The following is a 72,089-nucleotide window of genomic DNA, read 5'->3' on the forward strand; positions in this document are numbered from 1 at the left end:
AGCTTCCGGCCATTTGGTGAAATAATTAGTTGCCACCACAATGATGTATTCACACTTGCTGCCTTTTGTGGGTGGTGTAAGATTCCTCCCCCAACCCCTTTTTGATGTCTAGTATCTTCCCCTGTAATCAACCCTCTTCAGAAATATAAAGACCTTGTTGCTAACTATTTTAGCCTAGAGAGAGAAAAATTATTCTAGAGAGAGAATATTCAGATTTTGAATATTTTTGGATAGAAAAATATCTCTTATAATTCAGATGAGTTCCCCTGAAACAGAAATTCAAAAAGAATTTTCCAATGTGTAATTGGAATTAATTGGAAATAGGTATAAAGAACCTTAGTCTAAGGGTCTAGATTTTCAGAAATCTTTAGACTATGGTCCAATTAAGGTTCCTATGGGCCAATAGCATCAATCCATGTGTAGGGAGGAGATAAATCCAATTTGTAAAAAAGAAGATACCCAAAAATGAGTAAATGCTCACATAAGGTGAAGAGTTGAAAATGTACAAGGTTTATTAGTAAAAAACTATGAGCAATATTAAAAATATGAGATATTTTGGGTATCCAAAAATGAGTAAATGCTCACATAAGATGAAGAGTTGAAAATGTACAAGGTTTATTAGTAAAAAACTATGAGCAATATTAAAATAATTCCATTATGACACATATGTAAGGAAGGGGAATTCTTTAAAGGAGGTGCATATTTCACATAAGATGAAGAGTTGAAAATGTACAAGGTTTATTAGTAAAAAACTATGAGCAATATTAAAATGATTCCATTATGACACATATGTAAGGAAGGGGAATTCTTTAAAGGAGGTGCATATTTCACATAAGATGAAGAGTTGAAAATGTACAAGGTTTATTAGTAAAAAAACTATGAGCAATATTAAAATGATTCCATTATGACACATATGTAAGGAAGGGGAGTTCTTTAAAGGAGGTGCATATTTCACATGCTTGAATGAGTTTTAAACTCATAAAAATTGAGATATTTCATCTCTCCTCTCTCCTCATTCAAGTCTAGTTCCAAAAAGTTAGCTTAACTGACCTATAAATGGTCAAAAATTGACCAAACTGATTTGAAAAATTCTAGAATCAGTTTGTTTGGTTAGGAGCTCAATTTTTCCTATAAATAGAAGCCTCCCCCTTGTTGAAAAATAGATAGTGTTTATGCATCGTTACTCTACTCCACCTAAGCCAAGAACTGTGAATTCATTTAATAATTCACTAGTTTTTGGAGCTTCCCTCTTTCTTCAATCCCCATTAGTGGGTCCATCAACATACTTAACCAATTGATTGGTTGGGGGCCTCTACCGTGAACAAAGAATCAAGCAATTTGTAAGGTAATTAGTGAATATTGATCTTTCTATAATTTCTCAATGTTTCTCTCTTCTCAACCCCTCTCAATCTTGAGAAGTTTAATTGGTATGGTTTTTTTTAAATGCTATTGAAGTTTGAATAGTAGTGAAGAGTTACATAATGCTATTGAAGTTAATTTTCATTTATGTTTAAATTCTAATGATTTTTATGTAAATTCTCTCTCTCACTCAAGAAATGGTCATACTCATGACCCATTCTCAATCCAAATCAAGCTTTTCATAAAGGTTTTCCTTAACCCAAGATTAAGCTATGCTTGAGGCCAAATTAATGGCTTTTTTTCTATGCTTTTAGTTTATGTATATTAATGATTCAATCCATTATGGATTAATAATCCAATTAGAGATTATTTTAATTATTTCCTTAATGATAAGCATTATCCCTTAAAAAAATTGAGATTTATCAGTCATAGCAGCGGAGCTATGGCAAAATTTTTATAAAAATTATGCATAAAATAATCTCATTCAAAGCATAAAAAGAGGACTTCCTACCATATTCTAGGAATTATCATCCTAGATTAATTGAAATAATTTCATTACAATCATGGAGAAATTGAATTTTAATATCATGCATAAAGGATAAGTTTTTATATCAAAAGTGTTATTTTTACCATTTTTATTTCATGCACAGAAGTATGCATAATGGATAAATTTTTATATCAAAAGTGTTATTTTTACCATTTTTATTTCATGCATAGAAGTATGCATAATGGATAAATTTTTATATCAAAAGTGTTATTTTTACCATTTTTATTTCATGCATAGAAGTATGCATAATGGATAAATTTTTATATCAAAAGTGTTATTTTTATCATTTTTAATTTTCATGCATAGAAGTATGCATAAAAGAAATTTTTTTATATCAAAAGTGTTACTTTTATCATTTTTAATTTTCATGCATAGAAGTATGCATAAAAGAAATTTTTTTATATCAAAAGTGTTACTTTTATCATTTTTAATTTTCATGCATAGAAGTATGCATAAGAGTTGATTATTTTATTATAAAAGTGTGACTTTTATCATAATTGAATTTCATGCATAGAGGTATGCATAAGAGTTGATTATTTTATTGTAAGAGTGTTACTTTTATCATATTGGATTTCATGCATATAGGTATGCATAAAAGATATTCTTTTTATACTAAAAGTGTGATTTTCCTCATAAATGGATTTTATGCTTAACTTAGATGCATAAGAGAAATTCTTTTATTCTAAAAGTGTAATTTCCTACCAAACTGAATTTATGCATAAGAAGATGCATAAAAGATTGATTTTAATTTCGAAAGTGTTAGTCTCCTTAAATGAAATTTATGTATAAATAAATTTGTAGAGAAATCTTATATCAAATATAAGAATTCTCTTTAAAAAAAAAAAGATATGAAATGTGATAAGATGTGATAAGAGGTGTATGAGATGTGATAAGAATTGATGAGATGCGTATGGAAAGTGATAGGATGTGATAAGATGTGTATGGGATGAGGTAAGAAGTGTATGTGATAGAATAGGATGTATATGGGTTGTGATAGGGCGAGAATGGATGTGATGTAAAAGATTAGATGTGAAGACATATGGGGTTACATGAATGGGAATGTGGAAATGGATGTATGTATGTGGGTGTGTGGATGTGGAGATGGGAGTATGGATGTATGAATGTGAAAGTGGATGTATGAATTGAAAATGGATGTATGCATGAAGATGTATATGCATAGATGTGAATGTGGATGTAGATGTGGATGTATAGATGTGAATGGGAATGTGGATGTGGATGTATGTATGTATGTGGATGTAGATGTGAATGTATAGATGTGAATGGGAATGTGGATGTGGATGTATATGAATGTGGATGTAGATGTGGATGTATAGATGTGAATGGGAATGTGGATGTGGATGTATGTATGTATGTGGATGTATAGATATGAATGGGAATGTGGATGTGGATGTATGTATGTATGTGGATGTGGATGTATGTATGTATGTGGATGTGGATGTATGAATGAGGACGTGATAATGGATGTATGCATGTAGATGTGGATATATGGATGTGAATATGAATGTGGATGTGGATGTGGATGTATGGATGTGGATATGGATGTGTATGTATGAATGTAGATAAGGGATGTGGATGTATAAATGAGGATGTGAAAATGGAGGTATGCATGTAGATGTGGATGTATGGATGTGAATATGGATGTGGATGTGGATGTATAAATGAGGATGTGAATGTGGATGTGAATGTGAATGTGGATGTGAATGTGGATGTATGGATGTGGATATGGATGTGTATGTATGAATGTGGATATGGGATGTGGATGTATAAATGAGGATGTGAAAATGGATGTATCCATGTAAATGTGGATGTATGAATGTGAATGTGAATTAATGTGTCGTCGATATGAGGAAATGGATGAGAATGAGTACACATTGAATGGAATGTGGAATAAGTAATGTGGACTAAGGAGGGATAATGTGGAAAGACGAGAGTTTGATTTAGAAACTGTATTTTGTGACTGTTTGTAAATGACTGTTTTATGTCAAGAATGCTGGGGAAGCATTTTGACCATCTTGTGGATTAAGGTCATGAAGACCTAACTGTTAAAGTTGCAACTGCTGACGGAGAGTCAATGGAGGACATCTCGCGTAGCAAGGTCGACCGAGGTCTTGACCAGCCTCGGTTCGATTTAAATGGTGAGCTTCCGGTACGGTGGATGAGGGACCAAGGAAGCGGCCTATGAGTGAAGCGCTAGGTCACCTGCGAAGGATCCTAGAGGGTGCTGACCATACGGTGCTCGGCCGGGCTCTGGGTCGCCTAGGATACCCACGCGTGCGTCGAGGAAGATATTGGAACAAGGAGTAAGAGTTGTTTTGTGAAACCGGGCATGGATCTGGTTGATTGACCTTGCTGGTCTTCAATGGATGAGTCCATGGCTCTTTATATGGATCCGTTGGTTGATCTTGCTGATCTTCAACGAGATTGGAACAAGGAGTAAGAGTTGTTTTGTGAAACCGGGCATGGATCTGGTTGATTGACCTTGCTGGTCTTCAATGGATGAGTCCATGGCTCTTTATATGGATCCGTTGGTTGATCTTGCTGATCTTCAACGAGAGTCCATCTTGATTTTTATAAGTGATTATATTACCGAGTATTATGGGCTAGGAACTATTGAAAAGGCCCCTGTGTGGACAGGTGGTGAGCGTTCTAGTTGCCAATGATGCCATAGATACTCTGATGAAGGAATGATGGGAAATTATGAATCAGTCGGATAAATTGGAAGATTGTGATGAGTGGTACTATGGTTTCATTAAAGGATTGTTTTAAAGTTAGCTGATGCTAAGAAAAAGGCAATTTCATATTGGGTGTGTAAGTGGTGTGGCTAGTTTTATGTTTGCATGAACTTCCGGCTAGGGGGCCTTGGAACTCTTTTCCTTGGTACCCGGGACAAACCTAACCAAATTCCGAATTGGATCCCATCACTACAGTGGTTGGGCGGTTGGCTAACCCATGGGATCGGATGGGGTTAGGTGGACTGATGGATCCGTAAATCGAGATTTAATTTCTATTAATATGATAGATGAAGTAAATCCCGGATAGAAATTGTTCTATGGATAGGAATCAACGGCTGTGCCTCTTGATGGGGAAAAAAGCGTTGATCCCAATGATCCAAGTGCAAGTTTCTTCCTTGATTTGACCAAGTACCGTTAAAGGTGCAGTCAGATCAGTTGATCCGTAATGATCTTGACTAGGTTAGAGTAAAGAGTTATCCTGGTGGAATCGCTCATGCTTTCCGGGTAAAGGAAGTTTTTCCGGTTTCGGTTTTGGACAAACCGACGGATTAGTCTCTTGTCCGGATATCCGTGGGCGAGGCCCCGAGTGTGAGACCCCTACCCGCGCATGATGTGTTACTTCCGCTACCAGTATCCTGAATCCGTTGCTCGGTGGGAACAGGGATCTCACAGGTGGCTTGCTTGGTTCAACAAAATCCAATCCCCACTTCATGAAGGGAAATAATGGTAGTATGGGTGAGATGGGAAATCTATTAGAATCATCGGGTTGACCCATCCGTTGGACAGACATCACATTGCTTTGCTTTGCTATTGGCATCCTTCATGACCGTTGGCCACCATAGGTTTGCTTGCAAAATTTTCTAGGCTGTGATTGCTCTGTCCATGTGTCCTTTGGTAATGCCACAATGTGCTTCTCTTAATATTGCTTGCTGCTCATGGTCCGAGACACACCTATGCAGGATCTGGTCTATGCCTCTTTTGTAGAGTTGCCCTCTTGCAATCATAGTGAAGTTCTTGCTCCTTAAGGCAATCCTTTTCTTTCTGTCTCAGCAGTGTAACCTTCCGGGAAAGTTCCATCCTCTAGAAATTGCATCATATTATAATACCAAATTTTTCCCACTTCTGCAGCTGCTATTGTGAATAGGTTGGTATCTGGAAGTTGGTCATCCACTCCATTTAGAGTAGGTTCTCCAGAATCCAATCTAGAGAGAAAGTCTGCCATCGCATTTTCTTTGTTGGACGTGTTGGATGGTGAACTTAAACTCTTGCAGTAGAAGCATCCATCTTGCCATCTTCCCCACAAAAAAGGCTTTGTTCCCCAAATAAATCAGGGCTTGAAGGTCCACATGGAAAGCGAACTTGTTTCCCAAGAGGTAGTGTCGTAACTTGTTCATGGCATAAATCATTGAGAGAGCTTTCCACTATGTTGTGTTGTAGTTACTTTCTGCCCTTATGAGGGCTTTGCTAGCATAATGAACAGGTTGCATATACCCCCCTCTTGTTTCTCTTTCATCAGTGCACTACCCATTGCTTTGTCTGAAGCATCAACATACACATGGAATATTTTATTCCAGTCTGGGGTGGTAGTTGACACCATTCTATTTAGCCATTGGAATGTTTTTTAACACTCCAGATTCCATTCATACTTTGCATCTTTCTTGGTAAGTGCATACAATGGGTTGGCCATGTGCTAAATATTTTAAAAATCTAGCATGCAACTTAACCTTACCAAGGAACCTCTCTAGTTGCTTAATATTCTAAGGAGCAGACATCCTGGATATGACCTCCACCTTAGTAGGATCTATGGCCAACAATCCTTGGGCTGACACTATTTGTCCTAACAGTGTTCTTGATCTTACTACAAATGCACACTTGGCTAGATTTAGCTTAAACCTTATATGTGTGCATCTCTGCAAACACAGCCTCAAATGATAGATGTGCTTTGCCTTATCTCCAGTAGACACACTAAAGTCATCTATGTTTGTGCATCTCTGCAAACACAGCCTCAAATGATAGATGTGCTTTGTCTTATCTCCAGTAGACACACTAAAGTCATCTACAAAAGCTTTCATGAAGTCTGTCAAGTAATCATATAAGATATCTTGCACCATTCTTTGAAAAGTAGTAGGTGCATTTTTCAAGCTGAACATCATGACAGTCGCCACCCACAAAGACACCCCATTCAGTGTGATGAAGGTTGTTTTCTCCTTGTCTTCTGGCACCATTTTTACCTGGTTGTATCCATTGAATCCATCCAAAAATGAGTACATTTCCTTTCCAGCTACCTCATCTAGCAAGGAGTCCATAAACAGAGTGGAAAGGGATCCAAGGCAGTTGCAGCATTCAGCTTGCGATAGTCCACACAGATTTTGATCTTCATGTTCTTTTTGGGAACCACCATGTGTAAGGTTCCTCCCTCTAAAAATGGGAGAAACACTTAAGATAGTCCGCTAAGTCTTATCTTGGGAAAAATTTCCTATTCATCGACACCTTGACCCTGTAGAGATTCAAGGATACGATTCATAGGTATGACCTAGCTCTATCCCGCAGGGGGAGCGTGATTTTCTAAACATCAAATCACCCATAGGGCAATTGATCAAAAATTGGGCAACTACTAGACTTGATTTCTAGAGACAACGCTTTTTTCCTCATCTTATGCAAGGCACAGCCGCGCTGACCTAGTCTTCTAGAATAGAGTTGCCCAAGAACCTAACTATCTAACGTAGGGCTTTCACTTAATTTGTTGGAAAGCTACCCGACTAATCGGGTCCACCCGCCGTCCGTAGGATGGTGCCGTCAGGGCATTCCATCCTCCCACTTTCCACCCTACTCACGCATCAATTTGTTTTCCAATTAATACTACCACACTGTTTGACAAAAATAAACATATTCCTTAATTAGGGCCCTTCTTCACAAGGTTCGTTATAACAGCCTTCTTACACAATACAATCATACCAAAGACAAGATGCAATTATATAAAAAGTTTATACATGAATCCATTTCCATACAAGCCAATCTGGCTCTCTTATTCTTATTCTGCCGATGATCTAGAATTCGGCCTTCCAGCCTCTACATGCTGGGGATAACCCTACGGGACCATACACCTCATCGTCGGGGCTGCTGGCGAGGACTCAAGCCGGCCTGTCGCCCTCTCAAGCTCCATTGCTCGATCCTCCCGCCCCTCAGAGGGATGTCTGCACACTAGGGTGGGCTTATTTACCACACTAGCCTGGGCCCTCAGAACTAGGCAGCCTCATAATCTCTCGCCTCAATCGGCGATCCTTAATCTCCCAAAGGTATGAGGGATACCTTGGGCCATTCCCGGGCTTTGCTAATGACGCCGCCCGGCTACACAAGCACGGAACGGAGTTAGCGTTGAAGCCAAAAAATCTTGAATTCCAAAGATAACAACTTCAATGCAATTTTCTACGTATAGCATTCACAATTCATGAAGATAGCAATTTCAACGCAATTTATCGAAAACAACATCACATAATTCGTAATTTCATATAATTTTTATGTCCTCATTTTAAAAGAAAAAGACACCATTCATTAATACTAATTTAAGGAAAAATCTCTTCTTTTGAAAATTAACCAAGCTAACCTGGCCACCGTTTCCTTGAGGGGCTTGAAAAGGGAGGACTGGAGCCGCATTGGGCGCATCTCCCTCCATCTCGTTGTTACGTGCCCCTCTTGAGGCAATATTTTGCCGTCTCCGAGATGAGGCCATCTTAGGCGTCGCCTTGTAGAGCTCGCTGCTGCGATCAAAACGCTTCAGTCGGATCTGAATTCCGAGCTCGTTTGCTCACCGTATGAGCAAAAGAATATGGCGCACGAACCCTCGCTTGAGTCAAAAAACCCTTACTAAAGTCTACGCAAATGGGGGGGGGATTGTGAGATGTCCTTAAGGCCAAAGGCAAAAACGTGGAGAGGGCTGGGAGGGGTGGCTGCAAGCCTCTCTGTAAGTCTATTCACACGGGGCGGGGGGGGAGGGAGAAGAGTTAAGGGCACTGGCCTCTAGCAAGAAGGGGATGGAGGAAAATTGGCTTATCTGAAAAGAGCCAAATGAGGGGGTGTGAGAGGGGTGGTTGCAAGGGCGGGTGTACCTGCAGCAAGTACGCTACACAGGGACGGACGGCGGTACGGCGACGGCACAACAGGGCATACGCTACACAGAAATGCGTGTCGACTGAGGAGCACCCTGGGGGTTTATATAGCTGAGGGGTGAGGGTACGGGCGCTGCGCAAAGCAAGGACGAAAGGACGGTGTACCTTCAAAGGCTATGGATCAGTGGCCTGCATGGGTCTACGGGAAAGGTACGGTATCGGTTGTCTGGGAAAGGAGTGGTACGCATGTACCTTATCTGGTCTGGGTGTCCACCTAAGGGTACGCGTGGACCATACAGTGGGCGGCCGTCCTTTGGTTCTTGGGCGGCCATTGTACGGGCACCCTAGTAAGTGTGTACGGACCAAATTTTGGGACGGGGTACCCAAATTTGGGTGCCCGCCTCGATTTGCGTGCCAGACCGCCCCGGGGGGCGAAATTTTTTTTTTGTTCGGGAGGTTCTCCTGGTCGCAGGGGTTCAGACCGTTCGTCAATCGGACGCGCGGTCGTGCATTTATGAAGGTTTAAAGGTCGCCGTTTTTTAACTAAAATGATTAAAATTAGCGTATAGGCTTGATCCGGTGTTCGTTTTGGATGCTGTAAAATCCTATATTAGGGTAAAATCGCACGCAGATTCCAAATTTGGGCTCAAAATTTGAAGATTCTAAGTAGAAATGACTCAAATAATAAAATCATTGATATTTATACCATAAAAACTCCTAATTACATGGACATTTCTTTATTAGTGAAGATGGGTACGTTACATCCTTCCCCCCTTAAAGAAATCGAGATGTCCTCATCTCGTCATGAATTGGGGATAATCCTTTAAGAGTGTAGCTTCATCTTCCCAAGTTGCATCCTCTTCAGGGTAATCTTTCCACTGAACTAGATGTTCTACAAGAGTTCTATTTCGGAGTTGCCTTTCCCTAGAATCTATGATGCTACTGGGCTGTAATTCAAGGACTCCTTGAGTAGGGATTACAACTTGTTCATCATCAAGAATATGATCGAGACTGGGGACATATGGTTTTAATAAACTTACATGAAATACATTATGGACTTTGGCTGGGAGTTGGAGTTTATAGGCACTTTTACCTAGACACTTGATAACTGTATAAGGACCACAATACCTAGGGCTGAGCTTCTTATATTTCCCAAGTGATAGAGAACTTCGTTTGGGTCGCACTCGTAAAAGAACTTTGTCTCCTTCCTTGAAGATCCTTTCAGACCTCTTGTTGTCAGCATAATGCTTTTGTCGATCTTGGGCAGCTTTAATATCCTTTTGGATAGCCTTGGTTTGTTCCTCCATTTCTTCGAGCATTTTCCTGGATGCCTCAACTCTTATGGTCGGATCAGAGAAATTTAGAGGAGACAAGCATTCTTGCCCATAGAGTGCTTTGAATGGTGACATTCCTATGCTCTGATGATAAGACGCATTGTAGGCAAATTCTACCAGAGGAAGGTATTGAATCCACCTTCTGGGTTCCCGTCCACAGTATGCTCTGAGAATGTCTTCAATTACTTGATTGACTCTCTCAGTCTGGCCATCGGTCTCTGGATGATAAGCTGTGCTAAAGCAAAGTTGAGTCCCCAGAGCTTGAAATAAAGACTGCCAGAATTTTGAGGTGAAGTGAGAATCCCGATCACTTACTATCCTTTTTGGGAGACCATGAAGTTTGAGGACTTCCTTGATGAATATTCGAGCAACATCGGAAGCTTTGAAGGTCTTCTTTGCTGGTATAAGGTGAGCTACTTTGGTAAGTAAGTCCACTACTACTAGAATGGAGTCATATCCTCCTTGGGGATGCTTGTGACAAAATCCATACTAATGCACTCCCACTTCATTTGGGGAATATCTAAGGGTTGAAGCTTTCCAGGCATCTTGACCCTTTCAGCCTTGATCCTTTGGCATGAGAGACATTGTTTCAAGTACCGAAGCACATCATTTTTCAAGCCGGCCCAATGAAAGCTCCTTCTTACCGCATTTAATGTTTTTGCATAACCTGGGTGTCTTGCAGCAGGGCTATCATGGGCTTCATGGAGGATTAGTTTCTTTAAAGCATGATCCTTAGGGATACATAGCCTGTGATTGAAGTAGAGGCTTCCTTCATGAGTGGAGTATCCCTTGATTAGATTCTTCTCTTTCTCTGAATGTCCCCCTTCTTCTACTAACTTTATCATCCTTTGATAATCTGGGTCATGAGATGAGACTTCTTCCACCTTGACTAGTATGGGATTATTTGGCATTGAAATTGCATTCAAGAAAGATTTGCGGCTAAGTGCATCAGCTACCACATTATCTTTCCCAGGGCGGAATTTGATGTCGAAATCATATTCTTGTAGAATTTCAATCCATCTCCTTTGCCGCATGTTGAGGTTAGGCTGGGTGAAGATCCACTTTAGACTTTTGTGGTCAGTTACAAGCTGGAATTTGCCTCCCAAGAGATAATGTCTCCATAATTTGAGGCAATGAACAACTGCTAGGAGTTCCAAATCATGGGTGGCATAGTTTGCTTCATATTGCTTCAGCTTGCGGGAAGTATAAGCGACTGGTCTGCCTTCTTGGCCTAAGACACCACCAAGTGCTAGACTACTAGCATCGATAACCACTTCAAATTCCTTGGAGAAATCAGGAAGCTTTAAGACTGGGGCAGAAGTAATAATGACTTTCAGCTGATCAAAGCTGTTTTGATGGATTGGCAGCCACACTATTTTGCAATCCTTCTTAAGAAGATCTGTCAAGGGTGCAGCTACCAAGGCATAATCTTTGATAAAAATCCTATACCAACCCGTGATTCCCAAGAATCCATGAACTTCACGAACTGATTTAGGGGGTGGCCATTCTAGAATATCCTTGACCTTGGCGGGGTCTACTGAGATGCCATCTTTGGAGACGATGAATCCAAGATACTCAATTTGATGAGTAAAGAAGGTACACTTGCTCTTCTTGGCATAGAGTTTGTGTCTGCGCAGCAATTGCAGAACTCTACGCACATGCTCCTCATGCTCTTCCATTGATTTGGAGTAGATTAGGATGTCATCAAAGAAAACAAGCACAAACTCATCCAAGTACGGGCGGAATATATCTTGCATTAGGCGGTTGAAGGTTGCAGGAGCATTGGTTAACCCGAATGACATTACAGTAAACTCATAGTGGCCATAACGGATATTAAAGTCTGTTTTGGGTATATCTGCTTCCTTGACTTTGATCTGATAGTAACCAGACCTCAAATCTATTTTTGAGAAGACTTTGGCCCCATGAAGCCTGTCAAGAAGTTCATCGATGCGAGGGATAGGATACTTATTCTTGATAGTGACTTGATTTAACCCTCGATAATCTATGCAGAGGCGGAGAGTCCCGTCCTTCTTTTTTTTGGAAAAGAACAGGTGCTCCCCACGGAGAGCTACTGGGGCGTACAAATCCTTGTTCAATGAGTTGGGAAAGTTGCTCCTTAAGTTCAATGGCTTCAGGAAGGGACATTTTATAGGGAGTTTTTGAGACGGGTTGAGCTCCAAGGATCACCTCGATTTCATGGTCGACTTCTTGAGGAGGCGATAACCCTGTAAGCTCGTCAGGGAAGATGTCAGAGAATTCTTGGAGCCAAGAGGGTTCTGTCTCCATACTAGGTTCAATGACTTTGTTGAGTTTGACTAAGAAAACTTGCTGACCCTTACGTGTCCCCTTGAGAAGATGTTTTGCCTTGACTACCCTAGACTTAGGTTTTCCTGTGATTCCCTGAACAGATATTACTTGGCCATGCTCATTTTCCAAAGTGATACTCCCCTGGTTACAATGAATGCTAGCTTTGTTTGCAATTAACCAATCCATCCCAAGGATTCCATCATAAATTCCTAGTGGCAAGACTCTAAAGTGACCATGAGTTTGCTCATTACCCAGCTCAAAATCAAGGTTTCCTATAGAGTGGCGAGATACTACTTCTTTCCCACTGGCTAACTCTACAATCATTTTTCTAACTGTTTTTTGACTCAAGTTTAATTTTTGCAAGCACCTAGGAGAAAGGAATGAATGGGTACTGCCACAATCAATCAAAAGCTGAAATGGCTTACCGTGATGAGTGACGGGGGCTTGGATTACACCAAATTGTTTATTCGGACCTTGGTGTTCTACCGCCGCATGGACGGTGGCGCGCTCTTCTTCAGCCGTTTCCAAGGTCGGTTCTTCACTTATAACACAGGCAGTTCTAGCAACTGTTCCTCCGTGGCCTCTACCACGACCACTGCCTCTTGCACCTTGGTTGGTAGGGGTTCCACGGCCTTGATTTCCTCTGTTACCTTGGGGGAATGATGTTGCCATCTTGGGACAGTTGGCTCTAAAGTGTCCCGGCTCATTGCACTCAAAACACAGAGGGCCTTCTCTGGAAGAAGCAGCATACGAGCGGGGGGCAAAAGAGTTGCCTTGTCGCCCTCTGTTGTAGTAGGGAAAATTCTGTTGAGGTTTCTTGTAGGGTTGATCTCTAAGGTTTGCTTCAGGGTAAGATCTCTTTTGATTCTTTGGTTTGTTAGCCTTCATTTCTTTCACAAGGGGCTTAGCTCGTATGAGAGCATCCTGTAATGTGCTTGGCCTCATTGCTTCAAGGCGAGAATCTAGGGGTTCATTTAGCCCTTGGCAGATTCGAGCCACTTGCTGGGAAGTAGTCATAGTTGGGGCATACTTCCGAAGGGTAATGAATTTGGAATAGTAGTCCTCAAGAGTTAAGCTGCACTGTCTAAGACTAAAGAACTCATTCATCTTTATGGATTCATGGGATGGAGGAAGATATCTTTCCTTCACTGCCTGCTTGATGTCTTCCCACGTTTGAGAATGCTCGGCGACTTCTTTGTCACGGCACCACTGTTTCCACCAGAGTTTAGCATCTCCAGTGAGGTGAAACCGTGCGAGCATAGACTGATTTGCTACTCCAGTACCGGCAGCAGAGAAATAATCGTCCATCGCCTCAATCCAGACTTCAGCATCCTTCTCAACCTTTGAACCTTCTCCTTTAAAGGAGGGAGGTTGCATTTGCTTGAGCAGGAGCTTCTTCTCCTGGGTATCGGTATAAAGCGCATTGGGAAGTGGAGGGTGGTCGTCCTGGCCATCATTGTAAAAAACAATTTTTAAGATTACAAAATTCATATTTGCACAACGCTTAATTTTTGGAGAGTAAAACATTGAAATTATTTTATTTCCAAATATTTACAAGGACAAGTTTTATTACAAAGATCTGAGACTAATATAATTAGTCTTATTTGACATCAAGGGAAATTCCTAGGCTTCACTGTGACATAAGGGTAGAGCGGTCCACATATGTGAAATATGGGGGTTCCGCTGTAGTTTCTAAGACTCTAAAAACTGATGGTAAGGGTGGTAAACTCTGGATTGGGGTAGATCCCAACACCGCTACTCTATCAGCAGGTAAGACCTGCATCACTTTGTCATACACCCAATGATCCTGAGGTATGCGAACCCCATCTATAGTCACCGAGGTGTCGGCCCTGGGGGTACCGACAAACCAAAATAAGCGGATCATCTTCAGCTTCTCAATCCAACGAATCCGCTTAAGGTCGGTGGTGAGGTTCCCAGTCTGATTTTCTTGGATGAAGAAGTATCTCGGCCCACGACTCCAGAAATCTCTGCCCCATCCTCTCTGAATACGAGAGAAATGAGGGAGGGATATCTTCTCTAATATCTGCACCATGGTGTCGCGAAACTCGAAATTCGAGGAGTGACTAGCAGTCTCGAAGATGCATTGGAAAACTAGAAATTTGGAGTAGGCATCTTCCTCTTCCTACAATCATTCAAACATCATTTAACTTATTTGTTTAAGTAGGATATCTTTACTAATTAGCATTACGTTAGGTAAAACATTTATTACAAAACAGTCCTTAAACTGCAATTCCTAGGAGCCAAACTTGCTCTGATACCAATTGTAAGGTTCCTCCCTCTAAAAATGGGAGAAACACTTAAGATAGTCCGCTAAGTCTTATCTTGGGAAAAATTTCCTATTCATCGACACCTTGACCCTGTAGAGATTCAAGGATACGATTCATAGGTATGACCTAGCTCTATCCCGCAGGGGGAGCGTGATTTTCTAAACATCAAATCACCCATAGGGCAATTGATCAAAAATTGGGCAACTACTAGACTTGATTTCTAGAGACAACGCTTTTTTCCTCATCTTATGCAAGGCATAGCCGCTGACCTAGTCTTCTAGAATAGAGTTGCCCAAGAACCTAACTATCTAACGTAGGGCTTTCACTTAATCTTTTGGAAAGCTACCCGACTAATCGGGTCCACCCGTCTGTAGGATGGTGCCGTCAGGGCATTCCATCCTCCCACTTTCCACCCTACTCACGCATCAATTTGTTTTCTAATTAATACTACCACACTGTTTGACAAAAATAAACATATTCCTTAATTAGGGCCCTTCTTCACAAGGTTCGTTATAACAGCCTTCTTACACAATACAATCATACCAAAGACAAGATGCAATTATATAAAAAGTTTATACATGAATCCATTTCCATACAAGCCAATCCGGCTCTCTTATTCTTATTCTGCCGATGATCTAGAATTCGACCTTCCAGCCTCTACATGCTGGGCATAACCCTACGGGACCATACACCTCATCGTCGGCGGCTGCTGGCGAGGACTCAAGCCGGCGTGTCTCCCTCTCAGGCTCCATCGCTCGATCCTCCCGCCCCTCAGAGGGATGTCTGCACACTAGGGTGGGCTTATTTACCGCACTAGCCTGGGCCCTCAGAACTAGGCAGCCTCATAATCTCTCGCCTCAATCGGCGATCCTTAATCTCCCAAAGGTATGAGGGATACCTTGGGCCATTCCCGGGCTTTGCTAATGACGCCGCCCGGCTACACAAGCACGGAACGGAGTTAGCGTTGAAGCCAAAAAATCTTGAATTCCAAAGATAACAACTTCAATGCAATTTTCTACGTATAGCATTCACAATTCATGAAGATAGCAATTTCAATGCAATTTATCGAAAACAACATCACATAATTCGTAATTTCATATAATTTTTATGTCCTCATTTTAAAAGAAAAAGACACCATTCATTAATACTAATTTAAGGAAAAATCTCTTCTTTTGAAAATTAACCAAGCTAACCTGGCCACCGTTTCCTTGAGGGGCTTGAAAAGGGAGGACTGGAGCCGCATTGGGCGCATCTCCCTCCATCTCGTTGTTACGTGCCCCTCTTGAGGCAATATTTTGCCGTCTCCGAGATGAGGCCATCTTAGGCGTCACCTTGTAGAGCTCGCTGCTGCGATCGAAACGCTTCAGTCGGATCTGAATTCCGAGCTCGTTTGCTCACCGTATGAGCAAAAGAATATGGCGCACGAACCCTCGCTTGAGTCAAAAAACCCTTACTAAAGTCTACGCAAATGGGGGGGGGGGGATTGTGAGATGTCCTTAAGGCCAAAGGCAAAAACGTGGAGAGGGCTGGGAGGGGTGGCTGCAAGCCTCTCTGTAAGTCTATTCACACGGGGGGGGAGGGAGAAGAGTTAAGGACACTGGCCTCTAGCAAGAAGGGGATGGAGGAAAATTGGCTTATCTGAAAAGAGCCAAATGAGGGGGTGTGAGAGGGGTGGCTGCAAGGGCGGGTGTACCAGCAAGTACGCTACACAGGGACGGACGGCGGTACGGCGGCGGCACAACAGGGCATACGCTACACAGAAATGCGTGCCGACTGAGGAGCACCCCGGGGGTTTATATAGCTGAGGGGTGAGGGTACGGGCGCTGCGCAAAGCAAGGACGAAAGGACGGTGTACCTTCAAAGGCTATGGATCAGTGGCCTGCATGGGTCTACGGGAAAGGTACGGTATCGGTTGTCTGGGAAAGGAGTGGTACGTATGTACCTTATCTGGTCTGGGTGTCTACCTAAGGGTACTCGTGGACCATATAGTGGGCGACCGTCCTTTGGTTCTTGGGCGGCCATTGTACGGGCGCCCTAGTAAGTGTGTACGGACCAAATTTTGGGGCGGGGTACCCAAATTTGGGGTGCCCGTCTCGATTTGCGTGCCGGACCGCCCCGAGGGGCGAAATTTTTTTTTGTTCGGGAGGTTCTCCTGGTCGCAGGGGTTCAAACCGTTCGTCAATCGGACGCGCGGTCGTGCATTTATTAAGGTTTAAAGGTCGCCGTTTTTTAACTAAAATGATTAAAATTAGCGTATAGGCTTGATCCGGTGTCCGTTTTGGATGCTGTAAAATCCTATATTAGGGTAAAATCGCGCGCAGACTCCAAATTTGGGCTCAAAATTTGAAGATTCTAAGTAGAAATGACTCAAATAATAAAATCATTGATATTTATACCATAAAAACTCCTAATTACATGGACATTTCTTTATTAGTGAAGATGGGTACGTTACACCATGATTGGGGATACCCAAACAGCTTTATCTAGTGGCATAATGAAACCTACTCTTAGTAGTCTGTCAATTTCTTCTTTGACTTGTTTGGCATAGTTAGGGTTTATTTTGTACCTCTGCTATTTTACTGGTATGGCTCCTTTTTGGGAACCACCACGATTGGGGATATCTGAGTAGCTTTCTCTAGTGGCATAATGAAACCTACTCTTAGTAGTCTGTCAATTTCTTCTTTGACTTGTTTGGCATAGTTAGGGTTTATTTTGTAGCTTTGCTATCTGACTGGAATGGCTCCTTTTCTTAAATTGATGCTGTGCTGGAAGAATTTGGGGTTAATGCCTTCCATGTCCTCATGTAACCAAGCAAAGACATCCTGGTATTCTTTTAGTAAGGACAACAACTCTTGCTTGAATTCTTCTTCCAGTTCCAGACTAATCTTCACAGGATTTTCTTCTTTTTTTTATCTCCCATATTCACCTCTTGTAGTCTATCCGGGCTTACTTTTGCGGTATTTTTCTTTTGGTTCTCTTTTTGCTTCTGCAACTAATCACATATCTCTTGAATTTGTTCCTCTTGCTCCAAATTTTGGGCCCATTCAATCTCTTTCGAGACTTTCTCCTACATGGTTTTACTTAGTTTTGTTCTCCTTGAGCCCTCTGTTTTTGTGGAATTTGATTCTTTTTCCTTCATTTCTTTGGCTGCTTCTTCCGCTTTTTCATCTTTTGCTTCCGCATAGTGCCCCATCACTTCATCCATATGTAACATGTACAAGGGCACTAGGTCGGGATATTCGTGGACTATTCTATCTTCTTCATCATCATTGAAGCCTTATGACATATTGAATGTCTTTGCATGAACTGGCCTTTGAGCAGGTGTGATCCCCTTACATTAGAAAGATCAACATGAACTTTCCACTTTCCCTTTCTGAACGGAGATTCTGCTTCTTCCCCAGTCCCAGTTTACTTTGTCATGTCTCAACGTGGGCCTTCCCCATAACACCTAGGAAGACTCAGTGTGGTTGTCAGTGGTTATATTAACCACCAAGTTTACCTTGAAGTCTGTTTGATTTTCATTTGGACATTCTTGATAATTCCTTTAGGAACCACCATTCTATTATCTACCATTCTTATGTTGAATGGAATGGGCTCTCATTTGAGACGCAATCCCATTGTAGTTTCCTCAGTAATGACATTTACTTTGGATCCATCATCCAGTACTGCATCATTGATGATCATGTTGTTCAACTGGATTGTGACTTTGGCTACTTCATCATCTTTGGCTACTTCATCATCTTTGGATGTTGCGGGTTCCTCAGCTTCTTACACTCTACTGCATTCTGGGGTTTCTTCTTCTTCTGAGTGCTTCAGTTCCTTACTTAGTCCTTTAATGCCTACCATCAAGATTTTAGCCTTGAATATTGGACATAAGTCCAGCACTTATCTCTCAGCAAAACCTGTCTATCCAATCGCATTTATACTACATTGGTTTGCAACCAATGAGCATCCTTATTGCTTTCTTCCAAGCAGATTTCATTTTTGTGCTCTACACGCATCTTGTGTAGATTTATGCTTGCTTCCAGGTGATTTGTGATGACTTTGCATGAGCCACTCTCCTTCTTGCCTTGCCTTCTTTCTATTTCCTTAGTGATTTGGATCCTCACGTTCTCCTGTTCCTAGTCCACAGTCACGTTCGGGTGAGTCTTGATTATCTAGCGGAGTTATTATCTAGCAGAGTTATTACTATACCATATTCATTTTCTTTTGCCCTTGTGACTACCAAGATGTCTTGAACCTCCATCTGTATGTCATATGCCTGCATCATGTTGGCACTCGTCGTCGGTGAATTTTCTACTACGAGTTCCATTAATTTTGCACGTCTTTCTCCATCATGTTTTTTCTTCATGGCACATTCCGCCTTGGTGTGCCCAGGCTGTTGACCCAATAGTATCACGTGATGGTTTTAGAACCACCGGTATGTCCTTGGCTTCTTCTTCCTGATTAATTTTCACTGCCTCTGATCCCATACCTTCCCATCCCTGGGGGGTCTTCTTTCCACTCCTTCCATACTATTCACCATGGGAGCTCTATTTTTCAAGTTGTTGTACCTACAGTTCCATGTATTATGATTGTATATGTTACAAATGGTACACATTGGTGGCACTGTGCATTCATAGCCTTCCTGTTTGCATTGAGAGAAGAACACATTTTTTCTGAATTCTGAGCTTTTTCTCTTTTTCATCTCTTGCACTAGCTGTTCCTGCAGCACAAGTTCTCCGGGGCTCATTTTGCCTTTGCGGTTTTCTTCTTTTTGTCCTTCCTTTTCTTTACTGCCACTAGAGTATCCTATGAGGTGTTGCTTGAATCATCCTCCTCAGTTGTGACACTTTTCTTGGGCTAATGCCTCAATTTATAGTGTTTACATCTACAAGATGCCAAGCATCTAATCCCACTGATTCACTCCACCTCTTTTGCTTGATTCTCTCCACCTCTTCACTTTTCCCAGAATATCTCCACACATCCTAGAACTTCTCATGGTACCCTTTATTCTCTCCCAGTAGATTCCACTCACCTTTTCACTGCTACCCACTCATTTACAGACTTGTATATTTCAACACAACTGAGCGTGAAGAGTTGGCAATGGTTTATGTTGTTAAGAAATATAGACATTACTTGTTGGCCAACAAATTTGTATTCTTTGTTGATCATTAGGCCTTATTATATCTAGTGAATAAGCCATACACCACGGGGAGAATCACACGATGGTTGCTTTTACTCATGGAATTTGACTTTACGGTCATGATGAGAAAAGGAACACGATGTTTTATCTGACCATATGTCTAGAATTTCAAATGGAGAACCTACAATTGGCATTGATGACGATGACCTCCTAGATGTATGTCTGTTAAAAATTGATATGGTGCCTGAGTGGAGTGAGGAAATATCAGAGTACCTAGCTCATGGTTTTCCACAAGATTGATACACTCCCTTTCGTCTAGCTTATGGCATCAATGCGGTAATGCCTATGGAATTTTTAGTTCCAAGCCTGTGTATTGCATTATAGGAAAGGCTTACAGAAAATGCATTAGTCGAGAGGCTGTTTGACTTAGAAAAACTTGATGAAATCTAGCTAATTGCTTTGCATGGGCTTATGGTCGAAAAACTATGGAGAAAACATTGGTTTGACCATAACCTAAGACACAAAGAACTAGAAGCGGGGGACCTTGTCCACATGTATGGTATGGGAAGCACCAAGAAAAAGAAATTGAAATACCGAGGGCTTGGACCTTTTAGAGTGTCTAAGATCACCCCTCAAGGGTCAGTCCGAATCGAAACCATTGATGGGGTGGAAATGGAGGGGAGTAAGCTCAAAAAATATTATGGACCCCTGACCTGGGAAAGGCTCGCACAAGAGCATCTTTTAAAACAAAAGAAAGAGCTAGTCAGGGAAAAAATAAGACAAGCTCAAGTAGAAGCCAAGGTAAGGGAAGCCAAAGTAAAATAGAGACACTCCAAGGGAGAACGCCACATGTAAACATAGCTTCACTCACGTTGCCTTGAAGAAGATGACCTAGATATTGAGCCTGCATGCCTCAGTGTAAATGTCTCTACAAAGGGTAATGCCAAAGAGCATTGCATGCCTCAGTGTAAATGTCTCTACAAAGGGTAATGCCAAAGAGCATTGATTGATACGGGATCGAGTGAGAACTTGATTTCCTATGAAACATGGGTAGCTCTAAACAAACCCCCCCTAGATTCAACTAATGCGCAGGTTCATAGTGCGCATCTATTTGTTTCGCAAAACAATGAGATTTTTGAATGTTAACATCTCCATCAGAAATAATCCCGTGGTCAGGAAGGTATTTGTTATGCCTGAAGGAACCATGGAAGAGGAGATAATTCTTGGACGATCTTGGATTTGCGCCAGCAACTGTAACATCCAATCAGAAAAACGAGCAGTGTACAACTCAATGATGGCAATGACACCATCACCATCCCATTATGGAGTCCATTGAATAAGGGAAAACATGCAATTGCATGCAACATGGAGCCACCAATGCCACCAATTGCATGCAACATGGAGCCACCAATGCCAATTGCATGCAACATGGAGCCACCATCACCATCCCATTATGGAGTCCATTGAATAAGGGAAAACATGCAATTGCATGCAACATGGAGCCACCAATGCCAAGTAAATAAGAAGAATCAATAGAACTGGTGTCCATCTCAAACTAGCATTACCATTCAAGAGGAACATAGAAAAGGCAGTATATGTATCTAGTTAGACAACAATGGGTTCCCAAATACTAGGATAATATGATGAGGATAATACCTCGTGGGTGTCAAGGTAGAAAAGCAAAGCTATAGGTAAGAGACAAGGGAATCAAACCAAGGAGAGGAAGCAGCAACCCAAGCATGCTCGAGCACCACTTAGTGTCAAGGCAAGAAAGCAAAGCTACAGGCAAGAGACAAGGGAATCAAACCAAGGAGAGGAAGCATCAACTTAAGCACACCCAAGCACCACTTGGCATTCAACAATGATGGGTAAGGAAAAATTTACCAACGCAGGGCTACTATTAAGGAAATTCAAAAGTATGGGTACCAAAAACCAACATAAGACCCAAAGCGGCATGTACCTCCAAAAGCACAGACGAGAGCCATAAACATAGGCAGCCTCAGGTCCTAGCTAAATTAGCCCCCCATCAAGGCATTATCAAAATTGGTCTAGAAGAAGAAAACTGTTCAACCAACAAAACAAAGGAGTGCGACACCTCCAATGTCACCCACCAACCAAAGAGATCAAGCCGATCCAAGCTGTGGACCAAGGTAATGCAGGTGTGCACTCACATGCACATGAAACAAAACAAGTTCACTAGGATTCGGTAGATGTACTCCTTCATTGGTGGATGGAAGGAAAGCTTAGAAGTACTTACTTAGAACTAAAGCAGCTACAACAACACATACCCACAAGCTCCAAAGTACAAACTTGGTTCCCATGGCAATCAAAAGAAGGAGGGTGATAAGGAGAGTACCTAGATCCAAGCAATAACTCCAAGGGGTATGCATTTCACACGTCGTGAAAAGTGATCATACATTTCACGTGTTCAATTCTACTCACCTAAATGCATATCATGTGGCCTTGGAATGTTTGAGCATATAGGACTCCATAGGGTATCAATAATTGCATGCATACGGGAACACGACTATTTCACATCGTGAACTGCTTTCACATCATGAAACACTTCAAGCTAGTTAACATTGTGAACCACCTCATGCCAGTTCACATCGTGAAATGATAAAAAAGCCTTTGCATATCGTATTCGGACATGTGGCATACCTAATAAAGATGGCCGTCGGTGCATATGGTGGCTAGATCATAAATACCTCGTTTTTCCTATTTTGTGCATTTTTCGTCGTCTTTCTTCGAGAGATTTTCCTATGTCATCGTATATTTGATTACAATCATCGTCGGTGCTCCATTTGTCCAACACTTCATCGTCATCGTCTTCTTGCTTGTTGTGAGATCCTCGTTTCTCATGTAGGAGCTCTAAGCTTGACTATGGGATTTCTTCAATGGTGGTTATCATGTGACTATTTGATTACAATCATCGTCGGTGCTCCATTTGTCCAACACTTCATCATCATCGTCTTCTTGCTTGTTGTGAGATCCTCGTTTCTCATGTAGGAGCTCTAGGCTTGACTATGGGATTTCTTCAATGGTGGTTATCATGTGACTATGCTTAAAACTATTTGCACATGCTCACTAGCCATCATGCTTGCATTTGCTTCTTTTTTTATTCTTTTATCTTCCCATCGCATCGTTTCCATAAACACTTCTCACATTCAAAAAACAAACTTGCAGGATTTAAAATGTGAAACAACAGTCTATTGTTTCACGATATCAAATCCTCTTCTTCTACTTCATAGAAAATAAATTGATGTCCCACATCCACCTAATAATGATAAATCACTCACAGAATAGTGCAGTTCACTAACACACATCACAAACTTTAGCCGTGAATAATACCCTACACTAGATCACAAACTGCTAGTTCACGGCTTAGCCACTTCACGACTTAACACTTTACGAATTGCTAGTTCAAGAATTAACAGCTCACAAATTAACACTTCACGACTTAATAGTTCATGACTTAACACTTCACAACTTAATAGTTCACGACTTAACACTTCACAAACTGCTAGTTCACAACTTAATAGTTCATGGCTTAATAGCTCACGAAATAATAGTTCATGACTTAACACTTCATGAACTGCTAGTTCATGGCTTAACAGCTCATGAATTAACAGTTCACGTCATGAACTACACTCTGCTAGTTCACGATTTAGAAAGTTCATGCACTGACAATTCACGGACTTCACCCTGTTACTTCACAACAGATACTAATTCACGGATTCTTGATAATTCACCACATCACTCCTTTATTGTGGACTGCTCACCACACTAACACTCTTTCCATCATACTCTAACACTTAGAAAATCATTGACACTAAAAAAAAAACACAAGCCAACACGTGCTGCACGCTCCTAGCAGTTAACAATGTCTGATGCTCTATTGATAATGTTACAGATGGCATCCTCAAAAACCTCTGACCTGGAGTTTGAAGGGAACCCAAAGGTCACTCAAGCTAGTGCTACAGGATCACCGGCTGCCAAAAGGAAGCCAGCACAAAGAGGCACAAAGTTGACATATCTGGGACCATATGCATAGGATTTACAAGGGACAATGCTCCAAATAGACATACAAACAAATCAACGAAACGTTATCTTCCAATACCACAGCCCTAAATGCCTAAAGATTCTGGAAGACACTGATGTCTAGTATAAGTTGGAAAAAGTGGGGCTAGGCAAGATGGTAGAGGTTCTACCCCGCACGATCAATCCTTCACTTTGTGCAAAATTCATCAAATCCTACGACAAGAATACAAAAAGGGGGACCATCACAAAGCTAGATGGATCAATGGAGCAAGTACTCATCACTGAAGCCATTATAAGAGATGCACTACAATTGCCCACTCTCATTCCATCACATGTTCACCCATTAGATTATATGCCAATGGAAGACATGCTCAAGAAGGTGCCATATAGCTGAATATGAGAACATAAGGGAAGAAGAAGATGAGAGAGCCTGCTGACGAGCGATGTCGATGCTCATGCAAGTAAAACTGGTGGTAGGTACAATAGAATCCCTCTCCATGGAATTGTCAGGTTACATGAGGAGAAATCAGAGGATTTGGCTTGGGACATCCACATGGAAATGGAGAACTATCTAAGGTCTCACCAATCCAAGGTGTGTAATCCCTACCTCCTTATGAAGGTTCTTAGCCATGCAGGTAACATCCACATACCCCAAGGAACTCATGACGTAGAATTATCACATGCCTAAAGAGTCATGGAGCCACTTGCACACCTACCAGAAGAGCTGCAGCAAGGACAATGTAAGATCCCCGTCCCCACCGCGCAACGGATTCTGGGTGCTAGCAGCAGAAGTAGCACATCTTGCGCGGGGTAGGGTCCTACACTCGGGGCCTCGCCCATGGATATCCGGACAGGTCACTAATTCCTCGGTTCTTCCAAACCAAACTTAGAAAAAACTTCCCTTTCCCGGAAAGCACAGGCGATTCCTCCAGGATAAAATTTTACTCTAACGTAGTCAGGGTCATTACTGACCAAACTGATCCAACCAAACCTAAATTCACTTGGTCAAATCAAGGAAGAAACTTACACTTGGATCATAGAGATCAACGCTTTTTTTCCCATCGAGAGGCACAGCCGTTGATTCCTTTTTCCATAGAACAATTACTATCCGGGATTTACTTCATCTAGCGTACTACAATAGAAATTGAGTCTCATTTTACGGATCCATCAGTCTAGCCATCTAGTCCCATGGTTTAGCCAGCTGCCCAACCACTGTGGTGATGGGATCCAATTTATAATTTGGTTAGGTTTTGTCCCGGGTACCAGGGAAAAGAGTTCCCAGGCCCCCTAGCCGGATTTTCAAGCAAATTTAACTCCAGTCACACCACTTACACACCCAATATGAAATTGCCTTTTTCCCAGATTCAACTGTATTTAAATCAGTCATTTAATGAAATCATAGTGTTACTGATCATAGTGTTACGGATTCAACTGTATTTAAATCATAGTGTTACTAATTCAATTGTATTTAAATCATTTAATGAAATCATAGTGTTACGGATTCAACTGTATTTAAATCAGTCATTTAATGAAATCATAGTGTTACGGATCCATCAGTCCAGCCTAACCCCATCCAGTCCCATGGGTTAGCCAACTGCCCAACCACTGTGGTAATGGGATCCAATTTATAATTTGGTTAGGTTTTGTCCTGAGTACTAGGGAAAAGAGTTCCCAAGTCCCCTAGCCGGATTTTCAAGAAAATTTAACTCCAGTCACACCACTTACACACCCAATATGAAATTGCCTTTTTCCCAGATTCAACTGTATTTAAATCAGTCATTTAATGAAATCATAGTGTTACTGATCATAAACTTCCAAGTATCCGATTGAATCTTAATGTCCAATCATTCCTTCATCGGAGTATCTATGGCATCATTGGCAACTAGAACGCTCACCACCTATTCACTTAGGGGCCTTTTCGATAGTTCCTAGCTCATAATACCTGGTAAATATTCACTTATAAAAATCAAGATGGAATCCTCGTTGAAGATCAGCAAGGTCAACCAACAGATCCATATAAGAGAGCTATGGACTCATTAGTTGAGGACCAGCAAGGTCAATCAACCAGATCCATACTCGATTTCAGAAAACAACTCTTACTCCTTGTTCCAATATCTTCCATATACACGTGTGGGTATCTTCGACGACCCAGAGCCTGAGCACCGTATGGTCAGTACCCTCTAGGATCCTTCGTAGGTCACCTAGCGCTTCACTCATAGGCCGCTTCCTTGGTCCCTCATCCACCGTACCGGAAGCTCACCATTTAAATCGAACCGAGGCTGGTCAAGACCTCGGTCGACCTTGCTACGCGAGACGTCCTTCGTTGACTCTCTGTCAGCTGTCAACTTTATTAGGTAGGTCTCCACGACCACCTTCTCAAGACAGTCAAAATGCTTCCCCAGCATTCTTGACATAAAACAGTCATTTACAAACAGTTCACAAATACAGTTTCTATAATGAACTTTCGTGTTTCCAGATTGTTGCACATCAATCCATATTATTCAACCCAAATCCAAATCATATGCGTATCCATTCTTAACCACATACATCATTTTCCATCCCATCACATCAGATTCATTCACTTCACATAACATCCATTTCTATCATTTCTTAAATTACATTACGTCTCATCACATCCATTTCTCATTACATCTCATTCATTCACATCTTATATCATTCATTCACATGCTGATTCTCCTGACATCTCATCTCATCCATTCGTTCATATCGATGCCATATCATTTCACATACATATTCGCATTCATTATTCCACATACACATCTACATTCGTACATCCACATCCACATCTACATCCATAGATCCATTTTCACATCAACATTCATACATCCATATCTACATCCACATCCACATCCATACATCCACATCCACATCTACATCCATACATCCATTTTCACATCCACATTCATACATCCACATCCCCATTCATACATCCACATCCACATCCACATCCATACATCCACATCCACATCCATACATCCACATCCATACATCCACATTCATACATCCACATCCACATCCACATCCACATCCATACATCCACATCCATACATCCTCATCCACATCCATACATCCACATCCACATCCACATCCATACATCCATTTCTACATCCACATCCATACTTATCACATACACATACATCTTTCTTTTCCATACATCCTTCACATACATACATCTACTAGCATCCATTCTTTCACATACATATATCTACATACATTCTTTCACATACATACATCTCCATTCTTTCACATACATACATCTCCATCCCTTCTTCGTTCATTTTCATCTATCTGATTCATTTCACATCCTCTTATCTATTTATAGAATACAAGAGAATTCTTATTTGTGATATAAGATTTCTTTACGCATCTATTTATGCATAAATTCCATTTTAAGGAGAATAACACTTTCGAAATAAAAAACAATCTTTTATGTATCTTCCTATGCATAAATTCATTTTAAATGAGAATGACACTTTTGAATTAAAATTCAATCTCTTTTTGCACAAAATCAAAATTGATGAAAATAACTCTTCTCATGCATAAAATCAAAATTGATGAAAATAACTCTTTTGTACTAAAAAAATCTCATTTTTTAAGTAATACTCATAGTTTTTTACTAAAAACCCTTGTACATAGTCAACTCTTCATCTTATGTGAGCATTTACTCATTTTTGGGTATTTTTCTTTTACAAATTAGATTTATCTCCTCCCCACACATGGATTGATCTTATTGGCCCATAGGAACCTTAATTTAAACTTTCGAAAAAATCTTGACCCTTAAGATAAGGCCTCTTGAACAGATTATACTTGATTTCTACTGCACCTTCTGAAAATCTTTTTAAACTTCTGTTTCGGGGGAACTTATTTTTAATAAGAAGAGATATTTTTCCATCCAAAAATATTTAAAAACTGAATTACCACTCTCTAGAAGATTTTCTCTCTCTAGGCCAAAACTGGTAGAAACAAGATCTTTTATATTTCTGAAGAGGGATTTGACTACAGGGGAAGATACTGGACATCCTGAGAGGCTGGGGAAGAATCTTACAGATAAGTTGTCCTTAAAGAGACAAAGGAGCTTGCCAAGGATGGTAAGAAGTCAAAGAAACCTAAAAAGATGAGGGGCAACCACCAATAGGTGGAAGTAGAAATAAAGCGCCTAGAGAAAGAGGTCACTAGGACATTGCATCATATCACCAGGCTCTGGAGGAACAACAAGCAATGGGAGTGGCTGCAGTTCTAGAGTCGATATACTGAAAACAGCACCTTCCAGACCTACCACCCTTGCATTTGAAAACCTCTCACCACTACATTGTCCAATCATCTCGGATCTGCCCACCTCAGCTGAGATAGGTCCCACACAAGAACAGGAGGAACAGTAATTGCCACAAGTAGATGTGGATTGATCTTATTGGCCCATAGGAACCTTAATTTAAAATTTCAAAAAATTCTTGACCCTCAGGATAAGGCCTCTTGAACAGATTATACTTGATTTCTATGCCATATCATTTCACATACATATTCGCATTCATTATTCCATATACACATCCACATCCACATCTACATCCATACATCCACATTCATACATCCACATCCACATCCACATCCACATCCATACATCCACATCCACATCTACATCCATACATCCATTTTCACATCCACATTCATACATCCACATCCCCATTCATACATCCACATCCACATTCACATCCATACATCCACATCGACATCCACATCCATACATCCATTTTCACATCCACATTCATACATCCACATCCACATCCACATCCATACATCCACATTCATACATCCACATCCACATCCACATCCACATTCATACATCCACATCCATACATCCTCATCCACATCGATACATCCACATCCACATCTACATCCATACATCCATTTCTACATCCACATTCATACATCCACATCCATACTTATCACATACACATACATCTTTCTTTTCCATATATCCTTTACATACATATATCTACTAGCATCCATTCTTTCACATACATATATCTACATCCATTCTTTCACATACATACATCTCTATTCTTTCACATACATACATCTCCATCCCTTCTTCGTTCATTTTCATCTATCTGATTCATTTCACATCCTCTTATCTATTTATAGAATACAAGAGAATTCTTATTTATGATATAAGATTTCTTTACGCATCTATTTATGCATAAATTCCATTTTAAGGAGAATAACACTTTCGAAATAAAAAACAATCTTTTATGTATCTTCCTATGCATAAATTCATTTAAAATGAGAATGACACTTTTGAATCAAAATTCAATCTTTTTTTGCATAAAATCAAAATTGATGAAAATAACTATTTTGTACTAAAAAAATCTCATTTTTTCAGTAATACTCATAGTTTTTTACTAATAACCCTTGTACATAGTCAACTCTTCATCTTATGTGAGCATTTACTCATTTTTGGGTATTTTTCTTTTACAAATTGGATTTATCTCCTCCCAACATATGGATTGATCTTATTGGTCCATAGGAACCTTAATTTAAAAATTCAAAAAAATCATGACCCTCATGATAAGGCCTCTTGAACAGATTATACTTGATTTCTAATGCACCTTCTGAAAATCTTTTTGAACTTCTGTTTCGGGGGAACTTATTTTTAATAAGAAGAGATATTTTTCCATCCAAAAATATTTAAAAATTGAATTATCACTCTCTAGAAGATTTTCTCTCTCTAGGCCAAAACTGGTAGAAACAAGATCTTTTATATTTCTGAAGAGGGATTTGACTACAGGGGAAGATACTGGACATCCTGAGAGGCTGGGGAGGAATCTTACAGACAAGTTGTCCTTAAAGAGACAAAGGAGCTTGCCAAGGATGGTAAGAAGTCAAAGAAACCTAAAAAGATGAGGGGCAACCACCAATAGGTGGAAGTAGAAATAAAGCGCCTAGAGAAAGAGGTCACTAGGACATTGCATCATATCACCAGGCTCTTGAGGAACAACAAGCAATGGGAGTGGAGAAGATCAGCTTAATAGAAACTGCAATTCTAGAGTCGATATACTGAAAACACCACCTTCCAGACCTACCACCCTTGCATTTGAAAACCTCTCACCACTACATTGTCCAATTATCTCGGATCTGCTCACCTCTGCTGAGATAGGTGCCACACAAGAACAGGAGGAATAGTAATTGCCACAAGTAGATGTGGATTGATCTTACTGGCCCATAGGAAGCTTAATTTAAAATTTCAAAAAATTCTTGAACCTTAGGATAAGGCCTCTTGAACAGATTATACTTGATTTCTATGCCATATCATTTCACATACATATTCGCATTCATTATTCCACATACACATCGACATTCGTACATCCACATCCACATCAACATCCACACATCCATTTTCACATCCACATTCATACATCCACATCCACATCCATATCTACATCCATACATCTATTTTCACATCCACATCGACATCCACATCCATACATCCACATTCATACATCCACATCCACATCCATACATCCATTTTCACATCCACGTTCATACATCCACATCCACATCCATACATCCACATTCATACATCCACATCCACATCCACATTCATACATCCACATCCATACATCCTCATCCACATCCATACATCCATTTCCACATCCACATTCATACATCCACATCCATACATCCACATCCACATCCTCATCCACATCCATACATCCACATCCACATCTACATCCATACATCCATTTCTACATCCACATTCATACATCCACATCCATACTTATCACATACACATACATCTTTCTTTTCCATACATCCTTCACATACATACATCTACTAGCATCCATTCTTTCACATACATATATCTACATCCATTCTCTCACATACATACATCTCCATTCTTTCACATACAGACATCTCCATCCCTTCTTCGTTCATTTTCATCTATCTGATTCATTTCACATCCTCTTATCTATTTATAGAATACAAGAGAATTCTTATTTGTGATATAAGATTTCTTTACGCATCTATTTATGCATAAATTCCATTTTAAGGAGAATAACACTTTCGAAATAAAAATCAATCTTTTATGTATCTTCCTATGCATAAATTCATTTTAAATGAGAATGACACTTTTGAATTAAAATTCAATCTTTTTTTTGCATAAAATCAAAATTGATAAAAATAACTCTTCTCATCCATAAAATCAAAATTGATGAAAATAACTCTTTTGTACTAAAAATAGATTTCTTTATGCATCTTTCTATGCATAAAATCAAAATTGATGAGAATAACACCTTTGGGTTAAAATAATGCATCTTTCCATGCATAATTCCAATTTAGTAGGAATTACACTTTTAGAATAAAAGAATTTCTCTTATGCATCTAATTTATGCATAAAATCCATTTATGATGAAAATCTCACTTTTAATATAATTTTTTTAAATCTTTTATGCATATGTTTATGCATATGTTTATGCAAACAAATCATTTGTGATGAAAATCACTCTTTTAAAATAACAAAATTTCTTTTATGTATCTAATTTATGCATAAAATCATTTATGATGAAACTCACACTTTTAATATAAAAATTTATCTTTTATGCATATGTTTATGCATACAAATCATCTCATATTTTTAATATTGCTCATAGTTTTTTACTAATAAATTTTGTACATTTTCAACTCTTCATCTTATGTGAGCATTTACTCATTTTTGGGTATCATCTTTTACAAAATTGGATTTATCTCCTCCCCACACATGGATTGATCTTATTGGTCCATAGGAACCTTAATTGGACCATAATCCAAAAATTTCTAAAAATCTAGACCCTTAGGCTAAGGTCCTTTATACCTATTTCCAATTAATTCCAATTGCATATTGGAAAATTCTTTTTGAATTTCTGTTTCAGGGAAATTCATTTTAATAAGATGAGATATTTTTCTATCGAAAAATATTCAAATTCTGAATATTCTCTCTCTAGAATATTTTCTCTCTCTAGGTTAAAACAGTTAGAAATAAGATCTTTTATATTTTTGAAGAGGGGATTGATTACAAGAAAAGATGCTGGATATCTTGAGAGGTTGGGGAGGAATCTTACATTCTCTCCTACTTAAAAAACGCGAGATGCCCTCATCTCGCAAACTGGGGGTAATTTCGCAAGATGCACTAAGAGAAAATTTAATTACAATTAACCACTAAGAGAAGTCTCAAAGAGAGCAAGACTCAATACAAGAACAAAGATTTCAACTTTATTCATTCTTGGAACGTATACAGTAAAGATAGAAGAACTCTTTACAATTCCATAAGCCCGTCCATCATATGGTCACAAAAGTAGCACTCACAAGCAGCACACGTATAAGGTAACTCATCTCTGGGAATAATTTGGTCGGTTATTGCAGTACCTATCTCATTGGTATGAGGTGACCTAATAAAAGGACCTCTAAGAGGCAAGCCGAAATTGGGATAAAGGCATATCTTTTGGTGAGGAAGAAAACACGCAAGTAAGAAGACCCGCTCAAAAAATCCACCATGCCTTGAACTCATCACGCAATAGTATCGGGGACCCAAACCCAAAGCTTCAATAACCATAGCCAAGCGGACATTGTTACGGAAGTGCTGCCGCCCCCACGGTGTTACCCTAGTTATATCTCGACAGGTCCGCCATTTGGTCTGAGCTACAGAAGTTCCCAAGTGAGGGAAAAGTGAGCGCTCATACAGTTCTATAAAATCCTTCTTCACAGACTTGCTTGCATCTTGAAGGTGAGAAATCATCATGGATAAAACCAATTCTTACTGCCAAGCCATGAAGGAGATTAAGAAAGAAAGGAGATCGATGGAAGTAAGATTATTGTGAGCGACAAGTAAAAGTTATGACTTATATAAAGGAAGGAGCTAGCGTAACCTAGAAGCCATCGGTATCTTGCCACTGAAGTTTTATCGTCTTTCCATGATTTGGGTTTGACACATATTTCTATAGAAGGCTTACATGAAATACATTATGAACTTTGAGATGAGGAGGTAAAAGAAGCTCGTAAGCTAAGTCACTTACTTTCTTTGAATTCAGATAAGGCTCACAATATCTGGGGGATAACTTCTTATACTCCCCAAGAGATAAAGAACTTCTTTTGGGCCGTACTCGAATGAAGACCAAAACCTTGGTATCCAAAACACCGATTTTCACTTCTAAACTCATTGTTCTGAATCCTTAAAACAGGTGGGACTCCTGAGAAGTATTCTAGGAAAAGGGTCTTCCTTTTTTAAACAGAATCTTTCTTTTATTTTAGAGAGGGAATAATTATAAGATCAAAAAGGGATATTCTTACTCCTGTATACCTCGAAGGCTGGAGGAGAATCTTACATTCTACCCCACTTAAAAATGCAAGATGTCCTCATCTTGCAAAGTAGAGGACAACTCTTTTTCTTAAGATCCAATTTATTCTGGGGTTCCTTATATTCTGGTCAACCCAACAAAATACTGGGATAAAAATCCCTTATATAGAACTCATCATTAAATATAATTCATTCAGATCATAACATTCATATTTTTAACGCGATAATGGTCCAATAGACCGAAAATTTCTTTTTGAACATTCCTCCACGGAAATTTCAGTCAAGTAAGTTCTCAATTTGTCATCCCTTAACTTGATCTACCGGTCAAGTGTTAACAGTAGCAATCTGACAGCACAATCCACTAATCTCATAGTGATTTGCTGAATTCATTATCATCATTCGAGTTATGAATATCATCACAGGGACTCGTCCCATTCATCCTCATTGTGGTTTCGTTCAGGTTATTATATTTCAACTAAATTTCAAAAATCATCATTTTTCAATTAGAATCCAAATCAATTCATTAATTCTCAAACAGAATTAAAAATCATATCAACCACATTCAAAATCATCATCTGGATAGCATTAACGCTTATAATTTCAAGTCTTAGATTTACTCGTATATACTGTCAGTAAAGAGCTGCAGTTATACTCTCGGTATATACGGGTAGTCACGGCCCTTGGAATTATAAGGTAAATACCATCATGTCTAGGCCTCAAGAAAGTCAGGGATTCTATATAATTGCGGTACTTCCATCTGAAGACCCAATTACCAAATTACGCATTTCAGTTTGAATATCAAATTGTATGAATTATATCACACAATTATAACCTTTTTGTGTTTCTTGATAAATTTTTGACATATTTGTCTTCTCAGTTGATCTTTATTAGCCAAAGCATTTACAAACAGTTTACAAATACAGTTTCTATATTAACTCTCATTTTTCCACATTATCCCTCATCAATCCACATTACTTATTCCACATTCCATTTATATGTGTACTCATCCCATCACATCATTTTCCATCTCATCACTTCAGATTCCTTCACATCACATATCATATATTCACATCCACATCCATATTCACATCCATACATCCACATCTACATCCATGCATCTATTTTCACATCCACATCTACATGCACATTCATGCATCCTCATCCATACATCCACATCTACATGCACATTCACATCCATACATCCACATCTATATGCGTACATTCACATCTACATGCATACATTCACATCCACATTCATACATCTACATCTACATGCATACATCCACATCTCCATGCATACATCCACATCCACATTCACATCCACATCTACATGCATACATCCACATCCACATTCACATTCACATCCATACATCTACATCTACATCTACATGCATACATCCACCTCCACATTCACATCCACATCTATATATCTATATCTACATGCATACATCCACCTCCATATCTATACATCTACATCTACATGCATACATCCACACCTCCATGCATACATCCACATCCACATCCACATTCACATTCACATCCATACATCTACATCTACATGCATACATCCACATCTCCATGCATACCTCTAGATCCACATTCACATTCACATCCATACATCTACATCTACATGCATACATCCACATCTCCATGCATACATCCACATCCACATTCACATTCACATCCATACATCTACATCTATATGCATACATCCACCTCCACATTCACATCCACATCCACATCTATACATCTACATCTACATGCATACATCCATATATACATGCATACATCCATACATACCCATCCACATTCACATCCATATTCTCACCCTATCACAACCCATATACATCTTATCCCATCACATACACTTCTTACCTCATCCCATACACATCCTATCACTTCTTAACTCATCATATCACATCCTAACTCATCTCATATGCATCGTATCACATCTTATCACTTCCCATATCTTTTATGCATACCTCTATGCATGAAATTCAATTATGCTAAAAGTAACACTTTTATAATAAAATAATCATCTTTTATGCATACCTCTATGCATAAAATTCAATTATGCTAAAAGTAACACTTTTATAATAAAATATTCATCTCTTATGCATACCTCTATGCATGAAATTCAATTATGCTAAAAGTAACACTTTTACAATAAAATATTCATCTCTTATGCATACCTCTATGCATGAAATTCAATTATGCTAAAAGTAACTCTTTTACAATAAAATATTCATCTCTTATGCATACCTCTATGCATGAAATTCAATTATGCTAAAAGTAACTCTTTTATAATAAAATATTCATCTTTTATGCATACCTCTATGCATGAAATTCAATTATGCTAAAAGTAACACTTTTATAATAAAATATTCATCTTTTATGCATACCTCTATGCATGAAATTCAATTATGCTAAAAGTAACACTTTTATAATAAAATAAAAGATGAATTTTCTTTTACTAAATTCTAAAAATTTTACCATAACCTCCTTTGTATGGCTGACCATTTTTTAATTTTCTACATCTTTAAAAGTACACCAATATTGAAATTATCCTAAAGTAAACATTTTTTTTCACTTAATTGAGATAAACATTATAAAAATTTGACATTAATCACTTAACCATTCACCTAGGATGGAGAATGGTTGGTTTTGTTAGAGAAGAGAGGGGAATGCCTTTTGTAATGAGGCCTAACATTATAGAAAGAAAGTATAAAAATCATTTAAAACCATTTAAAACCATTATAAAGCATAAAAACCATTTAAAACCATAAAAAATCCATAAGATAATTGAAAGAAAGTAGAATCACCAACTTACTAATGACTTTGATAGCTTTCCTTTGGCTTGATGGTTTGAGGGTTCAACTCTTGTTTGGACAAGAGTGGCCCCACCAATCTTTGGAAGAGGGAAATGTCAAAAACTAATGAATTATTAATCAAATTCATAGTTCTTGGCTTGGGTGGAATAGAGTAACAATGCATTAGACATTGTTGAGTTTCAACAAAGGGGAAGGCCTCTATTTATAGGAAAAAGTGAGCTCCTAACCAAACAAACTGATTCTAGAATTTTCCAACTCAGTTTGGTCAATTTTTGACCATTTTTAGGTCAGTTGAGCTAACTTTTTGTATAACTAGACTTGAATTAGGAGAGAGGAGAGATAAAATATCACATTATTTATGAGTTTAAAACTCATTTAAGCATGTGAAATATGCACCTCCTTTAATGGACTCCCCTTCCTTACATATGTGTCAAAATGGAATCATTATACCAAAAATATTTTATATTTTTAATATTGCTCATAGTTTTTTACTAATAAACCTTGTACATTTTAAACTCTTCATCTTATGTGAGCATTTACTCATTTTTGGATACCCAAAATATCTCATATTTTTAATATTGCTCATAGTTTTTTACTAATAAACCTTGTACATTTTCAACTCTTTATCTTATGTGAGCATTTACTCATTTTTGGGTATCATCTTTTACAAAATCGGATTTATCTCCTCCCCACACATGGATTGATCTTATTGGTCCATATGAACCTTAATTGGACCATAATCCAAAAATTTCTGAAAATCTAGACCCTTAGGCTAAGGTCCTTTATACCTATTTCCAATTAATTCCAATTGCACATTGGAAAATTCTTTTTGAATTTTTGTTTCAGGGAAATTCATTTTAATAAGATGAGATATTTTTCTATCTAAAAATATTCAAATTTTAAATATTCTCTCTCTAGAATATTTTCTCTCTCTAGGTTAAAACAGTTAGAAACAAGATCTTTTATATTTCTAAAGAGGGGATTGATTATAGGGAGAGATGCTGGATATCTTGAGAGGCTGGGGAGGAATCTTACAATTTATTTAAAATATTCACATAGAATTAAACTAAAATATTATTTTCTCCATTTGGACCTAGGCATCAACATGCCATAATTATCTACATAGAATTATGATGAAACTTTCTCTTTTGATACCAAAATTAATTATACATTTTCCTAATTAAAGATATGATGAAAATTTCTCTTTTGGTAAATAAATAAATAAATAAATAAATAATACTCATGTATATACATACCATGTATATACCTATTTTAAAATATGACAAAAATTCCTCTTTTTACCATTTAGACATTCATGCATACATACTATAAATGTATATTCAAAAATGTGACAATAATTTATCTTTTAATATTTAAAAATATTTTATACATAGAATATTATGAAAATTTCTCTTTTTGTATCTAGATTTTTATGCATGCACATACTATGAAAAAATGTAACAAAAATCCTTCTTTTAGCATTAAAATGTTTATGCATAGAATATGATGAAAATTTCTCTTTTTGCATTCTTAAAAATATGCATAAATCTTCTTTTTCTAATGATAAAATTCTGCCATAACTTCCCCACATTTTTTATGAAATGAGAATTCTTAAAGTTCCACTTTTAATATAAAAATTAGTCTATGCATAAACCTAAGCATAAATATGAGCATAATTACATTTAAGCATCTTGTTTATTTTTAAAAATATCCAATTATCACTTCCCATATGAAAATAATTACAAGAATGTTACCATAAACTCTCTTTCAACTTAAAATGAATAAAGATGAATTTTCTTAACACAAAACAAGCATAAATGAATTAATCCTCATTTTAATTAGATTAAAAATCATAAAAATGCTTAATCTCCATCTCTAGCTTGTTAGACCTAGAGTTTTAGGTAGGAAAATGAGATTAGGACTAAGATCTATCCTTCCAAGAAGGATTAATCCATAAAGGTGAGTATTCTTACAAAAAGAGAGATTTACAAATCAAAAATATTACATTTAAGCATAAAAGATTAGCATTAATCCATTTAAATAATATAAATCAATAAAAGCACAGTTCTAAGAAGAAACCATGGATTAAAATGCTTCCCAAGCATTAGAGAGGTTGGGAAGAAGAATACCATTGAAAAAGAGAGAAAAACACCATTATTTTAGGCTTACCCTTGGGTTTTGGCTTGATTCTTTAGAGAGAAGTGAAGCCCCAAGAGGAAGCTTGGCCACCAAGAAGTAGAGGGTAATCTCCAAGAGAAGATGAGGATTAGTGAAGCTCCAAATCTTTACAATGGAGAGGCAAGGTAGAGAGATAATAGAAATATACTAAACTAAAAATTATACTAGCATAGAGTTACTCCAATATGAAAATACAAAGGAATAGGGCTCTATTTATAGGAGAGGGAGGCCACTAACCAAGTCCAACTAGGATCTAGAGGCATCCAGCTTCAATTTGATCCAATTTAGACAAGTTTTGGACCAGTTTGGCTCACTTTTCTGATCTAGTTTGAAAGAGGAGAGAGGAGAGATGAAATATCTCATTTTTTTGAATTAAACATAGGGGGTAATGATGAGATTCTAGGTGCCTCCTTCATGAGCTTTTGAGGATCAAAATTTTAATTTTTTACTAATAAACCCTCATTTGTTTACTATTAAGTGCTTGTACTAGCTACACGTGAGTTGAGGGTAAGCAGGGATGTCTTTGATGAAATGAGCAGCTGGTATGTTGTTGAAAAAGAAGCTGTTGGGGCTGATGTGAGTGGAAGTGTGGTTGCACAGAATGCAGGTCAGCAATCACAGTCTTTGAGTGGACCAAGAGAGTCCTCATCTAGTGGGTCTGTTGATAGACCATGGAGTGGCAGGCTGCGTCATAATACCAGTCCTGTAAATGTGATTAGTACATCACGTAAAGGAAAAGAGAAAGTGGTTGAGCCCCTTGGTATGCCTGACATTTCTGCAGGGCATTCTCATGTTGATGGAGAGTCTAGTGGCTCAGATATGAGCCTTGATGAGGAGCTTGGGATCCCAGCTATGAGAACACCTGGTGTAAAGAAGGCTATGGAAGCCATGAATGAAAAGCTATGAAGATCAGGGAGAGTGAAGAACCCTGTGCAGAGATTTACATATGATGGTTATGTGGCATATCACTATGCATATATGGCAAAGGTTGTGCAGGTTGTAGAGCCCACATGCATTGATGAGGCTGTTGGAAATGTGTGTTGGGAGAAAGCTATGGATAAGGGGATGGATGCACTATATGGAAATGAAACTTGGGATTTAGTGCAATTGCTTGAAGGCAAGAAAGCCATTGGATGCAAGTGGGTGTACAAAGTTAAACATAACAGTGATGGAAGCATAAACAGGTACAAGGCTAGATTGGTACCCAAAGGATATGCGCAGACATATGGGATTGATTATGAGGAAACTTTCAGCCCAGTTGCCAAGATGGCAACGGTGAGAGTTGTGATAGCAGTGGCTGCGTCAAAGCAATGGTCTTTACATCAGATGGATGTAAAGAATGCATTCTTGCATGGGGATTTGCAAGAAGAGGTGTATATGTTGCAGCCACTTGGTTAAGAGGATGTGGGTCACACCGAGCATGTTTGCAGGTTGAAGAAAGCCTTGTATGGCTTAAAGCAAGCACCAAGAGCATGGTCTGACAAGATTTCTGAATATCTTGTCACTATTGGCTTTCATGTAGCCAATGCAGATTTCTCGCCGTATGTGAGACATGGTGATAGAGGAGTTGTGCTTGTTGTCATCTATGTAGATGACTTGATCATATTACGGGGGACCATGATGCAGAGATCTTTGATGTAAAGATCTTGCTTAGACAGAAGTTCGAGATGAAGGATCTAGGGGAGCTCAGATATTTCTTGGGCATTGAGGTGATTAGGTCACCACATGGTATTGGATTACTGCAGAGACAGTATGGCTTGGACATGTTGTCCAAGTATGGTATGATAGGCTGTAAGCCTATTTTCGTGCCATTGGATCAGAATGGCAAGTTGAGTGCAGATTCAGGAGAGATCTTGGAGGATCCTACTATGTACAGACGCATAGTAGGAAGTTTGATATATATGACGATCACTAGACCAGATTTGAGCTATGCTGTTGGGTTGGTGAGTCAGTTTATGCAGGTTCCACGGAAACCGCATTTGGATGCAGTGAGACGCATACTGAGGTATGTGAAGTCTACTTTGCCTTATGGACTATTCTATGAGACTGGGACAGAGATATGTGTACATGGGTACATAGATGCTGATTGGGCTGGTAGTATCTCAGATAGAAGATCTACCAGTGGATTCATGTTTTCTTTGGGGAGTGCTGCTGTGACTTGGAGCAGCAAGAAGCAGCCTACGGTTGCTCTATCGAGTACAAAGGCCGAGTACAGAGGAGCTGCTATGGCAGCATGTGAGGTACAGAGGAGCTGCTATGGCAGCATGTGAGGTAGCTTGGTTGAGAAAGCTACTTGCAGATTTGGGTCTATCAGTGGATAGACAAGTTGTCATTTTCTGTGTGACAACATTAGCAGTATACAGTTGGCTAGGAACCCAGTCTTTCATGCTCGTATGAAGCACATAGAGGTCCACTACCACTTCGTCAGAGAGAAGGTCTTAGCAAGAGACCTTGACGTTGTTTATGTCAGCACAAAGGATCAGGTAGCTGACATCTTCACCAAAGCATTGGGTACAGAGAAGCTTCGCAGATTTAGGGCTTCGCTTGATGGAGTTGAGCTCGAGGGGGAGTGTTGAGAAATCGAGCTCGTCTAGTGAGGCGATGGCCACTGAGATGACCCGCCTGGGGGATAGGCCCACACTTACACCACTGGCATGATTGGTGAGATCATGGGAGATATGCGGCCAGTGGGATGACAGGCTATGTGACAGCCTTTCTAGAGACTGGCATAGTTATAGCGCCAGCTCATTTAGCTCAGATATGTGGCCAGTGGGATGACAGGCTATGTGACAGCCATTCTAGAGACTGGCATAGTTATAGCGCCAGCTCATTTAGTCGGGTTCACACTATAGAGAACCCATGTATGTATTGGTTGAGTACCTTTCATATTGTGTGTACTCTTATCTTGTATATGGTGTGTTGAGTGTTGAGTAGAGAAGAAGAAGATTTTCAGCCTCTCACCTTGTGTGTTCTCTATTAGGGTTTTGTGAGTGTGTGTGTGTGCTTGCAAGAGCTCAAGCTCTCTTCCCCCTTGCATCTTTTCACTTGACTCATTTCCTGAGGAGTCTTACTTTCCTGCATCAGTAGGGTAGCAAAAGGAGCAAAGAATTTGTCCTGCATGATCTTCTATCTTGCTTCACTGATCAACAGATTTGACACCAATGTTATTGCAAGCAAGGAGGCTTTCCTACTGAGCGTATCGGCTACCACATTTTCTTTATCAATCCATGATTGCTTGGATTTTAGCGGGGTCAGGAGAAATCCCATCCTTGGATACTATAAATCCCAAGTATTTGACACGGTTAGCAGAGAAAGTGAACTTGCTCTTCTTTGCAAATAGTTGGTGCTTTCTTAGGATCTCCAGGACTTTATGCACATGATCTTCATGATCAGCTGCATTTTTAGAGTATAACAAGATGTCATTAAAGAAGACAAGAACAAATTCATCCAAGTATTCTCTAAGAGTGTCTTGCATGAGGCGATTAAACATTGTTGGGGCATTTGTCAGTCGGACGGCATGACTGTAAATTCATAGTGCCCATATCAAGTAATGATGCTTTCTTGGGGATATCTTGATCCTTAATTCTGATATGGTAATATCCAGATTTGAGATCTATCTTTGTGAACATTTGGGTTCCACTTAACCGATCCAAAAGTTCATCAATCCTAGGAATAGGATATTTATTCTTGACTGTTAACTGATTTATGACTCTCTGTGGCATAGCATTCCTCTGCTTAGGATGCTTCCAGAGATACCCATCCTTTAGGAAATAACCATATGCTTTTCTGCGGATCCTCTTAAATTCTGAGTCAGACCAATTTTCTTGCCTTGTCAGAGTACTCAAATATTGACCAATAAGCAACCAATCTCCTTCATATATTTCCTCAATAAAAGACTCAAGTGCATTTGATAGGCAAATATGGTCCCCTTTTGCATATGCTGTAGTATAGAACTTTGTACCCACATCATCAATGTCACTAATCATCTCTTTCTCATCTTCATACCTGGCTCTTGATAGCATATCTGCAACTGGATTATCTTTTCCTGCAATATGCTCAAACTCAGGATTTAGTGACTTGATATAAGCAATCCACCTAAGCATAGCAATATCTGGAGTGGTACAACTTGCTATCATCCCAAGAAGTGGCAAGCAATCAGTTTCCACAAGTACAGATGTCCCAATAAGATATTCTTTTTCACATTTTAGAGCAGTGACTATTCCCCATAACTCTCTCTTGATCTGTGGATACTTTCGTTGCCGAAAGCTTAATACCTTTGCTCCAAATCTAATTACATACCTATGATCATCCTCATCATCTTGCCCTACTGCCCATCCTATCCCAGTAGGACTAGTATCAACTGTAACAATCACAGGCCTGCCACACTCATAATCTGCCTTTCTCAGAGTGGGTGATGATTGGAGCAAACATTTCAGCTTCCGCATAGCTTTAATATGTACTGCACTCCACAGAAATTTTTGATTTTTCCTCAAAAGTTGATAAAGAGGATCTGCTACATGTGCATAATGTGGGATCCAAATAACATAAAAGACACATGCTCCAAGAAATCTCCTCAGCTCTGTAACATTAATGCATGTCTCTTTCATTCTTTGTATTGCATCTATCTTGGCTGGACAAGGTCGGCGTCCACTAGTACTACAAAGATGTCCCACTATTAGCACTTCACCAACTCCAAATACTGATTTCAGCCCAGATAAAGTAAGATTCACTTCTTCAAGCCTGGATAGAATCATGTCACAATCCTTTATATGATTTGCCACAAACTTGCGGCACCCCTTTGAATCCAAATCCCCATCTTTGTCTTTCTCATCACAGCCCTTTATTGGCACATCATCCAAAAATGGCATAGTTTTTTGTGGTATGAAGTCTCGTAAGACTTTATTCATTCCATTCATCATATGTGCCACTGAGTTGGTGGCTCCCTGTGGTAAGGTACACATCCTTACTAATCCCAAAGGAGTTCTGATTGTGGTCAAGTCCCTGCTTTGTATATCCAGCTGGAACTGATCATATCCCGAATACAGATCACCCATAGAGTATATAGCTTTCCCTGCAAATGCTTCTGCAAACTCATCTACAATCGGACCTGCTCCCACATTCCTGATTGTGACTTTGTTTACAGGTTGCATGTCTTGAATAAAGCGCAATGTCCCATTTTTCTTTGGTACAGTAAACCATCTGTTGGAATATGGGGCACATGATGGCTCCAAAATTCCCATCCTGATCTTTTCTTTTAGTAATTCCATCAACTTTGGCAAGAGAGCCTTTGGTACTGGAATTGGCCGCAGGTTCTAGGGCACATGTGGAACAGTAAAGATCACCATTGGTGCTGTTACACTTGGATCAACACAGCCTATCTCATGCGGCTGAAAAGCAAAGGCTTTCCCATGTTTTACAAGCATCTCCTCAAAGCATTCCCTTTCAACTGGCAACAGAAAATCCTTCTCACCAATCTTCAGCTCTTTTAGAGTTTCTTGAGTAAATTTATGCCCAATTTTCTTCGGATATCTAAGATTTGGTTGCATAGAAGCTTCATCTATCTTCTCCTTGCTTCCTGGTGGCAAGGGCAAGGCAACTGGTTTCACCTTCTTTGCAACCGTTTTGTACTTTGTATCAACATGAGCATCCATCTCACAATTCATGTTTTTACATTTCACCCCCTCGAATTCCTGGATTATATCATACATCTCCACAGATGACACCTCTATCATTTCATTTCCACCCTGTAAGCATGCTCTTCCCACATCAAAAAGCATATCCATAGTATCTACAAATGACACCTCATCAAGCACCCCTGAAATAAACTCATTCTTCCCCAAAAGACCACACTGCTCAAAACTTTTTTATTCATTTTGTATATGTTTTCGCATGCCACGCTTCAAATCCTTGCTTTTTACAAAAACCAATGACCCATAGCTGGAGAATCCTTGAAAATTTGCTGAAAAGCTATTTACATTGATTGAGTCCTGCGAGAACTCATTTCCCCTTGTACCATTGGAATCCCGCTTTACAATGGCACCTGGCCAAAATCCCTCATCTCCCTGTAATTCATGAATTCTCTGTTTATCTTTGGGAGTGACTGTGCTCGAAGAGACTCACGATTCCTTTCATGGTTAATGCAAACTGTCAAGAACTGAACAGCTTTCTTGCCATCCTTACTCCTTATTCTTGCATATGCCGAGCCATCGTCCAAAACTTTTGTTTCCATCCTCACAGCTGTAATGTAGGGTTGCCCAAGGATAAGGGGATACGATGACATCTCCTGAACAAAGAAGTTCTGATCATCTTTCACATCCCCTATAGTTACCCTTACATTTGGACATGCTGCATAAAGCTCTCCAGATGAGTTATTAGCTGCTTTAATCATCCACCCATGATCCACATCCATTGGCCACTTACATTTGTTGTAGAGATTTTTAGCCATAAGATTTATTTCAGACCCATGATCAATTAGAGCGACATATGGCTCTTCCAAATCACCTATCTTGACAAGGGTTTCAGTGGTTGCTCTTGCCCAATGGCTCCTGGAGTAATGACTCTTTGTAAGAACTTCTTTTTCATCATCCTCTTCCACAAAGCGCACTTGTCGTGCCCCATCAGCAGAGTGATTACATTCCACCACATTTTCTCTCTCTTCCTTTTTCTGTACCTGTACTCGATGAGTCTTGGAAGTGCTTGCCTCCCCTTGTGATGGAATAGATTCAATTATGGACTGCCTTTTTCTTCGTATAATATCAATTATCTCATCATGAAATTCTTTCTTTGCAATCCCCAAGACTTCCCCTAGTGTGAATTCCACCCTGCTGTTTAGAATCCTCTCTTCAAGCACCTTTTTGAGATAAATATCAGATTGAAGCTTGTAGAGTGGACTTTTCCCTTTACCCTTCCCCTTCATTTTTGCTGGCACTTCTTCCATTGAATCATCCTGTGGAGGTCTGCTATGCTGTGGAGGCATATGTGATGGCCCAGGATCCTTCTTTTCACTTCCACGTGTAACTCTTTTTGATGGCCCTCCTTCCTCATTTTCCCTTTTACGCTTCTCCTCTACCTGTGCCTCATTATTTTGGCATTTGGCAATATAGGCATGAATAGATAAAGAATCCACAGGCTCCTCCCAGCCAGTCTCAAGACGTATACAATCACCTGCCTCATGTAAAGCTTGCTTTGACACTTTCTTTGACGCAATTAATTCCATTGTTGATGGCCAAAAATCCTCATTCTCATAATCCTCATCATTCTCAAATCCCTGCTTTAATTGACCAACCTTTAATCCATAGGTTGCTGCCTCAACCATAGAAATGGCATGACTAGCAGCCATATCCTCTACCAGCTTTTTCATCCCTCCTTTCCCAAAGTTTGTACTCAATGGAAGACCAGTCTCTGTAAGATGGATTTTCCCATCTTTGAAAAACACAAGTTGATTTTTAAGAGCTTCTTTATAGCTAGCACAATCCTTCTTTGCATGTTCTGGGTCATCACACCATATGCATCTATGTGTAGGAGATAAATAGAAGAATAAAAGAAAAATTTCCCAAAAATGAGTAAATACTCACATAAGATGAAGAGTTGACAAGGACAAGGTTAATAGTTAAAAAAGAGAGATATTTAGAAGTAATGATGCATTTTTGACACCTCAGTATGGAGGAATTTCCCTCATGAAGGAGGCGCCTATTTCACATGTGTGGGAGAGTTTTAAACTCCCAAATAATGAGATATTTTTATCTCTCCTCTCTCTTGTTTCAACTAGATCCAAAAAGTCGAGTAAACTGACCCAAAAATGGTCAAAAATTAACCAAATTGATCTGGAAAATTCTAGAATCAGTTGGCTTGGTTAGAAGCTCACTTTTTCCTATAAATAGAAGTCTTCCCCTTTGTTGAAACTCAATAGTGTTTTGCACTATTACCCTGCTTCTCCCAAGTGCCAAAAACTGTGAATTTTACTCATAATTCATTAGTTTTTGACCTTCCGTCTTCTAAAATATTGGTGGCCACTCTTGTTTCAAACAAGAGTAGAACCCTCAAACCATCAAGCCAAAGGAAAGCTCTCAAATTATCCATGTAAGTTGGAGATTCTTCTCTTTTCTATTTCTTTTATGGTTTTTTATGATTTTTGTCTTCTCTAAAATGAAATAATGTTATGCCTCATTAAAAAAAAGGCATTCCCCTCTCTTCTTTAGTAAATCCAACCATTATTTATCCTAGATGATTGATTATTGGATAAAATCAAGTTTTTCATAATGTTTCTCTTAAATAAGTAGAAAATGTTTACATTAGAATGATTTAAATACTCTTGGTGAACTTTTAATTAATTTTAGAGAGTTAAAATTGAAAAATGGTCAGCCATACAAAGGAGGTTTCATTCATACATAGAAAGATACACATTGATAATTTTTATTATTATGAAAGTGTTACTTTCTTCATTATGGATTTTTATACATAAAAGTATGCATAAAAGAATATTTTTTTTAATTATAAAAGTGTTACTTTTATCATAAATGATTTTTATGCATAAATGGGTGCATGAAAGATATTTTTTTATATTAAAAGTGTGATTTTCATCATAAATAATTTTTATGCATAAACATATGCATAAAAGATATTTTTTATATTAAAAGTGTGATTTTCATCATAAATGATTTTTATGCATAAACATATGCATAAAAGATATTTTTTTATATTAAAAGTGCGATTTTCATCATAAATGATTTTTATGCATAAACATATGCATAAAAGATATATTTTTTATATTAAAAGTGTGATTTTCATCATAAATGATTTTTATACATAAACATATGCATAAAAGATAATTTTTATATTAAAAGTGTGATTTTCATCATAAATGATTTTTATGCATAAATATATGCATAAAAGATATTTTTTAAATATTAAAAGTGTGATTTTCATCAAAAATGACTTTTATGCATAAATGGGTGCATAAAAGATTTTTTTAATTAAAAGTGTGCATAAATGATTTTTATGCATAAACATATGCACAAAAGATATTTTTTTATATTAAAAGTGTGATTTTCATCATAAATAATTTTTATGCATAAACATATGCATAAAAGATATTTTTTATATTAAAAGTGTGATTTTCATCATAAATGATTTTTATGCATAAACATATGCATAAAAGTTATTTTTTTTATATTAAAAGTGTGATTTTCATCACAAATGATTTTTATGCATAAAAGAAATTCTTTTATATTAAAAGAGTGATTTTCATCATAAATGATTTGTATGCATAAACATATGCTTTAAAGATATTTTTTTATTAAAAGTGTGATTTTCATCATAAATGATTTTTATGCATAAATGGATGCATGAAAGAAATTCTTTTATATTAAAAGAGTGATTTTCATTATAAATGATTTGTATGCATAAAAGATATTTTTTTATATTAAAAGTGTGATTTTTATCATAAATGATTTTTATGATGATAAAAGTGTACCTTTCATCAGAATTAGATTTTATGCATGAATAGATGCATATAGAATTTTTATATTTAAATAAGGGTTCTCTTAATCCTTTGTTTAATTTTTGCTCGCAAAAACTAGAAAAATGAATAAGTAGATAATCTGTGAGAAGAAATGCTACCGTTTTATATTCACTAAGATGGTAATGAGAAAATTCAATTAAACTATCGAAGTCGAAGATCGAGATAAATGATTATTTTATTCCTCATAGGAAATTCATGTTTTAGAAATCTGTAAGCAAATATTCGACGAAAGAAATTGAGAAAAAGAGAAATTAAAATATTATCTTTCGAGAAAGATAGTTTAGAAAGAACCTTTCCAGACCCAAACTTTGATTCAAACTATTGACCAAGACCTAATTCCTTCGTCAATTTTAATCAATGACGATGTGCCCAATGTAGGAAAAATTTACTCAAATTTTCCACCGAATCTGAAACTAAGTTTTAAGACTTTTGATTTTGATATGAGGATCAAGTTAACAGAATTCGAGGAATTTTGTTTGGAACTCACACCTGGATCTAGAAGTATTGAGATACGGATTTAGTATTATTCATGGTTTTCAAACAAAATCAAAACTGAAAACTTGCATAGAAACCCTGATTTCTTAAAGGACTGTCTTTATTTGGCATATATGTTTATCTAAGGAAAGTTCGTTTACAACAGCTGGCGGGGAGTGTTCGAGGGACAGCTCACGCGGCAAAAACCTACCCAGGTCTTGACTAGCCTGGGTATGGTGAAAAATGGTGTGCTTCAGGTATGATAGGTGAGGGCCAACGAAGCGGTCCCTGAGTGAAGTGCTAGGACACCTAAGGAGGATCCTGGAGGGTTCTGACCAGGCGATGCACGGGCTCGCAGTGCTTAGGACACCCATACGTATGTCGAGGAAGATATATATATGTATGTTGTGACGAGAAGTGATTATTGTAATCTGTTTACTGGATCTCGTTGGCTGACCAGCTAGTCCCAATGGAGAGTCCAGATTGGTAATGTTTTTGTGAAACAAGGGATTGAATGAAATTTCAAATTATGAAATTTGTGATCATATCTGTTTTGTCAATGGATTATTTTTATATTAAAGTTTTAAAGGAGAGTGTGTGCGTATCTATTTTCTAAAGCTAAAGTTAAGAAAGGCATTTCAATTGAGTACTTGTTTGGATCTACCGATTCCAGTGGTGGCAGGGTGGTGGCTAACCCATGGGCCAGATGGGGTTAGGCTGGAATCAGTGGAGTTTTAATAATCAAACTGAATAATCTTAGGATTACGCTAGGATTCGAGTAGGTAGTTAATTACGTGATAATTCGAGTAGGTAGTTAATTACGTGATAATTTTCTGAATTGAGTGGATCAACGGCTGTGCCTGATCTTAGTTTAGATTTGATCTCGTTAGAAAAATTCATTAAGAAAATTCAAAAAGGTGGAATCGTCTCCGCTTTCCGGGCATGGGAAATTTTTTCGATTTCGGTTTTCGAACGTCTCGTGCCCGGACATTCGTGGGCGAGGCCTCGAGTGAGAAACCCTGTCCCGCGCATGAGGGGACTGCTTCCGCTATCAGCTACCGGGAGTTCGATGCACGGAGGGGGTAGAGGGATCTCACAGTTGGTATCAGAGCGCTTGTAAATTTTAGTAACATCAGCAGAAATTGCCTAATTTTTAATAGAAATCTGGGAAAGAAATGTTTTTCACTTGTTAATACTATGTGAATGAACTTCAAAAATTGAAAACTTATAAATTGAATTGGAAATTTATAGATGGACACCCTGAACCTATTTGGAATTCCTAGACTCTCTCAGAGTTAGGATGATATGATAGCTTTTGCATTTGATCACCTCATCAACTCTGCTACGACCCGAATAAGCAGAGTGACTCGCTCGCCATTTTGAGAGTCTTTACTTTCCTGATCCTCTTGAGCGACGTCGGTATATGTGGTTCGGTGTATTAACATCAGTACCAGTGAGCGTCAGAGGTTCAGGCAAAATATTTCCTTGGCCATGATTCTGATAAGACTAAGTCTTGTTCAGCACGTTCTACTCTGTGATCATTCACCCTGGAACTTCAGAACTTCATGCCAATTTTTTAGACTTCTTAGCCGCTTTATCCCAAGAAATAGAATTAGAGCACCTCTTTGTGTAATGAATCGTGTGTACCATGGTATGTCTTCTTCACAGTTTCGCTTCTTTATGCGATTACGACTGAGGCGGTGATTCTGGAGTCGAGCTGCTCTATGTACATATTGCAACTTTTATATAAATATAGAAATGTTTTCTGGAGAAAAAAAAATTCCTATTGTATAAGTGATTGTTTACGGACGATCTGATAAAGAAAAATCTGTTATCGGACATATGTCATAGATCTCCAATAAGATCATTGTCTTGTTTAAGAAATTGTTTTTCGAACCTCTTAAGTCTTAGGATCTCGTGGATGATATCAAAATAAAAATTTAATAATATATAAATTTTTGACAGAATCATGAGACGAGGAAACCGTGGCCGTCAGCCAGACCCTCTCTCTGAAGATGACGAGCTTGACCCTGATGTTCGCAAGGCTCTTCATAGGACTCAGCCAGGACCCTTCAAGGGAGAAGGGGAGAACCTGGGTGAGGCTGTGGAGAAATGGGTGGAAGCCATGGAAGAATATTTTGTCCTCCTGGATTTTTGGAAATCAAAATGAACGAATTCTTAGAGCTAAAGCAAGAGAGCAAAACCATCGAGGAATATCACCAGGCCTTTGCTCTTCTACTCAAATATTCACCACCTCTAGATGAAGAACAACTCATGGTCACGTTCATTCGGGGAATGAACGAACCCTTGGACACACTAGTCAAAAATGCCAAGCCAGTGTCCATGGTTGAAGCAGTAAGAATAGCAAAAGATTTTTCCAAAGCCTTTGTAGTAAAGGTCCCGCCAAAGCCTGCACCCGCTAACTTTAAAAGATTCCAAGCCCAGGGAAGTACTTCAAACACTCCACCCCCGAAGAGGCAACAAGGCCCGAATTAGAATCAGGATGCAGGAAGATTCTGAAGTGAAGGAAGACCCTTCCCCCTGAATACTTTCTCAGGAGCCCCACCTCTTTCAAGAAATCAGAGGGATGAGCTCAGAAGTGAAAACCGATGTTTTGGATGCCAAGGTTTTGGTCACCCACTGAAAGACTGCCCGACTCCTGCCATGTCAAGGGGATAGGGAAGTTAAGGACCCCAAGTTCAGAGACCAACCCCTTCATACCAGTCTAATCAGGGTCCGTGTCTCGCCCAAGCCAAGGAAACCCCAGAAGAACTCCAGCTCAGTCATCTGCCTCTGTCCAGAGTAACCTCAGAACTCCTTCCCAGAATTGGGGCAACCAAAGAGAAAGAGTTTCGCCTCAAACTGTAGCAGCCAGAGCAGTCACAATTTCAGATGTAGTAGAAGAGGAAAGAGGGCAGATCTTTACTGCAATTGAAAACCAAGGGCCTAACCGTCAGTTCTCCGTTATCCATACTCCAGCAGAATATCAGGGTAAGCCTTTTAAGCTTTTGATTGATTCAGGTAGTTCCCATTCATTCATTTTCCCTAGATGCTTACGTAAGCTAGTCTTAGAACATAAATCAGGGAAACCTATGCAAGTTGAATTGGCCAGTGGTGGGAAGACTCTTTTCACTCACCACCCATGAGACAGATCTTATCCAGTTCAAACTAGATGGTAATGTAACCGACTGTCAGTTCAAAGTCTTACCTCTGGGAGTTTTTGACGGGATCCTTGGAATGGATTGGCTCCACAAAAATCAAGCTGACATACACTGTCACAATGGAACCATTTCCTTCCATGACCTTCACGGGAACAAAGCTCAAGGAACTGGAGTTTCCAAAGCTTCTAGGTTGTTGAAAGGACTTAGGAAGAAGCAACAAAATTATGTTGTTAAAATAAACCCAGTAGACTCAAAGCTTAAGGCTAAAGAACTAGAATGGTTAAGTGAATTTGATGATCTATTCCCAGCAAAACTAACTAAAATGCCTCCAATTCGGGAAGTAGATCATGTGATTGAATTGACCCCTGGAGCTCAGCCAGTAGCCCTGTGCACGTACAAAACGCTAGTTCTTGAAGCTATTGAACTCAAGGAACAGCTTAGACAGCTGTTATAATAACAAAGGTTTGTAAGACCCAGTGTTTCACCTTGGGGTGCACCAGTTCTCTTTCAGAAAAAGAAAGATGGAACACTTAGACTCTGTGTGGACTACAGAGGTCTAAATCAACTGAAAATTAAGAATAAGTATCCTATCCCAAGAATTGATGAGCTTCTGGACAGGCTAAATGGAGCCCAGATCTTCACAAAGATAGATCTCAAGTCCGGGTATTACCAGATCAGGATCAATGATCAAGATATACCGAAAACAGCCATCAATACTCACTATGGGCATTATGAATTTACTGTCATGTTGTTCGGATTAACTAATGCCCCAGCTACATTCAATCGCCTAATGCAAGACATCCTCAGAGAATACTTGGATGATTTTGTTCTAGTTTTCTTTGATGACATTCTGATTTACTCAAAGAATGCAGCTGACCATGAGACTCATGTCCAAAAAGTTCTTGAGATTCTAAGGAAGCACCAACTCTTTGCCAAAAAGAGCAAATGCACTTTCTCTGCTGACCATGTTGAATACTTGGGCTTTCTGGTATCAAAAGATGAAATTTCTCCAGATTTTGCGAAAGTCCAAGCAGTCATAGATTGGCCTGAACCAAAGACTGAAAGAAGTCAGAGGATTGGTTGGTATAGAATTTTTATACCAAAGAATGCTCTCATAGCTTCCTCCTTGACTAGCCTTCTCAAAAAGAATACCCCATTTCAGGCAGTGGTCTGCCAGGTGCCAGAGTGCTTTTGATAAGCTGAAGACCGCCTTGGTAAAGCAGTCTCGTTCTGAAGCTGCTAGATTTCTCTCTACCCTTTGAGGTGGTAACTGATGCAAGTGGTTTTGCCTTGGGAGGTACACTCATGCAGGAAGGTCATGCAGTGGCCTATGAATCCCGAAAGCTCAGAACGCATGAGAGGAATTATTTTGTGCATGACCTGAAACTACTTTCAGTAGTATATGCGTTAAAGTTGTGGAGACATTACCTACTGGGAAAAAGATTCACTTTGATGACAGATCATCAGAGCTTAAAGTGGATCTTTACTCAGAAGGACCTCAACATGCGCCAATGAAAATGGATGCAGACCTTACAGGAGTTTGATTTTGAAATCAAATACCGCCAAGGCAAAGAAAATGTGGTAGCTGATGCCCCCAGCAGAAAAGCCTCCTTGCTTGCAATTACTGTAGTATCAAATCCTTTGATTATTAAAGCAAGAGAGAAGATCATGCAGGATAGATTCTTTGGCCCTATTCCTACCCTACTTATGCAGGAAAGCAAAGCTCCTCAGGAGTTGAACAGAGTTTAAGGGTACAACCTGAATGATGGCATTATGTATTATAATCGCAGGTTATGCATTCCCAATGATGAGGGAACCAAGGGTCAAATTTTGAATGAAGCCCATGACAGCATTATAGCAGGACATCCAGGTTTCATCAAAACCTACATGTCTGTAAAGAAAAGCTTCTTTTGGCATGGTCTGAAAAAGGATATACTGAATCATGTACGTCAATGTCTAACATGCCAGAAAGTCAAAGCTCAAAGAGTAAAAATGCCTGGGAAGTTACATCCATTGGACATCCCCCACATGAAGTGGGGGAATGTATCAGTATGGACTTTATTACTGGATTGCCTTCAGTGCAATCAGGTTACAACTCCATTTTCGTGGTAGTTGACAGACTAACCAAAGTCGCCCATCTGATCCCACTAAAAGAAACCTACACTGCAGTGGATGTGGCCAGAGTGTTCGGCAAAGAAAATGTGGTAGCCGATGCCCTCAGCAGAAAAGCCTCCTTGCTTGCAATTACTGTAGTATCAAATCCTTTGATTATTGAAGCAAGAGAGAAGATCATGCAGGATAGATTCTTTGGCCCTATTGCTACCCTACTTATGCAGGAAAGCAAAACTCCTTAAGAGTTGAACAGAGTTCAAGGGTACAGCCTGGATGATGGCATTATGTATTATAATCATAGGTTATGCATTCCCAATGATGAGGGAACCAAGGGTCAACTTTTGAATGAAGCCCATGACAGCATTATAGCAGGACATCCAGGTTTCATCAAAACCTACATGTCTGTAAAGAAAAGCTTCTTTTGGCATGGTCTGAAAAAGGATGTACTGAATCATGTACGTCAATGTCTGACATGCCAAAAAGTCAAAGCTGAAAGAGTAAAAATGCCTGGGAAGTTACATCCATTGGACATCCCCCCACATGAAGTGGGAATGTATCAGTATGGACTTTATTACTGGATTGCCTTCAGTGCAATCAGGTTACAACTCCATTTTCGTGGTAGTTGATAGACTAACCAAAGTTGCCTATCTGATCCCACTAAAAGAAACCTACACTGCAGTGGATATGGCCAGAGTGTTCCTCAAAGAAATCTTCAGACTGCATGGCCTACCCAGGAGAATAGTAAGTGATCGAGATCCCAAGTTTACTTCAAGGTTCTGGACTGCATTTTTCGAAGCAGTGGGAACTTTCTTGGATCTCAGCACAGCTTATCACCCTGAGACCGATGGTCAAACTGAAAGGGTAAACCAAGTAATCAAAGATATACTTCAGTCATGCTGTGTGGTAGGGAACCCAAGAAATGGCTAAGCTATCTACACCTAGTCGAGTTTGCCTACAATGCTTCTTATCACCGAAGTATCAGGATGAGCCCTTTTAAAGCTCTGTATGGACAAGATTGCTCAACTCCATTAACTTGGTCCGACCCATTGATTAGGGTCGAGATGTCCACACAGATGCTTGACGACATGGAGCAGCAGATGCAGTCAATTCGTAAAGATATTAAAGCTTCCCAGGATCGACAGAAGCAGTATGCAAATAAGAAGAGGACAGACAGAAAGTTTGAAGAAGCAGATATGGTCTTCATTAGAGTACGACCCAAAAGAAGTTCTCTATCTCTTGGGAGGTACAAGAAGTTATCCCCCAGATATTGTGGGCCATATCTGATTACAAAGAAAGTAGGTGACTTAGCCTATGAACTTCTTCTGCCTCCTCATCTTAAAGTTCATAATGTATTTCATGTAAGCCTTCTAAAGAAATATGTGCCAAGCCTAAATCATGTGCTTGATGATGAAATCCGAACCTCTTCAACCCAAGGGCAGATGGAACTCCAACCTGAAGAAATTTTTGATGTTCGAGAAAAGATTCTCAAGAGGAACAGAATTCTCAGAGAATTATTGGTAAAATGGAAGTTCTATCCTTTGGAAGATGCCACCTGAGAGAATGAAGCCGATCTGTTGTTGCGGGATTACCCCCAGTTTGCGAGATGAGGGCATCTCGCGTTTTTCAAGTGGGAGAGAATGTAAGATTCCTCCCCAGCCTCTGAAGATGTCCAGCATCTTCCCCTGTAATCAAATCCCTCTTCAGAATTATAAAAGATCTTGTTTCTACCAGTTTTGGCCTAGAGAGAGAAAATATTTTAGAGAGAGAATATTTAATTTTTAAATATTTTTGGATAGAAAAATACCTCATCTTATTAAAATAAGTTCCCCTGAAACAGAAATTCAAAAAGATTTTCAGAAGGTGCATTAGAAATTATGTATAATCTGTTCAAGAGGCATTATCCTAAGTTTTAAAAATTTTTAAATTAAGGTTTCTATGGACCAATAAGATTCATCCAAATGTAGGGAGGAGATAAATAGAAGAATAAAAGGAAAATCCCCCAAAAATGAGTAAATACTCACATAAGATGAAGAGTTGACTAAGGACAAGGTTAATAGTTAAAAGAGAGAGATATTTAGAAGTAATGATGCATTTTTGACACCTCAGTATGGGAGAATTCCCCTCATGAAGGAGGCGCCTATTTCACATGTGTGGGAGAGTTTTAAACTCCCAAATAATGAGATATTTTTATCTCTCCTCTCTCCTGTTTTTTAAACTAGATCCAAAAAGTGGACTACACTGACCCAAAAATGGTCAAAAATTGACCAAACTGATTTGAAAAATTCTAGAATCAATTGGCTTGGTTAGAAGCTCACTTTTTTCTATAAATAGAAGCCTCCCGCTTTGTTGAAACTCAATAGTGTTTTGCTTCAAACAAGAGTAGAACCCTCAAACCATCAAGCCAAAGGAAAGCTCTCAAATTATTCATGTAAGTTAGAGATTCTTCTCTTTTCTATTTCTTTTATGGGTTTTTATGATTTTTGTCTTCTTTAAAATGAAATAATGTTATGCCTCATTAAAAAAAGGCATTCTCCTCTCTTCTTTAGTAAATCCAACCGTTCTTTATCCTAGATGATTGATTATTGGATAAAATCAAGTTTTTCATAATGTTTCTCTTAAATAAGTTGACAATGTTTACATTAGAATGATTTAAATACTCTTGGTGAACTTCTAATTGATTTTAGAGAGTTAAAATTGAAAAATGATCAGCTATACAAAGGAGGTTATGGCAAAATTTTTTGAAACATTGTGAAATAAATTTCATCTTTTATTAATCAAAAGAGTAATCCCCATCGTTAGAATATTCTAAAAGTGTGATTTTCATCATAAATGATTTTTATGCATAAACATATGCATAAAAGATATTCTTTTTATATTAAAAGTGTGATTTTCATCATAAATGATTTTTATGCATGAACATATGTATAAAAGATATATTTTTTTATATTAAAAGTGTGATTTTTATCATAATTATTTTTATGCATATGCATAAAAGATAATTTTTATATTAAAAGTGTGATTTTCATCATAAATGATTTTTATGCATAAACATATGCATAAAAGATATATTTTTTAATATTAAAAGTGTGATTTTCATCAAAAATAATTTTTATGCATAAATGGGTGCATAAAAGATATTTTTTAATATTAAAAGTGTGCATAAATGATTTTTATGCATAAAAGATATTTTTTTATATTAAAAGTGTGATTTTCATCATAAATGATTTTTATGCATAAACATATGCATAAAAGAAATTCTTTTATATTAAAAGTGTGATTTTCATCATAAATGATTTTTATGCATAAATGGATGCATAAAAGAAATTCTTTTATATTAAAAGAGTGATTTTCATCATAAATAATTTGTATGCATAAACATATGCATAAAAGATATTTTTTATTAAAAGTGTGATTTTCATCATAAATGATTTTTATGCATAAAAGAAATTCTTTTATATTAAAAGAGTGATTTTTATTTTAAATGATTTGTATGCATAAAAGATATTTTTTTATATTAAAAGTGTGATTTTCATCATAAATGATTTTGATGATGATAAAAGTGTAACTTTCATCAGAATTAGATTTTATGCATAAATGGATGCATATTGAATTTTTATATTTAAATAAGGGTTCTCTTAATCCTTCTTTGCTTTGAGGCCTTTGCATAGAAGCCTGCCCCATGGTAGACCTTTTTCTTCAATCCTGGACATCTTCAATTTTAGGTCACGCATACCCTTGATAAGCTCATCCATCGGCCCATCTACCTTTGGAATTGTAGCAGCTGGTTTGGGTAGATTCTCAGGGGTAACAGCAGTTATGGGGGTTGGAGAGCCCATCACCATTTTATCCCTCCTCCCCGCTGCCGCTTTGCTAACATAGTGACTGCATCCTCAACATCATTCCAATCACTCTTTAATCCCTGCTCTGTATCCTTATCCTCAAGGAGGATTTCCAATTTCTCCTGGAGATATTTCCCAGCTGCTTGTAAGAAGAGCTCTGTTTTTTCTCTGTCCAAAGTTGTACGCTCTATCCTTGACAGCTGGGCATAGCGCTTCTCAAACTCTCTTAGCAATTCTGTGGCAAAAATTCCCATTTTAGGTTTTGTGACCCATTCCAAGAAAGTTCGTTTGGTCACTCGCTCAGAATCCTCCATGAAATATTCATCCTTTAAAGCAAGCTTGAACTCCTCCCAATTTCTGCCACCATGTGCTGTCTGCAATCCTCTTATGCGCTCTCTTATTTCAGGAACACATACCAGCTCGAAACTTCGAACCATATCCTCCTCAGTCACCCTGTTTAGCTCCATCTCCTTTATATAATTGCGCAGGTACTTTGTAATGTCCTTCCCATCAAATTGATCCACCTTTTTCACAATTGATTGTAATGATTTGGTCGTGGAAATTTGTCCCCTTTCAGCAGCTTGTTGTTGTTGCATGTACACGGTAAACATCTGAAACATCTGCATAACTCCGGGGTCAAAATGAACCCCCTGACCCTCAGAATTCTCAGCCATAGCTTCCCTGTATATTTCACCACACTCTCACCCCAGCAGTTTCACGTCGGGTTCACCAAAAAGCTGTCGTAACGTGTGCGGTATAGCCAGGAAAGTACGAGACTTCTAGCTGTGAGAGTAGGTACCAAATCTAACAAGGAAACTCACACACAAAATTTCCCAAGGAGTATTGAACATCACCATTTTCAATGACATATACATGTGTCGATTCACCTCAATACATCCCTGAATTCATCTTGATGATTGCACAAAATTGCATACCAAGTGCTTGTTCCTTTACTCACTGACTCCTTTCTCCAAATCCTTTGAACCATTCACATGTAGGCATAACAAAACCTTCAATTTTTTCCAATATACATGTGATCATTTACATTCTTTACATCCAGTGCCATCAAAACCATCATTTCAAGATGCTCTTTATCACCTGAAAACCTGCCTTAATATTCTAACATCTCACAAGCAAAATAACATAGCATATGTACCACATAATCATGTGATTTTTGAAAGTTCCATATCTTGCATTCAAAAACCCAGCTAAATAGAATTTGAAATCCAAACTTCAAGGTTCTCCAAAGTAATAAAAAAAAACTTACACAAGACCTTATTCCGAAAGCCTTTTGAGGGAAACCTTAGGATTTTGAAATTTGTAAGTGTAAAAAAAAAATTTCGCTTATCTTTTTAAAAGAAAAAGAAACTAATTTCTGATTTTTGCTTCTTTTCTTTTATTCGCCACCTTGCTGTAGGCGCCGGATTCAGAATTTTACATGTAGTGTGATTTTTTTTGAAAATCGTATCCTCTTATTACTCTTCATTTCCTCTTCAGTTTGAAATCTAGGACATCATGAACAGTCGCCGTCCTCAAGAAATAGAAAGCACTGGTCTTTTTCCTCTCTGGTTATGATTTCTGCACACACTGATTTTTGCTGCGCCCCCTCTGGTTATTTCTCCCCTTTTTCCCGCAAGAGATGCGGCCTTCCACCACCTTTTGTAGCTTAAGAATCGGCCTTCCATTTTAAAAAAAGCTGCGCTCGTTTATAGCTTGTAAAACTTCCAAAAATTTCCCCAAGGTATTCTCTTTTTTTTTATACACGTAAGCTGCCACCCGCCAGTAGGCCGACCATCTCCATGAGTACAAAGAAATATCCCATCATACACAATTTGCATGCCTTTGAAAAAAACCGATGTCGGCCGAGGTGCAACTGGAGGGCATGCCTCTCATGCGTATGACACCCATGTATCCCATGTCGGTAGTTCCAGCAAATCCAGGTATTCCGGTGTTGATGATGCTTCCACTCCCAGTCCCATTAGCACTTCCTCGCCCAACCATACGCAATGCACCCTACTGCTTGTCAGATGGATGTCCCTTAAAGACCTCTATGTAGCGGCTTCTCATATGCTGCCTCGCATGTGCCAAAACCAAGAGTCTATCACAATAAATGACAGTGTTGATTCTGTGGGCAATAGTAAGAACTGTGTACCATTGCAACTGCCCATTTATATAGTCAAAATCTGCCCATGCCAGCTCTGGACCAACAAGCTGAGAGAAGCTCTTTTTGATGGCTCGACGGACTTGGATGAGTTCTCGCAACACTGGCTTCCACTGAATTTCTTTTAACTCATCTGGCATCAAACCTTTGCATTTCCATACATGTTAAGAAGGGTGTTCCCTACTACAAGGTCCACCATATGCATAAAACTCCATAATTCACACCACACTCATGTACAAAAACTCCTAGATCTGGCTCAGCCTCAGCTCATCCTATTGAACCTCATTTACAATATGAACATATGTACATGGCATCATATAATGACTCGTCATGGCACTTAACTCATGCATCTGGATTTGTATTTGATGGCCTCACATGCATGGTTTCACACCATAGACGTGCCATGGCACGACAGCGTAATGTTCGTTATATACCTTGTAGTGTCAACGGGTGGCTCAGCTACACCCCGTAGTGGTTGATTATCTATCCCCCTAATATGAGGGGCATGCCTTCCTTTTAGGTGGAGTGACTCACTCAAAAGGTCAGTGTAGTGTGTAAACCCACAAGTAGCAGATGCACCCTTACTCATATATGTTGGAGGTTGGACGTGTCAAACAAACATCCCAACAATCAACATTAATACCTACACACTCATGACATACACCTCGTTTGTTTGAATAATGATTTAGAGTTTTCTTTTAATTTCCCAATACTAGAAGATAGTGCTGGTTCATACCTCTTCAAAATCTATCTCGTCACAATGCGATGGTAACTCTCTTGTAACTCAAGATATAAAGTGTGTTGAAGAACAAGATCATGTGCTCTTGCTATCTCCACTACATCACCAAAATGATCACCAATGCAAGTGGTTACAAAGGTTCCATCCTCTCTTAAGAACTCATTGGAAAACACACATGCAGCCTCAATAAGCTCTTTCTTCCAAATGTTCCACGAGGGAATAGTGGAGTGCCCTTATCTATAGGTTCCCAAAGATGAGGAAAAGAACAAGATCATGTGCTCTTGCTATCTCCACTACGTCACCAAAATGATCACCAATGCAAGTGGTTACAAAGGTTCCATCCTCTCTTAAGAACTCATTGGAAAACACACATGCAGCCTCAATAAGCTCTTTCTTCCAAATGTTCCAGCGAGGGAATAGTGGAGTGCCCTTATCTATAGGCTCCCAAAGATGGCGACTGGCTTCCTATATTTCCGGACTTGTTCAAGCCCCCAACAAACTTTGCCAGCCTACTGTAATGCATAGGAGCCAAGTTAATATTAGGACCTTGTTGGAACTAGAAATAGTTATGTTCAAAATACAAGTTGGGGTTTTCATGCACTTACTATTTCTATCAATGTTTCTCCCAATTATAATGTCGGCTATATTGGTGATGGTTCCCAAAATAGCCATGTGCTTCGGTGAAATATTTTGAAACACTTGTATACAAAAGACAAAACATGGTTACATAATTAAACACATGCTTTAAAGGAAACGATTACAACAGCTTTAAAGGAAACGATTACAACAGCTATAAAAGAAGGTTAGTGACCATTACTACTTGGAGGACTATCTGAACTAGCTACCTTCATCCTCCTCTTCTTTGTGATCATCCACCTCTGCCTCATCATCATCCTCCTCATCTTCGCTTACAACCTTTCTTTTTTTTTGTGACTTTCTTCCATTTTTGGGGACTAATTCTCTCCACATTTGACTTTCCACTTTTTTTTTCATGCTAAGATTAGTTTCACCTTTGTCTTGCCCACTTGCAGCTTTTGAGACATTTGTAGGCAATGCTTCCCCACTGCTTGCCTTGGTTACACCTTTCTTGCCTTGGCCTGTAGGTTTTTTGGATTCCTCAGGTCTAGATCGCTTTAGTTGATGTAGATTTGCTTCAAAAAATTATGTCAAAACAAATGGACAACATGGAGCAAGGCATGCAATATATCGTATGGAACAAGGCATGGGACTATACCTTTGCACAAGGATGCCTCGTCAAGGGGGTATGTCCCATTGGCATAATCTAACCACCATGGGCACAAACTCGAGAACTCTTTTCCCATTCTTCTATCCACCATGGGCATAAATTCGAGAACTCTTTTCCCATTCTTCTATCCATATTTTTGGATATATGCCATTATCCTCAACCTCACTCAATGCCCACTCTACGGGATGCCGAAGATCAAGGAAAGAAACTATGTCCTTCATCAAAACGCACCACCTGGTAATAAATAAGATAATTCATAAGTAGTCTTATTAGCATACCTATACCTGGTGCACAAGCTCATGGAATGAAATGTTATGTTCTTTGCATACCTATATATGGTGCGTCTTGTTGTACACATGAGGTGTGGCTGATCCGATGCTGTGATGATCGAAGACTGCATTGCTTTTTGCCAAGATACAAATGTGGTGTTAAAGCGTTTTGCCTTGAAATCGCTCAAATAATCTTTCAAGGACATTATTCCCTTTGATTATTCTTCCGTAAGATTGGGTTCTCTTCTTCCATTTTGCACTTCATATCAAGAGATGTGGTTATGCTAATACATGTGCTTGTTGAAGAACGCATGGAATACAAGTTCTCTACATTGTATACGTGAAGTCTTCATGGAATTCTCTCCTTTAGCAATTATTTAGACCAACTTGCTCTTTCTACACAAAGAGAGTAGCCATACATTACACTCTTAGACATTATTTGAACCAACTTGCTCTTTTTACACACAGCAGACTAGACTTACTCATTTGGAGGCAAGCTGGAGTGGGCAATGAGTTACAGATTCTATATTGTGAATTGTTACTGCTTCTCATGCTAACCTTGGTACTTAAATATAATATCAAATAAATCCTTTCCATTAGTAGGATTTGTGATGTCTGCGAATGTGTATCCCTTTTTTGTGAAAATCAGCTCTGTTTCCTTTAAGTAATTCTGGTACACTTCCTCCATCTTCTGTGCTTCCCCTTCCTTAGGCAATCCTCTAGTTTTTGTTTGAATCGTCATCATCAAGATGGAAAATTACAAGAAAATTGGAGCTAAAGAGGTAACGTCTTTGACACAAATATTACCTGAAAAACAAATTGGGACAATAGTGCCATTGGGACACTGAACCAACTTAGTTTGCCGACTTTTTTTATTATTGCGAGAAACTATTATGGTCGCCCACTTCTGTTCATCCTCTATTAGCTTCTGCAGAGTATTTGGATTCGCAAGACCGAAACATTGCATAAGAAAAATATCATGGCTTGGTGTGTGTGGAACATGCACACGAGTCACCCTGATGAAAAAAAAACAATTTACAGCTTCAGAGAGAATACTTGCATACAAGACATTGAACCTCTTGTCTAACTTGAGAAATACTTATATACATGTTAAGGTTTACAAGGTTCATTAATAACTCTGCCTCTTCTTCCTTTGTGAAGAAAATGACGCGACACCAAACTTGAGAATACATCTTCTTTAAATGTAACCATTTTATGTATCGAAGAAAAAGAAGAATTTTATATTGGAGTTGTCAAGGAAATTTGGAAGCATCTCAAAGAAAGAAGTGTGGTTTCACTTACTTGTTTTTGCAGCATGCATTGAAGACATGAAACAAGTCTATGGTTTCCATCCCAAACAACTAAATTCTTCCTTTTGCAAGGTGAGCCCACTTTTGTGTTTCTTTGAGATTTTCATCAAACATATTCAATTGTTGCCACCAAAACCCATTTTTCCATCTCAAGTCCTTCGGGTTATGTTCTTGGGGGGATTCCTCGGGAAAAGTCTCAGAAACAATGAACTCTCCCATCAATGGTAGATAACCATGCCTATCAGAGCTCTCTTTAAGTTCTAAAAGATGGTTGTCTATAGTTCGAATGGCTGGATTTACACACATCCTACTCAATGGTACACGTGGAAGTCTCACATTATCTACAAAGTGTGAAGATAACTTGTCCTGCAACATCTCAATTTGCACCAGCCTCCCAAAAATTTTAGGTAGGGAGGCAAGTTCTCGTCCTCCTCTTCCATTGATTGCCTAGAAAATCTTTTTTGAGAGCTCTATGGGGTAGAGGAGCCTGCGAGGACCGACAATAGTTTCTTAGACCACATTTGACCCAATCTCACTTGGCCTTGCATTTTTTGTGCTCTTGGACAATGTCTGTTGAGAAATGTTAATGATGTCCGTGAGCTTTTCAAAATCGGGTTGATGAAGCCATTCTATGACATACAAAATTGCAAATGAGTTTAACATTCTACAACATATAACATTGCAAATGAGTTTAACATTCTACAACATACAACATTGCAAATGAGTTTGAGAGAGAGAGAGAGAGAGAGAGAGAGAGAGAGAGAGAGAGAGAGAGAGAGAGAGAGAGGGGGGGAGGGAGAGAGAGAGAATCTCTTTTACAATGTGTGTATTAATGCATTTGTGTTTTTCTTTGTGTGTGTATTTGTGGGGAGGAGGAGATGCATGCAAGACGAGAGAGAGAGAGAGAGAGAGAGAGAGAGAGAGAGAGAGAGAGAGAGAGAGAGAGAGAGAAGAGAGAGAGAGAGAGAGAGTCTCCTTTATTACAATGTGTGTAAACAGATAGAGAGAGAGAATCTCCTTTACAAAGTGTGCAAGACGAGAGAGAGAGAGAGAGAGAGAGAGAGAGAGAGAGAGAGAGAGAGAGAGAGAGAGAGAGTCTCCTTTATTACAATGTGTGTAAACAGATAGAGAGAGAGAATCTCCTTTACAAAGTGTGCAAGACTTTGTGGGGGGGAGAGATTCATGTAAGACTCCAGATTAAAAAATGAAAAAGGATTTGAGAGAACGTCACCTCTTTTGCTCATGATGGTGGTCAATATAATGAAAATGGCTTTATATACACAAACACTATAACCATGGTTAAATCTAACCAAACCCAAACAGGACCCTAACCTAACCATGTGGTGTAGCCTATTATTTGCCATTAAAAATGGCTCCCACAAAATTTAAGCAAAGATTCAAGTCAAACAATGGCACTCTCAAATCTACCCTTGTGCTTATCAATCTGGTCCTTGTTCACCAAGGTGCATGCAACTTGGATCATTATTAATGCATCTCATGAAATGGCATTTCAATGAAGGATTGCTTTTGTTTCCATATTTTTCAATAGCACGGGCTTAAGATTATATTCTTTCTTTTGGTGGTTATATAGAGAAAAGGGGATCTTGTAGCTTGATAATCAATTGGTGTTGGCTAGAACTTTAAATGTTATGATACAACTTTGACATTCAAAGAAACATGGAGTTATTCTATAGCTTTGACATTCAAAGTTATGCTATAACTTTGACTTTCAAAAGTCAAAATTATGCTATAACTTTGTCATTCAAAGAAACATGGAGTTGTACCAGAATGGGCTCACTGAAGTCACAAATTTGTTTTTGTGGTGTTCAAGATGGCCTTTTTGAGTGGCTTGGCTAGTAGACTTGGATACACATAAAGGATCTCACATACTCTCCAAACAACAAAAATAAGCTAGAAGACTACATCAATACTTACATGGAAAATATTGCCAGCAAATAGTCAAAAGATTCTATTTGGATCATCACTTAGGATCAACTTGTCAAATTTCATGCAAGAGATCCCTATTTTATTCTTTATTATCTGTTTAGAGATAGAAAGTGAGAACACGAATTGTGCTAACACACAATAGGAACTTGGAGAGCAAAATAACATGTTCAACAAATAAAGGATAATAGTGGTTAATGGCGATGAATTCGAATTGGAATACATGACTGTTTTAGATTACCTACCACGTGGCATGTGGCGTGGCAGTTAACTACCATGGTAATATAACGTGGCAGTTAGTTACCACATCACCTACCATGTAATATTGCTGAAGCTTCGGCAATATGACATGGCACTTGCTCGCCACGACATGGCCACGTCAGGGAGGTATCCAAGTTGTCGCTAGCCACATCCACGCCATCGCCAGCCACGTAGGGATGCGTGTCACATCCACGTGCCTCGTCCATGACCGTTGCCGTCGCCAGCCACGTCCATGCACCCATGTCCACACATTCACCCGTCGACGTCAACGCATTCGCATCCCGTCGCCGTCCATGCACTCGCCGTGCACACTGTCGTCTGCCCACTTACCTTTCCACGCCATCGATCCATGCACTCGCCATTCACACCGTCGCCGTCCGATTGGTCGTTGATGTCGCCCATGTCTCTCAAACGGTAATATGACGTGGATGCCACATTATATTGCCAAGCTTCGACAATATGACATGGCAGCCATGTTATATTGCCACATAAAGGACATGTGGATTCAATCTTGTGTGCAGCTAGCTGCCGTAAAGAATAAGTTTCATCCCATACAAAGTTTTTAGCACTATAGGGTAAGTCCAAGGAAAACTAGGTGCCAAATTAGTGGTGGCTGATATAAGACCTTGTGTGTGGTTTGTTAGGGATTGTTTTTGCTAACTCTTATGCAAGTGTGCCACGTTTCAACAACAACAACACACAAGGGGAAAGGTCCAACCATAAAAAAGCTCAGAAACAGTTCTATTGGACTGATATTATGTGACAAAGTCAAAGCTAGATACCCACAAATCCACTGGTTTGTTCCAATGTGTCCAACTGCCCATTTACAATTGGGGGCCCAAAACTAGTCTTCCTAGTTTCTTTAGCTCTATGTACATCTATTCTTCTCATGACTGTTGTTACACAAGCCGTAAGCTCGGTCATCCCATGTCTCTTTTACAATGAGCGCTTTGCGCGGTTACAAAAAGATAAATTACAAAGGTGTAGCAACGTACAACGTAATGTTAACCGGAGTGGTTAACATACCTCTCTCCCTAGTGCAGGTTCATCCTCAGAGCTGGGCGGATCTATCTGTAATAGATCGAATAGGTTCTCATGAAATTGTGGCACGAGGTTGGAGCAGGGGGGGCTCAATGGTGGATGACCTTGTAGCTCGTCCAAAAATTGGTATCCATCATATCTTTGAATTTTTGTAGGCACCAAGTGGGCATCCACATAATGTGCTTGTAGTAGCCGAAGACCTTGTTGAGGGTGGGCCTTTTGTTGATGTCGAAGGCCAGACCTTGCGCACCTTCATAGTAATGGTCCCAGTTAGGAAGAAAGGACTCCAATAGTGTGATGATCAAATTGAAGAATTAAATGGTTGTGATCACGGCGACTGGGTCTGGGACTTGGTCATCGGGCAATGAATTCGTGGAAGCACCAAACCATGCTTTCTTCAGTGCTACAAGGGTGCTGTGTTGACGAGGGAGTAAACCAGGGGAAGTTGAATTTGACTTTGGAGTTCTTCTTCTGGTCGTTGTGGAAGATATTCCACACCCACCGTGGGAGAATTGGGTGGTAATTGGGGGCTGATCTGGACTGCGCGGCGAGGCACATTGCAATAGGTCTCCCAACTAAAAGGTTTTGTGAGAAAGGGTTGTGCCTCCAGGTCGGCTGCTCACCCATTAGTTTAAACATAATGGAGCGAGCAGCAGTAGAGCGGGTGGCCGGTGGTATCCGCCTTTGTGTCCTGGGGGGTGGTCACACTGCCATTGGTGGTGCTTTGCATCAAGGTAAGGGCGCATGACATAAATGTCTATGCGGTTGGTGAAGTGGGTGATGGGCTCTTCCTGGAGTAGTTGATCGATCAAGATGGCGATGGCCTGCTCGAACTCCATGCAATCGAGGGGATCTCACCATGTTAAAACCCTAAGATCTCTCTAGATAATTGTTATGCATAAACATGCATAAATCAAGCATAAACTCATCTACTCGACCACCCCCGAGCCCAAGGGATGCACACATGAATTATAAATGAAATACATCATACCTCTACCTTGATGTCACATACCCCATCAAGAGGTATAACTCCAATCCAATAGCATGTAGCTATAGTGTGAAATGGTAGGCGAGTAGTTATGATCCTCTACACAAGAGAGCATAACATAACCAAGCCTCAAGCCCTCAAGCCTCCCTTGAATGTGCCCCATGTCCCTATTATATATAGGAGGGCCCTCAAGTGACTCTTGACTCTCCATTTCCCATGTGTGACCCTTGGATGCGTGACCCTAACCTTAACCCTTAAGGTTAGTCCCAACCCATGCTCCACCACTAGAGCTTGTTCCCATGCTCCCATGCTCCCATGCTCACAAGCCTAATGTGGGTTAGCCTCCTAGTATATGCACACATAATGTGCATATAACATACTTCCCCTCTCTCAAAACATTGCACTCTTGCAATGAAAAAGAAGAAGAACTGCACTAAACAATATCAACCGACTCCCAAGTTGAATCCTCTATTACCCTATCTTTTGACCTAATTTTAACCTCAAGGATTAGTCAACTAGAAAGTTTCCTTTCCCTGAATTCAAGTACCTTATCAGGTTCATATGGAACATAGGATAAATCTTCAACTTCAACGAGTTCTTGAGGAGTAACTGTGTTATCCTCACCTCCCAATTTTCCTTTCAATCTATTGATATGAAAGACTGGTGGATGAATTCTAACATGTGGAGGTAGTTTTAAGTTCAAACGCAACCATGCCAATCCGATGTATAACTTGAAAATGGACCACAATATCTAGGAGATAAATTGAGCATTTTTCTATTGACAAAGTCTGAGAATCTTTAGAAACATTAAAATAAACCAACGCTCCTAGTTCAAAAGACCGAGATGAGCGTCCCTTATCAGTATAAAATTGTACTCTATCTTGAGCACTCCTGATAGAATCCCGAGCTTTGGTTAGCATTCCCTACATATCTCGCAAGAAATCCCTCGATGCATCAAGCTCAATGTCCTTAAGACCGACATCGATAGGTTCCCTAGGTTGATAGCCATACATAAGTATGCACGGACTAAAACCAATAGTTGTATATTTAAAACTGTTATAGGCAAATTCCATCATTGGAAGATATTTTCCCCAATATGATGATTTTCTAGAGACATGCATGAAGCATATACTCTACAATCTGATTTATACACTCTGTTTGCCCACCATTAGACTACGGATGATCAGAGCAATTCACATTCAAAGTAACTTCCTCATTGTAAACCATTAGGAATAAAGTAGGAAAACATGGCATTATAATAGCAAGAACCACGGATTCATCGGCGCCCCGACGTACCCACATCTGCACATGAAATAATCAATGTCCCGGGTTATCCATATCAACATAGAGAGTCATCAGCGACGATGAGTCACATATGTCCATCCGTAAACCATCAGGTTGACTGTATAAATCACCTAAAGTACGGAATCTAGAAAAATGAATGCCAACAAATGAAAAATCCAAATTTTCTTAATCCAAACATAACAAGATAAATTCGTTGAACTCTAAAGAAAGAGATATCAACAAGTGAAAATTCCAACGACATTACCCTCATCAAAACATGTAGGCTATAGATAAAAGAAGTTTTTCTAGAGAATGTCCACACTATAACTTCTAGTGAATTTAGAAAATGAGATTATCTTTTAATGTTGAGGTCAACATCCTAAGTGATGTAAGCAAAGCAACAATCTTGAGCCCAAATTATCCTATAAGATAAAATATGTGAGGGATCACTAGCGTCCCATACCACCATGATACCATCCATACATACCTTAACAATTCGAAAACTCCCTAGTATGCCGTCTAGGAAAATATGAATAAAATCCTCTATAAAAGGAATAAAATGGCCTTATCCCAGACTTTCACATACTAAAATCTGTCTCTATATTCCTGAGACCACATGAAAGAATAACTCTTTCCGAGTACATCATTAGAAAAGAAATTGATTTATTGGCGCCTTTCTAATGATAACTACCCAAAACACAATAAAGTTAGGATAGAAAAATAACTCACCTAGATATATAAGCAACTAGGTATCCGAGTTGGAATATGTATAAGAGTACAAGCAATATACTCCAAAATTATGTATAAAAAACGAAGGCAAATGCTACCTTCAAAGCACATGATATTATCCAAAAGATCAAAAGATCCTTATAAAACCAAGGATAAAAGCATAGAAGCTCCTCGAATCCATGAAAACCATAGTTGATCATAAAAGTCAATGCATACCATCTAATAGTCATTATCATGCCAAAAGAAGCATTAAAATTGGTGGCCAACTCATCAATCCGGAGTATATGAACATTGTGTCTTTCAAGCAAAACTCCAAAGTAAGAAAGTGAAAAACATGTGTGTAAAACTCAATAAAAAACCCCTAGACACAAGTGATCTAGGTAAAACCTGATGAGTCCATATAAAACTTGGAAAACATCCAATAAAATCCACCAAAACAAACCGATCAACTAACCCATGATAGAATTTATCTTAGGCTTAAGAAATTAAGCATAGACCACACTTAAATAAGTGCAAAATAAATTATCACGAAAAAGTGTCAAAGGTGAAATACACTTTGAACGCAGATTATAGCCATCAAAAGAAATTAAGGAACATGTCCAAAAAGAATGGCTAAACAATGGTAAAAAATCATGAAAACATCGTTTTAGAATTAATCCAAACCGAAATATCTACTAATATGAGGTACAATTGTATTAATAATATGTGAATAATCCACATCAATCTAATGTCACCACCACAAGAAAACGTACTTCAATATTAAATAACCCTCGAAAATATTAAATTCTCACGAAAAAGAATTATCATGATTTTTTCCAAAATTTTTCTAATTTTATAGGGCCTCAAAATTTGATAATTTTGAATTCCACCAAACCTATATTCCAAACCTATATTTTTTCGAAAAACATTTAGCAATTTAATTTACCAAAATACAATTGATATTTTATAAAATACCAATTTCTAAGATTTCTAAAAATAATTTCTAAGAAATTCCTAATTTTTTCTCAGAATCCCATCGTTTACGAAATTTCCAATTCCGCCCGACAACTCTCAAATCCAATGAAAATTTACAATTTTAATGGATTTTCTAAATTTTTGGGTCAAAATATATTTTTAAAAGAATTTGAATGGTCACGGGCGCCCAAATGGACACACCACATGCCAAACATTTTCTCGAAATTCAAAATAACGTGTCTAATTTTCCACTAATTTTTAAGAATTTTTAAAAATTTTAATTTACCCCGAACCCATTTAGAATACGAACGGTCAAAAAAATTCGGAATCCCAATGGTTTTCTCGGAATACGGAAAGCCAACAGTTTCCGGAAAATGAAAAGACAAAAAAAATCGGAATGTGAAAGGTCAAAAGTTTCCCAAACACGGGAGGTCAAAAGTTTTCCTGGAATTCGGAAAGACAAAAGGTTTTGGAAAAGCGGAAAGCCAAAAGGTTTCCCGGAAGATGAAAAGCCAAAAGGTTTTAAGAAGAAATTTTCAGAGAATTTTTATCTCAAATTTCACATTTTCTGGTTTTTTTTCAAGCTTTTTTTGAAAAAGATTTCAAAAGCTTTTTTTAATTAAAAAACTCATTTTTTAGAAAAAAATAAAAAACCAAAATTTTAATAAGCTTTTCATAAAGCTTAAAAACTGATTTTTTAGGAGGGGTGGTGTTTTTTCCGCTGCAACGACCCCCCCCCCTTGCGTGCGCAAAAGTTGAGAGGGAGAGGAGACTCTCTCCTCTCCCCTCTCCCCTCTCCTTCTTCTCCATCCATTTCTCATTCTCCACCCCCTCCTTCTCTCTTAACAGAGAGGAGGATTAAGCCTTAATTAATTTTTTCAATTAAAGTAAGCTTAATTATACTTAAATATTAATTATGATTAATATTTAATTAAAAAATCCCTTTTAAGAGAAATTCACACGACGACGAGCGAGGAAAAAAGAAGGAAAAATCAAAATTGAGAGGCGGAGAGGGTCCCACGCACACGAGAGAGCATTTCATGCATCAACATGCTATCCCCTATTGCATTTTAGTAGAAAATTGACAAAAATTTGATCGCATACCTGCGGAAAAACCCATAAAAATATATTAAAAATATATTTTTAACCATAAAAATGCTCAAAAAAAATTTAAAAAATTAGAAAAATTTTCTTAAAAATTCTAGAAATTAAGGGAATCCATTCTACCAAAAATATCCACAATAAATATGCGGTATTTTTGTAAAAATTTCCAATAATGCTTATTTTAAACCATAAAAAATAAAAAAAATAACAATAAACTCACGAAATTCAACAGGCGTTCCAATCACCATATTGACAATCCACGTGCAAATCATCAGCACAAATGAATAAAATAATATTTTTATTAGTAAATATTAAAATTTACTTCAAAAAATACCAAAAATTACAGTAAAAAAGAAAAAATCAACAACAATTAACTAGAGATTGCTCTGATACCATTGTTAAAACCCTAAGATATCTCTCGATAATTGTTATGCATAAACATGCATAAATCAGGCAAAAACTCATCCACCCGACCACCCCCGACGAGCCCACCCAAGGGATGCACACATGAGTTATAAATGAAATACATCATACCTCTACCTTGATGTCCCATACCATCAAGAGGTATAACTCCAATCCAATAGCATGTAGCTATAGTGTGAAATGGTAGGTGAGTAGTTATGATCCTCTACACAAGAGAGCATAACATAACCAAGCCTCAAGCCCTCAAGCCTCCCTTGAGTGTGCCCCATGTCCCTATTATATAGGAGGGCCCTCAAGTGACTCCTGACTCTCCAT

The sequence above is a fragment of the Cibotium barometz genome, chromosome 59 (assembly GCF_041138505.1).
Source record: "Cibotium barometz isolate CiBa-2024 chromosome 59, ASM4113850v1, whole genome shotgun sequence".
Lineage (NCBI taxonomy): Eukaryota > Viridiplantae > Streptophyta > Polypodiopsida > Cyatheales > Cibotiaceae > Cibotium > Cibotium barometz.